At 44.7% G+C, this 72,089-nt stretch overlaps 1 protein-coding gene and 1 pseudogene across 1 annotated transcript; one reads left to right on the plus strand and one right to left on the minus strand.

Annotated features, from left to right (window-relative positions):
• LOC127333172 (aspartyl protease family protein At5g10770-like) overlaps window positions 1–854 on the plus strand; it is a 3,160-nt pseudogene extending 2,306 nt beyond the window's left edge.
• Window positions 855–30,484: 29,630 nt separating this feature from the next.
• LOC127333173 (F-box protein At5g07610) lies at window positions 30,485–32,286 on the minus strand. Its single transcript, XM_051359502.2, has 2 exons — window positions 32,033–32,286; window positions 30,485–31,858 (listed from the first exon to the last, which is right to left on the minus strand). Exon 2 carries the CDS (start codon window positions 31,834–31,836, stop codon window positions 31,234–31,236), a length of 603 nt encoding a protein of 200 aa, XP_051215462.1. The 5' UTR covers window positions 31,837–31,858; window positions 32,033–32,286; the 3' UTR covers window positions 30,485–31,233.
• Window positions 32,287–72,089: the final 39,803 nt, after the last annotated feature.

Genomic DNA, 72,089 nt, shown 5'->3' on the forward strand with positions numbered 1-72,089 from the left:
GTTCGCGTACCGCCTCCCGGCTTCGTCCTCGGGTACGACGGGGCACCTGGACTTCGGCCCCAGCGCGGCCCCGGCCAAAGCGAGGCTGACGCCGATGCTGACTGACAAAGAGCCGCCGTTCTGCGACGTGTGCCTGACGGGCATCCGCGTGGGCGGGAAGCTGTTCTCCATCCCCGACTCCATCTTTTCCAAGGGTGGAACGATTGTGGACCCATGCACGGTGATCACGCGGCTTCCGGCGGCCGCTTACGCCGCTGTCGTCGGCGTCCACCGCGGGCATGGTGGTGAGCAGTTTCAAGAAGGCGTGTCCTGGTCACCTGCTACGACTCACGGGAACAGAGAGGCGACGCCCCGACGGTTTCACTGGTGTTCCAGGGCGGTGCCAGCCTGGACGTGGGCGCCGGCCACGTCCGAGATCATGTTCCCGGTCACACAGGCGCACGTCTGACGTCGACGACGACACTGTCAGCATCCTCGGGAACACGCAGCACAAGACCGACGGCGTGGTCTACGACCTCTGCAAGAAGACAGTCGGCTTCGCCCTTGGTACCTGCTTCACGAAAACAACCGTGCCACCACTTCTCTGTTTCTTTGCTTCTGTCGAACTATACAAATTTTATCACTTACAGTTGCAGACACACTGCTACAGTTTATTTAATTATTTATTCATAGTAATCGCTGACCACTTGGTGGACGCAACTTAGTTATTCATGTAATCACCAGGAGCTCAGACCTGTGATAATTTTAAGGTGGGGGAACCTGCAGAAGAGCCTACCATGCTCGAAGGTGACATGGTTCATTTCACTCGTGCATTTCAGAATCCTTCCATCTGCTCCTTGATAAGACTCTAGATTGTGGCATTTCAGAATTCATCAATTTGTTCCTTGTTTTGTCTGTACTATTTAACATAAGTTGACCCTCTTTTGTCTGTACTATTTAACATAAGGGTACAATGGTAGATTGGGGCATTTCAGAATTCATCAAATTTCATGTCCTTGAATTGTCTGTACTATTTAACATAAGTTGACACAAATTTCATGTCCTATAACATTCTATTCATCACGGACAAGATGACGTTTACACCTTTGCTTCTCCTTAAGCGTAGGTTATTCTAACTCCAAATACTATCAGAAAATGATCATCACAATTGTTGACTTAACAATACTTCCACCTTTCTAAGCCTCATGTTGTTTAGATACACTGTCATGCACCATGTATTTGGATGACCAGTACTAATTAAAATGATTCAGTTTTCACTGTATACATTTCTTCTTGCAAATCTTTGTTGCTTTTTAGGTACAAGAAACATAGTACCTTTGCTCTATCCTTGGGACACACGGTGGAAGGATGCTTGCCAGCTGTCTTGAGGTCTATTTAAAAAAAATGTTGTATAGGAACTGAAATATCTTGAACTGATTCTTTCCTATATATTTTCAGGTAATACATCCTCATAGTCATTACAGTACAGATTTAGGTGCTTCCCTTTTTACAAAGTTATTTTCTTCTGTTAGTCCCCTGTAGCTGGGCGTTTGTGGTGGTGATGCTTCTGGTTGATCTACAATCTTTGATAGAAGTAATGGCTATGTTGCTTTAGTTTTAAATAGAACTGCAGCTGCTGAACTTTCACATTGTTTTTTCACTCCCAAGCTCATACATATGTATTCACATGCGTACCTTTTTTAGACACAAATTAAAACTACCAGTCATGTATTCTCCACTTTTAATGCTGTGAGACATAATAATTGTAGAACATTATTATTGAAAAGAAAATGGAACACCAGTGCAGCCAAGTGTTTGGTTCTCTGCACCCACACAATATTCAGGCTTTGCGTTCCATTTTAGGCAAGGAGGTCACACACTGCAAGGTGAATTTGTTTAAAAGGTTAGCACATTACATCGTCACTTATGCATGCTTTAAAATATCCATACGGTCAAATAATTATGCTAGATCAGCAATAGATCTCTAAGTATTTATATATGTACTACTCTTTGCTTACTATAGAACTTGCTGCCGACAGGTTTACCTGGTTTCTCCTTGTAATAAGAATTCTACCTTAATCAATATTGCAGGGAAACAAAAGAGGATGTGCCAATGCTACTCCTGAGGAAATGAGAGTCATCATTGAAGTTACAGATGAAACAGGGAAGTTCTGGTATGTTGGCCCAGGATGAAATTACATACCATAAATCTTACTTAGAGATTCTTTGAATGTTGAAAGCAACTTGATGCTTCATATTTCTGTTCAGCTATGCAACTTATAATTAAGTTTTATTATTTATATTGCATTTGAAAAAGAGTTTCCTATTGCTGAGAAATGCATGTAAACAAGCTTCAGATATACTGTCTGTAGTACCCAGGCGAAACATCTACCAGCTATGCAGGACCTGTACCACCTGCAGGACCTGCACCACCAGGAACCAGTGCTGAAATTCTAGCTTTTGCATTAATCAACATTATTAACAATGTTGTCGAACCGAAGGCACGAGAATAGTACAAACAAAGAAGATTTCAAGTTATGTATCGTAATTTCAGTTTAATGTACACAAATAATTTAGTACTCGAATATCTTGCTGTATAATATAGTTCCCATTTAGTATCCTCGCCAAGTATTTTACATGTCCAGAACCATGGGAGAAACAACTTATTTTGTCATCTTTCCTTCTAAATATGTTAATTTTATATCGTAGGAGAAACAAGTTATTGTTTAAATAGAATTAATCTAAATTGAATATAAGATCTTCCAGTTTTCCTTCTACCAGTACATACTTTGGGTTTATAAACAACATAATCTTATGGTCCTATCTAGCCTAAACTATCCACCAGCGTTTTATTTCTACCACTATGTGTAAGCGCCAATTCCCCAATATTAGTATGTGGCATGACTATGTTCCCTACTCATCTAATCACCACTTGCCCAACATTAGGGCGTTGATCACATACTTAACAGAATCGTGTACATATTTTTCAAACACCAACATTGGACCGCTCTATTATATAACTCTTATAAACACTAATATCACCCCAAGGGCATGGCGTGCTGCCGAAACAAAACGAAAAGAAGTTGGGATTATGCAACAATATATTAGATAATTTATGTAAAGTATACAACATATACGGTGGTGGTTTTTAAAGAAGTGGGTGTCTTAGAGGATCTCAAAAGGGAATGACAACAGAGCACTGGACATGGATAATGGGAGTGCTAATCTAGAGGTAGCCTGCTGTCATTTTCCTCTGACCACAATTTATCCTTGTGTCCTAGAGAGAAGGTAGAACCAGTGTTTTTTTTTTACAGTTGAACCAGTGTTACCAATATAAAAGCTATTCGCCGCGCCCAGCCTCGCCCTTGCGCTGGTCACCACGCCCTCCCTCCGTTCGGAGGACAGCTGCGCCTGCTTCGCCTGAGCTTGGGTTGCCCAGGGACTGGGGCTATGGTGCCACTTCCGGGGACGCGCTTGACGCCGTCCTTGGTACTGGGCCACGCAGGACCGGCAGAGCTTGGCGGTGTTCGGCCTCGCCACGCGCGGCAAGGCGCAGGTCCAGGGCGGCCCTTACTCCACCGACCACGCCGGACCATCCCGTTTCACCAACCTCGGTCATCCCCTCTTCCCCAACAACTGACAGCTGCGGGCATACGCTGCTGCTGCCATCTGCTCAGCCGGGGCAGCAGGTCATCCTCCTCTTGCCGCGAGTGCCGACCACGGACGCCGCCATCTCAGCTCTGGCCATGTTGGCGCCTGACTCGCTGATGGATGCTTCACCCACATCAAGGCCGCCAGGCTTCGAGACTTCACCTGAGCCATGCACGCCGCCACTCGTCGTGGTTGGCTCACCGGCGTGCACACCGGAGACGGTCACCAGGCCGCCAAGGCTGCAGGCGGCAGTGGTGGACAACTCCGAGGACAGGGCTCCCCTGGCGCCCCTCTTTGCGCCTGCCCAGGCCCCAATCCTGTCGCCGCCCATGTCCTCGCCACCGGTGCGCCCTGTGCCGCGTAGGAAGACGCTGGCTGGCACCGACATCACAAGAACGGTGGGCTTCTCTCTGAGGAACAAGGGTACAGCAACCAATCAAATCAAGATGGCTGACCCGGTTGAAAAGAAGGCCCAGGCCATGGTCTGTAAGGGGCTGGGGATAATCAAGGATGGTGAGGAGGTCACGGAGTGGGCGTTGGCACAATTCGCTAGCCGCTTCCAGGGTCGAATTCATGAAGACGTCCTCAGCGCCCTGCTTGCGCTCTTCAAGGTGGGCACGGACGAAGACCTGGGCAACGACGACGCCATGATCGCTCATGGCGGAGCGGACGCTCTGGACCTCGACAGGCATGTCGATGCTTCAGCTGTGCCTGAAGCATGATTCTGCTTGTTTACTGCTGTCGGGCTACTTAGTTTCCATGTTAAACTAGCATTACTTGTATCGGGTTAGGCTTCGCTGGTGTTGTCCATCGCTAGGGTTCGGCTGCTTACTTGGGGCAATTTTGTTGCCCTGCCGTCGATCCCAGCTATCTACCAGGGGCATATGTAATGATTGTTCTGAAGTTGCAAGTCTTAGTCTATGTGTGATCTCCCGCTGTAGTGCTTTACTCCATGCTTTGTATCTTTCTGGGTCTTTTCCTTCCCCATGTTAGAACAATGCTATAGCATTTTGGGGTGGAACGTCCGAGGGCTCAACGACCAAGACCGCAAAGACACTGTGCACGAGACCATCGCCAACTCCTCTTGCCACATTGCATGCTTACAAGAAACGAAGTTACATTCCATCTCGGCTTTCGACGCTACTTACATTGGTGGCTACCGGCTAAAAAGTTTTGCCTACAGACCGGCGGATGGTACTCGAGGGGGAATCCTTCTCCTTTGGGATGATTCCATGATTGAGATCACAAATGTCATCATCTCCGAGTTCTCTTTGTCCGCGGAAGTTTCTTTGATCAATGCCGCACAAAACGGTTCCTTCAAACTCACCACCGTCTATGGGCCAACGGACCGTGCGCTTAAGGACCAATTCTTCGCCGAGCTCGTCGCCCTAAAGCCTACCTCCGGGGTCCGTTGGCTTGTCCTTGGGGACTTCAACCAAATTAGAAGAGCTCGCGACAAGAATAAAGGGAATGTCGACAGGAGCCGTTTGGTGCGTTTTCGAGATGCCCTCCAAACTTGTGAGCTAACTGAGGTCCATCTACAAAACCGATGCTTCACTTGGTCAAATGAAAGAGCGAGCCCCACTCTATGTAAGCTTGATGCTTTCTACTGTAATGCGGAATGGGACCTTCGCTTCGGGACCCATGTCCTTTATGCGCTTTCCTCCTCGCTCTCGGACCACTGTCCACTCCTTCTTGCGGATGCTAGTGGACCGAAAAGGACAAAGTCTTTTAGATTCGAGAACTTTTGGCTCAAGCTTCCGGGCTTCGATGACGTGGTAAAAGAAGCTTGGACGAGAACAACAACTCACACCGAACCGTGTCAAATCCTATTTCACAAGTTGAAGGAAACCGGGAAATGTCTCCACAAGTGGGGGAAGGGCATATATTCCAACACTAAGGTCATGTTGCATGCGGCTCTCCTAGTTATTCTCCAACTTGATGTGGCCCAAGATCATCGAAAACTTTTTCCGGAAGAGGTTGATCTCCGCGCCAAGTTGAAGAGGAAGGTCATCGCGCTTGCCGTCGTGGAAAGGGCTAGAAAAAAGCAATGTGCTCGTGTGGCAAACATTAAAGAGGGAGACGCCAACACCAAGTTTTTTTCATTTACGGGTCAATGCTAGAAGAAGGAAAAATCACATACACCGGCTCAAGAAAAACAATGGGTGGGTGACGGAGCACGGCAACAAGGAAAAAATCGTCTATGATCATTTCAAGGCCATCGCGGGTAGAGGAGAACCTAGTACCCATGACTTCAATTGGGACGAGCTTAACTTCACTTCTCCGGACCTTCACTCTCTTGGGGAAAATTTCACCGAGGATGAGGTCAAGGAGGCTATGAAGCAAATGCCCGGTGACAAGGCCCCGGGGCCGGATGGTTTTACCGCCAACTTCTTCAAGAGATGTTGGAGCACAATTCGAGAGGATGTGATGAACGTCATTCATCTTTTTGGGAACTTACATGCCGAAAATTTTCATTGGCTAAACTCCGCAAACATAGCTCTTCTCCCGAAGAAAGAGGGGGCCGAAGAGATTGCCGACTATCGACCTATTAGCTTGATCCATGCCATTGCTAAGATCATCTCGAAGATCATGGCAAACCGTTTGGGGCCTTTGATGGATGAGCTTGTTTCCAATGCTCAAAGTTCCTTTATCAAGAAAAGAAGCATACATGACAACTTTCTCTATGTCAAGAACCTTGCCACAAGACTACACAAGAACAAGACCCCGGCCCTTCTCTTCAAGCTTGACATTCGGAAAGCTTTTGACTCCATCCAATGGGGGTACCTTATTGATCTTCTTGCAAAAAGGGGCTTCCCGGCTGATGTCTACGTTCCCCCTCCTTTCCTGTAGACAGTGTTGGGCCTCCAAGAGCAGAGGTTTGTAGAACAGCAGCAAGTTTTCCCTTAAGTGGATCACCCAAGGTTTATCGAACTCAGGGAGGAAGAGGTCAAAGATATCCCTCTCATGCAACCCTGCAACCACAAAGCAAGAAGTCTCTTGTGTCCCCAACACACCTAATAGGTGCACTAGTTCGGCGAAGAGATAGTGAAATACAGGTGGTATGAATATATATGAGCAAAGAGGCAACGGTGCCGAGAAAATAGCTTCTTTGGCGTGTAGTTGATGGTGGTAGTATTACGCGATGATAGTAACGCATGAAACGAGAAACAAGCAATGATAGCGATATTTAGGAACAAGGCCTAGGGATCATACTTTCACTAGTGGACACTCTCAACATTGATCACATAACAGAATAGATAAATGCATACTCTACACTTTTGTTGGATGATGAACGCATTGCGTAGGATTACACGAACCCTCAATGCCGGAGTTAACAAGCTCCACAATTTGTTCATATTTAGTAACCTTATAGTGTAAGATAGATCAACAGACTAAACCAAGTACTAACATAGCATGCACACTGTCACCTTCATGCATATGTAGGAGGAATAGATCACATCAATATTATCATAGCAATAGTTAACTTCGCAATCTACAAGAGATCATGATCATAGCATAAACCAAGTACTAACACGGTGCACACACTGTCACCTTTACACACGTGCAGGAGGAATAGAACTACTTTAATAACTTTGCTAGAGTAGCACATAGATAAATTGTGATACAAACTCATATGAATCTCAATCATGCAAAGCAGCTCATGAGATTATTGTATTGAGGTACATGGGAGAGAGATGAACCACATAGCTACAGCGGAGCCCTCAGCCTCGGAGGTGGATTACTCCCTCCTCATCATGGAAGCAGCGATGGCGGTGAAGATGGCGGTGAAGACGGCGGTGGAGATGGCTCCGGGGGCAATTCCCCGTCCGGCAGGGTGCCGGAACAGAGAGTTCTGTCCCCCGAATTGGAGTTTCGCGACGGTGGCGGCGCCCCTGGAGTCTTTCTGGAGTTTCGTCAATTGGTATCGAAGTTTTAGGTCACGACGACTTAAATAGGCGAAGAGTCGGAGTCGGAGGGGTTCTGGGGGGCCCACACTATAGGGGGGCGCGGCCCCCCCCCTGGCCGCGCTGGGGTGTGGTGTGGGGCCCCCAGGGCTCCCCTCTGGCGGCTCTCGGGTGTTCTGGATGGTTCCGGGAAAAATAGGAACCTGGGCGTTGATTTCGTCCGATTCCGAGAATATTTCGTTACTAGGATTTCTGAAACCAAAAAACAGAAAACAAAGAACCTGCCTCTCGGCATCTCGTCAATAGGTTAGTTCCGGAAAACGCATAAAAATGATATAAAGTGTGAACAAAACATGTTGGTATTGTCATAAAACAAGCATGGAACATCGGAAATTATAGATACGTTGGAGACGTATCAGCATCCCCAAGCTTAGTTCCTACTCGTCCTCGAGTAGGTAAACGATAAAAGATAATTTCTGAGGTGACATGCTACCAACATAATCTTAATCATACCATTGTAAAGCATATGAGATGAATGCAGCGATTCGAAACAATGTAAATGCAATGAGTAAACAATTGAATCATATAGCAAAGACTTTTCATGAATAGCACTTCAAGACAAGCATCAATAAGTCTTGCATAAGAGTTAACTCATAAAGCAATAATTCATAGTAAAAGCATTGAAGCAACACAAAGGAAGATTAAGTTTTCAGCGGTTGCTTTCAACTTGTAACATGTATATCTCATGGATAATTGTCAATGCAAAGCAATATAACAAATGCAATATACAAATATGTAAGAATAAATGCAAAGTTCACACAAGTGTTTGCCTCTTGAGGTGGAGAGAAATAGGTGAACTGACTCAACATTGAAAGTAAAAGAATTGTCCTCCATAGAGGAAAAGCATCGATTGCTATATTTGTGCTAGAGCTTTGATTTTGAAAACATGAAACAATTTTGTCAACGGTAGTAATAAAGCATATGTATCATGTAAATTATATCTTACAAGTTGCAAGCCTCATGCATAGTGTACTAATAGTGCCCGCACCTTGTCCTAATTAGCTTGGACTACCGGATCATCACAATGCACATGTTTTAACCAAGTGTCACAAAGGGGTACCTCTATGCCGCCTGTACAAAGGTCTAAGGAGAAAGCTCGCATTGGATTTCTCGCTATTGATTATTCTCAACTTAGACATCCATACCGGGACAACATAGACAACAGATAATGGACTCCTCTTTTATGCATAAGCATGTAACAACAATTAATAATTTTCTCATTTGAGATTGAGGATATATGTCCAAAACTGAAACTTCCACCATGGATCATGGCTTTAGTTAGCGGCCCAATGTTCTTCTCTAACAATATGCATGCTTAACCATAAGGTGGTAGATCTCTCTTACTTCAGACAAGACGGACATGCATAGCAACTCACATGAAATTCAACAAAGAGTAGTTGATGGCGTCCCCAGTAAACATGGTTATCGCACAACAAGCAACTTAATAAGAGATAAAGTGCATAATTACATATTCAATACCACAATAGTTTTTAAGCTATTTGTCCCATGAGCTATATATTGCAAAGGTGAATGATGGAATTTTAAAGGTAGCACTCAAGCAATTTACTTTGGAATGGCGGAAAATACCATGTAGTAGGTAGGTATGGTGGACACAAATGGCAGAGTGTTGTTTGGCTCAGGATTTGGATGCATGAGAAGTATTCCCTCTCGATACAAGGTTTAGGCTAGCAAGGTTGTTTGAAGCAAACACAAGCACGAACTAGTACAGCAAAACTCACATAAAAGACATATTACAAGCATTATAAAACTATACATCGTCTTCCTTGTTGTTCAAACATCTTACTAGAAAATATCTAGACTCTAGAGAAACCACTCATGCAAACCAAATTTTAACAAGCTCTATGTATTTCTTCACTAATAGGTGCAAGGTATATGATGCAAGAGCTTAAACAAGAACACAACAATTGCCAAGTATCAAGTTATTCAAGACATCATACCAATTACTACATGTAGCATTTTCCAATTCCAACCATATAATAATTAACGAAGCAGTTTCAGCCTTCGCCATGAATATTATGAGCTAAGAACACATGTGTTCATACGAACCAGCGGAGCGTGTCTCTCTCCCACACAAGCATTTATTCAAACACAAACAAAAACAAAAGCATACAGACGCTCCAAGTAAAGCACATAAGATGTGACCGAATAAAAATATAGTTTCAAGAGAAGGAACCTGATAATTTGTCGATGAAGAAGGGGATGCCTTGGGCATCCCCAAGCTTAGACGCTTGAGTCTTCTTGAAATATGCAGGGATGAACCACCGGGGCATCCCCAAGCTTAGAGCTTTCACTCTTCTTGATCATAGTATATCATCCTCCTTTCTTGACCCTTGAAAACTTCCTCCACACCAAACTCGAAACAACTCATTAGAGGGTTAGTGCACAATAAAAATTAACATATTCAGAGGTGACACAATCATTCTTAACACTTCTGGACATTGCATAATGCTACTGGACATTAGTGGATCAAAGAAATTCATCCAACATAGCAAAAGAGGCAATGCGAAATAAAAGGCAGAATCTGTCAAAACAGAACAGTTCGTATTGACGAATTTTAAAATGGCACCAGACTTGCTCAAATGAAAATGCTCAAATTGAATGAAAGTTGCGTACATATCTGAGGATCATGCACGTAAATTGGCTTAATTTTCTGAGCTACCTACAGGGAGGTAGACCCAGATTCGTGACAGCAAAGAAATCTGGAACTGCGCAGTAATCCAAATCTAGTACTTACTTTTCTATCAAAGACTTTACTTGGCACAATAAAACACTAAACTAAGATAAGGAGAGGTTGCTACAGTAGTAAACAACTTCCAAGACACAAATATAAAACAAAATACTGTAGCAAAATAACACATGGGTTATCTCCCAAGAAGTTCTTTCTTTATAGCCATTAAGATGGGCTCAGCAGTTTTAATGATGCACTCGCAAGAAATAGTATTTGAAGCAAAAGAGAGCATCAAGAGGCAAATTCAAAACACATTTAAGTCTAACATGCTTCCTATGCATAAGAATCTTGTAAATAAACAAGTTCATGAAGAGCAAAGTAACAAGCATAGGAAGATAAAACAAGTATAGCTTGAAAAATTTCAGCACATAGAGAGGTGTTTTAGTAACATGAAAATTTCTACAACCATATTTTCCTCTCTCATAATAACTTTCAGTAGCAACATGAGCAAACTCAACAACATAACTATCACATAAAGCATTCTTATCATGAGTCTCATGCATAAAATTATTACTCTCCACATAAGCATAATCAATTTTATTAGTAATAGTGGAAGCAAATTCAACAAAGTAGCTATCATTATTATTCTCATCATCAAATATAGGAGGCATATTGTAATCATAATCAAATTTACTCTCCATAGTAGGTGGCACCAAAAGGCTACTATCATTATAATCATCATAAATAGGAGGCAAAGTATCATCAAAGTAAATTTTCTCCTCCATGCCCGGGGGACTAAAAAGATCATGCTCATCAAAACCAGCTTCCCCAAGCTTAGAATTTTCCATATCATTAGCAACAATTGTATTCAAAGTATTCATGCTAACATGTTCCATGGGTTTTTTAATTTTCGCATTAAACCATTCATGTCTTGACTCAGGAAATAGTACAAAGAGCTCACAGATGTTTTCCATTATGCCTTACTAGTGTAAAACAAGAAACAAAAAGTTGCAATTGCAGGATCTAAAGGAAATAGCTTCGAGCACAAACACAATTGCGCCAGAAAAGTACTTTACCTGGAACCGAAGTATGAGTGCCTTTTACCTTTCCTCCCCGGCAACGGCGCCAGAAAAGTGCTTGATGTCTACGTTCCCCCTCCTTTCCTGTAGACAGTGTTGGGCCTCCAAGAGCAGAGGTTTGTAGAACAGCAGCAAGTTTTCCCTTAAGTGGATCACCCAAGGTTTATCGAACTCAGGGAGGAAGAGGTCAAAGATATCCCTCTCATGCAACCCTGCAACCACAAAGCAAGAAGTCTCTTGTGTCCCCAACACACCTAATAGGTGCACTAGTTCGGCGAAGAGATAGTGAAATACAGGTGGTATGAATATATATGAGCAGTAGCAACGGTGCCAGAAAATAGCTTGCCGGCGTGTAGTTGATGGTGGTAGTATTGCAGCAGTAGTAACGCAAAGAAACAAGAAACAAGCAGCGATAGCAGTATTTAGGAACAAGGCCTAGGGATCATACTTTCACTAGTGGACACTCTCAACATTGATCACATAACAGAATAGATAAATGCATACTCTACACTTTTGTTGGATGATGAACGCATTGCGTAGGATTACACGAACCCTCAATGCCGGAGTTAACAAGCTCCACAATTTGTTCATATTTAGTAACCTTATAGTGTAAGATAGATCAACAGACTAAACCAAGTACTAACATAGCATGCACACTGTCACCTTCATGCATATGTAGGAGGAATAGATCACATCAATATTATCATAGCAATAGTTAACTTCGCAATCTACAAGAGATCATGATCATAGCATAAACCAAGTACTAACACGGTGCACACACTGTCAACTTTACACACGTGCAGGAGGAATAGAACTACTTTAATAACTTTGCTAGAGTAGCACATAGATAAATTGTGATACAAACTCATATGAATCTCAATCATGTAAAGCAGCTCATGAGATTATTGTATTGAGGTACATGGGAGAGAGATGAACCACATAGCTACAGCGGAGCCCTCAGCCTCGGAGGTGGATTACTCCCTCCTCATCATGGAAGCAGCGATGGCGGTGAAGATGGCGGTGAAGACGGCGGTGGAGATGGCTCCGGGGGCAATTCCCCGTCCGGCAGGGTGCCGGAACAGAGAGTTCTGTCCCCCGAATTGGAGTTTCGCGACGGTGGTGGCGCCCCTGGAGTCTTTCTGGAGTTTCGTCAATTGGTATCGAAGTTTTAGGTCACGACGACTTAAATAGGCGAAGAGTCGGAGTCGGAGGGGTTCTGGGGGGCCCACACTATAGGGGGGCGCGGCCCCCCCCCCCTGGCCGCGCCGGGGTGTGGTGTGGGGCCCCCAGGGCTCCCCTCTGGCGGCTCTCGGGTGTTCTGGATGGTTCCGGGAAAAATAGGAACCTGGGCGTTGATTTCGTCCGATTCCGAGAATATTTCGTTACTAGGATTTCTGAAACCAAAAACAGCAGAGAACAAAGAACCTGCCTCTCGGCATCTCGTCAATAGGTTAGTTCCGGAAAACGCATAAAAATGATATAAAGTGTGAACAAAACATGTTGGTATTGTCATAAAACAAGCATGGAACATCGGAAATTATAGATACGTTGGAGACGTATCACCGGCTCGCTTCTGGAATTGGATTTTTGCTCTACTCAACACCGCCACCTCTAGGGTACTTCTTAATGGGGTGGCCGGCCCTCCTTTTAGGCTTGGCCGCGGGCTAAGGCAAGGAGACCCCCTCTCGCCACTACTCTTTGTCCTTGCCATAGACACCTTAGCCCAAATTTTGGAGAAAGCAACTAGCCACGACATTTTCTCACAAACTCCGGGGTAGAGGCCACATCCTCTGCATATCACTATATGCGGATGATGCGGCTATTTTTGTTGCGCCTTTAAAAGAAGATGTCTAAAACCTTGCCCATATCCTCTATGACTTCGGGAAAGTTACCGGTCTTTGTACAAACTTCCACAAAAGGTCCGTTGTTCCAATACGTTGCGGAGATCTCAACCTCGATGACATCCTCCTTGACATTCCGGCCAAGAGAGAGTCCTTCCCAATGAGATACCTTGGGTTGCCCCTTACGGTTAAATGCCTTAAGAGGAAGGATATCCAACACCTTGAGGATAAGTGCGCCGGCAAGCTACCTACTTGGAATGGAAAGTACATATCTATGGCCGGCCGTTCCGCTTTGATCAAATCCGTCATCGCCTCCCAAGCCATCTACCACTTGACACCTCTATCTGACATAGGCATCCCAAATGGGCCTGCCGAAGATAGTACCCGGGGTTTACTGAAGGCCCATTACCCGAAGAATAAGATGATTCAGAAGCCCAAGATATTATTAAGGAAAGCTAGAGTTGTAGTAGGAAGGGTTATTTGTAATCTTGCGGGATGAGTTAGAAACCTTCCCGAACTCTGTAACTTGTATGACACGAATCCCTCGGCTCCGCCTCCTATATAAGGGGGAGTCGAGGGACGCAGAAATCATCGAATCATTGTTTACAAACCCTAGTTTCATAATCGTCGAGTACTTTTCGGCTGAAACCTTCGAGACCTACTTGCCCTCTACTTCCAACTAAACCCTAATCTACAATCTGTAGGCATTGACAAGTTAATACCTTGTCAATTGGCGCCGTCTGTGGGAACTAGAGGCGTCAAGGATCTGGTCTCGATGGCACGTTCAAGATCATCGACTTCATCAACCGCAAAATCATCGACTTCATCAATCGCAAGCAACGCAATGGATCGAGGTAAACAGATCGCTACTGGTCCTGTTGATTTTGTTCCTCACCCGCCCTCCCGTTTGGATGCATATGCGTATCTGGAGGAGCCAATGGAGATGACGTTCGGAAGGTTTCACTTTCGCGCCGAGAAAGAAGGATCGTATCGTGTCGAAATTCCGATTTTGTCGGGATCGTCGGCGGTCGATTCCGATTTTTCAAGCTATACATCGTCAACCGAATCAGGAGAAGAAGAAACTTCGTCGTCACGCTACATCAGCACCAGGGCAAGAGAGAAACTCGCCAAGATCTTCAGCGACATGTCGTTTGAGTCATCTGCGGACTCATATATAAGCGATGGCTCAAACAGTGTCGACAGTTACGACTTCATCGACAAATCTACTACAGTGGGCAAGGTCTTCACCAATCTCAACGATGGTGTCACCAAACCCAACATAGATCTGAATACAAAATATCATCAGATTTATGTCATTGGAGAGCCAAGCCATGACCAAGAGGAAACATCTGAGGCTTTCGACGATCTGGGAAATCCATACGTCGATCCCTCCGACCTGCGGCGAGGCCTGGGCAATAAATACGTCGGGCCACAGCCGCGGCACAGAGTTCGACTCCCGCAAGCAGCATGGGATAGAGCCGCGAGAGCTATGGACGGCTCAGAACCAATGGCCACCACAGCCACGCCAGAGGAATTACAAGCATATCAATATAGGCTCGCACGAGCTGCAAGGGAATTGGAAAAACAGACAGCTGAGTTAAACAGAAGAAAGGAGGCAGCTTCTGCATCCAGCAGGAGGAGGGCAGAGCTGAGTCGACAATCTAGAACTTCGGGTGATAGCCACAGGGAGGCTCGGAACAGAGCAAGATCAAGGTTACAACACATACCCGAAGGAGAAAGAGAGCACCTGGTCCAAAACCTCGACATGTCTTTTATGTCGATAGACACAAGAGGAAACATCATCCCTAAGACACCAGAGGCTGGGTATATGGCGACACAAGCTTTTATCCTCGCATCTAAACCACCTCCAGGAGACCCAAGGGAAACACTGTACAATATGGCGATAGCAGGAGTTGGAGCCATGGGGACGGCTTTTGTATCAACACCTCCCGAAGGAACAGCAAGGCAAAATAGTCCACGACCTGCGGCAGCAGCAGCAGCAGCTCCCGAAGGACCAAGTGGAGCAAGGGATACGGCAGCACAAGCGAGGGTCGACAGAGCACGACAAAGCAGGAGGGAACATCGGCAGTCCCCAGAGTTAAACGACGAGGATATGTGCGGCTTGCCGTGCTTCACGAGGAGAGTGCGAAAAACTCGAGTCCCTTCGGGATTCAAGTTACCCGATAACTTCAAGAAATTCGACGGCCTTCAAGATCCAGAGGATTGGCTAGTGGACTATCTCGAGACAGTGAAGCTTACAGGAGGAACCAGAGCAACAGCTATGCAAAGCATCCAGGTGCATCTGAGTGGAGCCGCACGGTCTTGGATAAAGAAACTTCCTCCAGGATCTATCGACAGCTGGGAAAGCTTCGAGGACGTTTTCGTCAAGAATTTCAGGTCCACGTGCAAGAAACCTACGTCGTTAGAGGAGTTGAGAGCATGCCGACAAAAGCCAGACGAGCCAATGAGAAAATATATCCAAAGGTGGAACATCATCAAAAACTCGGCAGAAAATATATCTGACGAAAGAGCGATAGATGCGTTTGTCGCAGGAATCAGGCGTGGAGATTTTGTCGAGGACTTGGGGAGAACCAACCCAAAGACAGTATCCGCGTTAATGGAAATAGCAAACAGATGGGCAGATGGAGAAGATGTTGTTCACAACAAACGGCACAGGTCGCCAGAGGAGGACCGCGGCCGAAATTATCAACCGAGGCGACGATTTCCTCGGCAGTACCCGAGCTATGATGCCCCAGGACAAATTTCGGCAGGCTTTCGAGCAAACACCGGAGGAAACAACAGAGATGATTATCAGAGAAGCAATGAGCAGCGAGGCGACAATAGAGATGACTCTCGAAACAACAGGCAAAATAGTGGGCCTAGGTTCCCGAGGCCTTTCGTGTCTCCTGAAGAGATGATGAATGGGCCGTGTCAGATGCACTTTTTCCTCGATAGCAACGGGAAAAGACAGTCAGGACATCTGCAGAAAGATTGTCGCAATTTCCAGGCAATGTTAAGGTGGGCAGAGCATGCTAACGCTCGAGCAGCACAGAGAAATCCTCGAGAACCCAGGAGCGAGATTCACTTGCCACCTCCTCCCACGATTACTGAAGACAATCGACATCAGCTCAGAATAGCGGCAGCACCTCCACCACCACCTTACGTTGATCCTAACTCCAACGGAGCGGTGTCGATGATTCAGAAGGGAAGACCATCCAATAGGGCTCAGAAAGTAATCTCGCGACAGGTGTTCATGGCAGAAAAAATGCCTCCATCAACAGTCGAGTATCTTAATTGGTCAGGGCAAGATATTGGCTTCACCATAGCAGATCATCCGCAGCAAGTTCCTCGACCAGGGCAGTCAGCACTTATCCTACCAGTAGTCATTGCGGGATTTGATGTCTCTCGAGTGTTCATAGATGGCGGCAGCAGCTTAAACCTTATGTATGCAGATACATTGAGGAAGATGAACATATCCCTAGCAAACTTGAAGCCAACAGACACGAGGTTCCATGGTATCACACCGGAGAAACCAAGTTATCCACTGGGGAAGATTAATCTCGACGTTCAGTTCGGAACCCGAGAGAATTATAGAATCGAGAAGCTGGAGTTTGAAGTTGTGGATTTTCCGTCGCAGTATCATGCTCTGTTGGAACGACCAGCATATGCTAGATTTATGGCGGTACCACATTATACATACCTGTTGTGGAGGATGCCCGGACCTAAGGGACCAATCACAGTCAAAGGAAGCTTCGCCTTAGCCGATAAGTGCGATAAGGATTTTCATCGAATATCAGAAACTGTCGGGATGCAAGCTGAGTATTTGGCGTCAAGGAGTATGACTGACTACGACGTGCTGCTAGACGTTGGAAGGCCAAATAAAGAATCAACCTTCAATACTGAGAAAAATTCTAAGGAGGTGCAGATTCACCCGACAGACCCGAAAAAGACGACATCCATCGCAAACGACATGGACCTCGCATAGGAAAGCGCGCTCGTCGTGTTCCTCCGTGAGAACTGGAAAATCTTCGCATGGTGTCCAGCTGACATGCCAGGAGTACCCAGGGAACTTGCCGAGCACCACCTAAACTTGGATCCACTAGCGAGACCAATCAAACAACCTTTGCGGCGTTTTTCGGAACCAAACCACAAGGCTATGCTGTCAGAAATCGATCGACTACGAGAAGCTGGTTTTATCAAGGAGCTGCACACAGAGGCCACATGGGTAGCAAATCCTGTGTTGGTACCGAAGAAAAACACTAAGGTCCTTCGCATGTGCGTCGACTTTACGTGCCTCAATAAACATTGTCCAAAGGATCACTTTCCCCTCCCGAGGATCGATCAAATTATCGACTCCACGGCTCGATGTGAACGTCTTTCCTTCCTGGACGCATATTCTGGTTATAACCAGATCAGATTGAAAGAAGAAGATGAAGTAAAGACAGCGTTCATCACACCTTATGGCGTGTTTTGCTACAGAACAATGCCCTTTGGTCTGAAAAACGCGGGAGCAACATATCAGAGGATGATGCAGAAGTGTTTGGCGACACAGATTGGGAAAAACGTGCAAGTATACATCGACGATGTCGTCATAACGTCAAAAAAGGGGGCGACGCTGATCGAGGATCTCAAGGAAACCTTTGACAACCTCGACAAATTCTGCCTCAAGCTGAACCCGACGAAGTGTTCTTTCGGTGTCCCAGCAGGAGAACTTCTGGGGTTTCTAGTTTCAGCAAGAGGGATTGAAGCAAATCCCGACAAAATACAAGCTATCGTAACAATGAGGAAGCCAACAAAGTTGAAAGAAATACATCAGCTAACTGGGCGAGTCGCAGCTTTGAGCAGATTCGTCGCCAGGCTGGGAGAAAAAGCGTTACCATTTTACGCTCTGATAAAGCAAGGAGAGAAATTCCAGTGGAACGAAGAGGCCGACAGAGCTTTCGAGGATCTGGAGCGCACAATCTCGACACCACCAATCTTGGTGGCGCCGAAGGAAAAGGAACCTCTCCTGCTGTACATCGCAGCCACGCCCCAAGTGGTTAGCACGGTGCTAGTTGTTGAAAGAGAAGAAGAAGGAAAACTCCATGGAGTGCAAAGGCCGGTATATTTCATCAGTGAAGTTTTATCGCCTTCCAAACAGTGGTACCCGCAGTACCAGAAACTAGCATATGGAGTAATTGCAACGGCAAGGAAGTTGCGCCACTATTTTTTGGCACACCCGATAATAGTAGTCAACGAAGCACCTCTTTCAAATATACTAAACAATCCAGAAGCTACAGGGCGTGTCTCCCTTTGGGGAATAGAACTTTCCCCTCGGGACATCACGTATGAAAAAAGAAAGGCAATCAAGTCGCAAGTTCTGCCAGATTTCATTGCAGAATGGATGGAGCTGCAAAACACGGGACCCCCAGATCTGTCGAGAACTTGGACCATGAACTTCGATGGGTCCAAGAGAGTAGAAGGAGCTGGCGCAGGAGTGGTACTTATATCACCTGAAGGCGACAAGTTAAAATACGTCCTCCGGATGACGTTCCCTAACGCATCCAACAATGAAGCAGAATATGAAGCCCTCATACACGGAATGAAGATGGCGAAAGCTTGCGGTGCAACTCGATTAAAAATCTTTGGCGACTCACAATTGGTGGCTCAGCAAGTTATGAACCAATGTGACGCAGTCAATGATAGCATGATGGCATACAAGGAGGTGTACAATGAGCTCGAGAAGCTGTTTGATGGGTCCGAGGTAAATCACATCAGTAGATTGAGCAATGATGAAGCCGACGTTCTCGCAAACATCGGGTCGCAGTGCCTCCCAATCCCGCCAGGAGTATTTTGGGAAGAAATAGCGGAGAGATCCACGAAGCCGAAAAAGGTGCAGAAAAAAGCAAAGGAAGAAAAAACTTCGACTCCCCTCAAAGAAACCACGGAGGACGAAGAGGACCAAGAGATTGTGATGATGGTAGAAGTTCCTTGGATGCAAGCATATATATCATATATCCTCAGAAAAGAAATACCCGACGATCCAGTTGAGGCAAGGCGAGTTATTCGACGATCCAAAGCTTTCACAGTGGTCAAAGGGGAGTTATACAAGCGAAGTATTTCAGGCGTCTTGCAAAGTGTGTCACACCCGAAGAAGGAAGAATAATTCTGAAGGATGTACACGAAGGAATATGTGGCCACCACGCAAGTAGTCGAGCCATTGCAGCCAAGGTTTTTCGGGCAGGATTTTATTGGTTGACAGCAATCGAGGATGCCAAGGAAATAGTACGAACCTGCGATGCGTGCCAAAGATTCGCCGCAAAACCTCACTCTCCAGTGGCAGAATTAACACCAATACCATTGTCGTGGCCCTTTGCCCAATGGGGACTTGATATGGTGGGCAAGTTGCACAAAGCTTCGCCAGGAGGATATGAGTACCTGCTGGTCGCTGTCGACAAATTCACCAAGTGGGTAGAAGCGAAGCCAATAAATTCACCAGACGCAGCGTTGGCAATAAAGTTTGTGAAAGGCCTCGTTTTTCGGTTTGGAGTGCCCCATAGCATTGTCACAGATAACGGTTCAAACTTTACGTCCAAGGAATTCAAGGAATACTGCGCAGAAGTAGGCATTAAATTGCACTTTGCGTCAGTTGGGCACCCGTAAACTAACGGCCAAGTCGAGAAAGCCAATGGTATCATCTGCAACGGCCTCAAGAAGCGCCTGCTAGGACCGCTTGAAAAAGCTCGACATACTTGGCCAGAGGAATTGCCAAGTGTTTTGTGGAGCATCCGAACAACACCAAATACGGCGACACAAGAAACTCCGTTTTTTCTCGTCCACGGAGCCGAAGCAGTATTACCAATTGAAATAGAGCATGATTCTCCAAGAGTAACAAAGTATGATGAAGAAACATCACAAAAAGCTCGGGAGGATGATATGGACGCACTCGACGAAGCTCGAGATGAAGTACTTTCACGAGTCATCAAATACCAGCAGGACCTCAAAAACTACCACAGTCGACGGCTAAGGCCCAGATCTTTCCAGGTCGGGGATTTGGTCTTGCGGTTAAATCAAAAAAGTACTGAAAAGCTCGAATCACCATGGCTAGGCCCTTACATCGTCACGGAAGTCATCGACGGAGGAGCATACAGGATCAAGGACAAGAAGACAGGGGCTCCCGAGAAAAACCCCTAGAACGTGGCGCAGCTCAGGCGGTTCTACGCTTAGAGTCAAAATATAGTCCTCCTCTGTAAAAATACAATGTACTGAAACGCCCGCGAGTTTTCAGACGCACTCTTTTCCTTTTCGGGGCACCGAGTGGGGCCGGAAAGGTTTTTAATGAGGCGGGCTCGCGGTGCTGCAATATAATAAAGATAGTGGAGATATGCTTCTTATTCTTCGACACGCTCGGGGGCTCAACGCCTTCAAGTCTCAAAATACGTACAATATAGACAAACTAGACTTACCGAAATATTTCGCCTTGGTACACTAATACCTCGCCAAATATAAACATCGGAAGCTAACAATTATAAATATAGTGTACTCGTCAAAATCTTATTGCTTTGGTCCAAGAACCTTGCAACAAAAAATATAGAACTTCGACACCACGACACTCGGGGGCTTCTAACCCATCAATGAAAAAACAAAGATATCTTATTACGACAGGAGGGAAAATCTTCGAGATAGCAAAACAGTATAAACTCCAGCCAAAGGCTCGGGGGCTCGGTGATCAAAAACAGAAAAAATACAGAGTTGACAGCTTTACAATATAGATTGTGTTTACAAATACACAAAGATGTATCAATGATGGAAATACAGCAAGAAGAGGAAAAAGTATTCAAGGGAAACCTAGTACATGGTCTATGGTTATTCGCTCAGTAGAAGGACGAGTACTATGCTCAGCATAGCTTCCCTTCACGAAGAACTCAGAATCCATCCGAAGAAGTTCATCCATCATATCTTCGGCAACAGGAGTAACCAAATCATCAATCTTGCCCATATTTCTCTTTTTCTTTGCCATCTTCGCCAGGCAAGTAGGAACAATTTGATCTATGGGCAATTTTGGATGGCAAATTTTTATCATCATCATGGCAAATCTTGCGCCAGCAGAAAGTTGAGCCCGCACAAAGCCATGGATTCGAGGAGCATCTCGAAATTTTTCCATTAAAGCTGGAAGGGTCTCTGGCATCTTGTTCCGAGGGAACATGGTTCCATAAACTAAGAATAAAGTCTTCGTACAGAAGTCAAGGAAGTCACGGACCTGAGCCGCGCGATCTTGAAATCTGACGATTTGGCGAGTACGCTCAGGAGTAACCCAAAAGTTAGATCCATGTTGCGCAGCCAGTCTCAGCAAAACAGTGGTTCGAGCTTCAACACGTTGGTCTTCGGCAGCAGTATCCAGAAACGAGCCTGGCACAGCAAACAAAATATCAAGGAACGAATAAAAAAGAACAACATCCAACACGGTTATGAGCAGGAAACATACCTGTCATGTCCAAACTGGCGTCAGTCATTAGCTGAAGCATATAATTCTCGCGAGAAGAAGTTTCAAGAGTCTCAAAGAACAAGAGCATCCTTCGCAGCGATGGCTTCTTTTGCCTGTTGAAGAGCAATTTTCTCTCTCTCAGACGCTTGTCGAGATTGTTCCATCATTGCAAGAGTTTGTTTCTTCATGGATTGAAGTTGTTGTCGAAGTTCTTGCAAATCTTCCGACAAATATTTGCTTGAAGAACCTTCGAGGGGGTTATCGTCGATTAGCATTTTCTTCGAGAAGGAAGAAGCAGGTGAAGCATCGGCAGAGCAAGGATTGGTCGAATAGTTATCAAATATTAACTGGAAAAGAAAAGTCCCAGGATCAATGATAAGTGCCAGGAGGAATTTCATTAATTTCTAGAAAATTTACATGGACATTACAAAAGAAGTTCTCCAAAAGGACTACCAGGATAATTGTCGCCAAAGCTAAGGTGGCGACAAGGGCAAAAGGAATAAAAAGAGCAAAGAAAAAGAAAAAAGGAGAGGCATTCAACTAGACCTCCGGCCTTGATGAGCTAGGAGTTGCAGATGGTTTGATCCCGAGATAGGCCAAGATTTTCTTCGTGTTGGGCTTGGCTGCCTTGATCAATGACCGCCATTTTGTTTGCTCTATCTGCTCGGTGTCGCCAACCTTCATCCAGTCAACCGTTTGTTGGCTGTCAGCGACCAAGGCAACAGTGTTCTCGACAGCAACCTTCATGTTCTCCTGGCGCATCTTCAGTCCAAGATCCTCCGGTGGGTTGAAGTCCTTGGCAAGGGCAAGGAAAGTCTTAGGCTCCTCTTTCTTCGGGAAGAAGTAGGGGAACAGCTTCGACAATCCTGCGTCAGCGTTCACCACGCCTTCACGAATTTCTTGGCCATGAAACTCCAGATAAGAAAGTGCGTCGAGGAGAGGATCATCGGTAGGATTTTCAAGATCAAATTCTTGGTTTGTTTGACCTGCCACAGGAAATAAATGTTAGTTGACAGCAAGTAAGAAAAAGCAAGTCCTAAGAAAGATGGAAGAGATCGATAAAATTACCGAGGAAGCGCCGATTTTGCGTGTTCAAGCGCTTGAGGATTCCCTTTTCATGAGTAGCCTGTGCGGCCTTGTGCTCGTTTAAAGCAGTTTCGGCATCCTCAAGTCTCTTCTGTAGTTCTTCGACACTAGCAGCTTTTGCCTTGGCCTCATCAGCCTCTGCTTTGGCTTGGCTAGCATCAAGTTCGGCTTTCTTGAGAGCCGTTTCACTTTGCTCCAGTTTCTGAGCAAGAGTGTCGGCAAGCTTGTTGGCCTCTGCAAGTTTCTCTGTCAAAATAGAAAAGAACCGTCAAAATTGCGACAAAAATAGGAGCAAGAAGAAACAATGACAACAAAAAAGTTATTACCTTCAGTCCTGCTGGCATACTCACGGTACCCAATGAATTGGGATCCGATGCGAACAAGCTCTTTGATCATGGGCTGTCAAAGAAGAACAAAGATAGAAAACATCGGTATGAGAAAAATATGAAGGCATAAAGAAGCAAACAGAGGAAATATAGATACTGGCAAGAAAATTAAAAACTTACATCATCTAAGAGCGGATTAGAAGAGCTACCCAATTGAGGGGTAGGCTCCACGATCGTTTCAACTCTTGTCCTTTTTGGTGAAGGAGCAAGAGGGCTTGACGGAGGAGTGGTGGTGACGACGTTTTGTTGAGGAGGTGAGGATTCTTCTCCCTCAACTGGCGTCTCCGAAACAATTAAAGTATGTGACGTGCTCGTTCGAGGAGCCACGCCAAGAGTTGGTACCTCTTCCTCATCATCACTGTGGTTAAAGATCGACAGTATAAAAAGCAAGATAAGACAAAAAAAATCGAGTACAGAAATAAGGGGAAATCAAAGTGACTTACGAGCTGACGAGGAATTCGAGATATGGATCATAAGTTGCCTTCTGACGTGAAGGATCAACTTCTTCGGCTTTGGAGGTGCCGAAATCTTCGACATCATTCCTCTTCCTTTTGTTCTTTGGAGAAACAGCAGGAGGAGGAGACAATGCCGACGCAGTGCCTTCGGAGGCAGCATCTTTTTCAGAAGATCCCGCAGATTTTAGAGAATCCACGGGTTCATTCACAAAAGAGGGGACCTCTTGGTTGTCATCAGTGACAATGGCCCTTTGCTCGACTTCTCCACCTTCAGGAAGAGGAGGAAGTGAGACAAGGTCTGGATGCTTCTGTGCAAAACAAAAATAAAGTAGGGGAAGATATCAGAAAAGGAGTTACAAAAAAGATAGCAACGCAATAACAAAACAATCGACAAAGATTACCTTGGGAAGTGGATTGGCGGCGCTGAATGGTTTTACACGGCAAGAAGAAGGGACAGGATCTTTTTTGCTGAGAGACGAGATTTTTCGGACAAGTTTTTCCAAGTCTTTGACCTCTAAATCCACCGACAGCCGATCTACGTCCTTGTCGCCAGCATATTTCCAGAGAGGATATTTGCGAGCCTGAAGCGGCTGCACTCTAGTCCTAAGAAAGTATGCAGTGATTTGGATACCCGATAACTCTTTGCTGCGAGTATTTTGCAACTCGTGGATACGAGCCATCAAGGTTTCTGTCGACGCCTTTTCTTCTTCGGTAGCCTCTGCATCCCAGGAGCGGCGGCGAAAGATTTTCTCGGAGCCATCAAAAGGAGGGATGTTGTCCTCAGCACATCCATGGTTCTCCTCCTGAATGTACAACCACTTCTTGCGCCATCCTTGAACTGAGTCAAGGAGTTTGACGTCGAAGTAGTCGACAGTGGGCCGAACAGAAATTACAACGCCGCCTATATTATAGGCGACATTGGGAGAGCCATTATGGCGACAGAAGAAAATGCGCTTCCATAGCGCCCAGTTAGGCTGGACGCCAAGGAAGGCCTCGCAAAGGGTGATGAAAATGGAGATATGAAGAATCGAGTTTGGCGTGAGGTGGTGGAGTTGCAGACCGTAGATAAAAAGCAGTCCGCGGAGAAAAGGATGAATGGGGGCGGAAAGACCACGGATGAGGTGGTCGACAAAACTTACCCGGTACCCCATTGGAGGGGTTGGGTAGCTCTCCTCACTGGGGAAGCACAGCGCTTTGGGCTTCTTGCTGATCCCCATTTTCTTCAGCATGTTGATGTCCTGGGTGGAAATCTTCGATCTTTCCCACTCCGCCGTCCCCAGATCCACGACGGCCATGGAGGACTCCGGCGTGCTGTGCCTTGTCAATCGACGCGGTGGCATCAACAATGGCGCAAGGTTTGCAGCTTGGAGACAAGGAGCTTAGGTGGCTGTGGGTCGCAGGAGCAAATTTGCAGATGAGAGTAGGAGAACGGCGCGAGCGGAAGTGCTCGAGGAGGAAGAAGAAGATCTTATATAGGGGTGCGGTGAAACGGCGGACCGTTGGATAAGAAAAATATGTGGCAGATGATAGCCACGTGGAAACGAGGGTAAAAAAGTAATTCAACATTGGAGAAGTTACGGTACGTGCGCCAGAAAAAGCGGAGGTCGTGTGTCCCCCACTTGCACGACGTGTCAAGATAGTGGATCAATTGGGCCCGCAAGGCAGTGGGAGAAGGCTTCTCGCGATTTTTGGTTCGCAATCGTGGCTATCGTCAGCAATAACGTCACCTTGGCAGAGGAAAAAATTCGACTCTACAATTTCATAAAAGGCGACATGGAAAAATAATGCTGAGCCTTTGATCAAATGCTCGGGGGCTACTTTGGAAAAAAGAAAAAGATCCAGAAAGACAAAATAGAAATGACGTGAGGCTATGATCAAATACAAATATTTGCTCATAGCCTCGGGGGCTACTCCCATCGGGAGCGCTGTTCGCGCACCCGAGGAATTATAAAACTTCGGGAGATAAAAAGAAAATATAGCGGCATAAGGCGTGGAGCCTACAACCAAGTACAAGTCCTTGGCTGTAGCCTCGGGGGCTACTCCCATCGGGAACGCTGCTCGCGTGCCCGATGAAATTAAAAAAAAAATAAAAAAAAAAGAAGACGAGAAAAGAATGAAAGAGCAAAAAGAAAGATAGCAAAGCAAAAGAGTATATTTCGAGTTATAAATAACTCTACATATACTCCCATCGGGAGAGCAATATAAGTCATCTTTGACTCGATAAAATGTGCCATTCCAACAGCCGAAAAAGCACTCGACAATATATTCTCAGAACGCCAAAGTTGCGATCAATTTCTGAATGCCGCAAATTTGCGAAGGTAAGACCCCAGATCCGTTCTGCTGGGCGTGGCATCGCCGAAGACTGCGCTCTGCTACTTTTATCCGTATCAACAGATACGAAGAAAAATCCTAACGGATGCGTTAGGTACCCGATAAATTTTACTGGGACTCGACAGAATGGTAAGACCTTAAGCGGCACCTGTCGAAGTTTGCACCAGTATCCCGAGGTCATGTCCAGGGACGTGATCTTGAAGTAGGTTTTTGCGGATTGCCACTAGAGCAGTTAACTAGTACCTGATCCGTCAGATGAACTAGCCCCAACTACCATTATCCCTGTACAATATAGAAGTTTATGAGAAGAAATATAGAAAAGTTGAAGTTGTCAAATAAAAATAAACAGTGGAGATTTTCCTTAACTCTGCGATTCAAGCAAAATCTCGGGGGCTACTGACATAGGCATCCCAAATGGGCCTGCCGAAGATAGTACCCGGGGTTTACTGAAGGCCCATTACCCGAAGAATAAGAAGATTCGGAAGCCCAAGATATTATTAAGGAAAGCTAGAGTTGTAGTAGGAAGGGTTATTTGTAATCTTGCGGGATGAGTTAGAAACCTTCCCGGACTCTGTAACTTGTATGACACGAATCCCTCGGCTCCGCCTCCTATATAAGGGGGAGTCGAGGGACGCAGAAATCATCGAATCATTGTTTACAAACCCTAGTTTCATAATCGTCGAGTACTTTTCGGCTGAAACCTTCGAGATCTACTTGCCCTCTACTTCCAACTAAACCCTAGTCTACAATCTGTAGGCATTGACAAGTTAATACCTTGTCACTATCCATCCCGATGGAAACTATCTCCTTCATCAACAAGATTGAAAGAGCCTTCCTTTGGTCGGCGAAAGAGCACACTATGGGTGCAAAATGTAAAGTAAATTGGGAGATTGTTTGTCGCCCAAAGAAGTTTGGTGGCCTTGACATCCTCCATACCGGAAAATTCGCAACGGCACTACGTCTTCGGTGGCCTTGGTTGTAATGGAAAGACCCCAACAAAATTTGGATTGGCTCCGGTAACCCATGCTCCGACCAAGATATGGAGCTCTTCTACGCCGCCACCACAATCACGGTTGGCAATGGGTCCAAAACACCGTTTTGGTTTGCTCCTTGGCTTGAGGGGAAAAAGCCTATTGAGGTCGCACCGCTTATTTTCGCCTCTTCAAAGCGAAAAAATTGGAAGGTGGCAGAAGCTCTCCATGACAATGCTTGGGTGAATAAAGTTGCGCTTGGGGAAGACTTTACTTTCGAGCACCTTTCCCAATTCATTGAGTTTTGGACTCTCATTCAAAACTTCAACCTCAATGAAAACGTTGATGATGACATCTCATGGAAGCTCACCGAGAGTGGACACTACACCACCAAGTCCGCCTACAATTTACAATTCATGGGACTCACCTAGTCAAGCTTATACAAGTCAATGTGGAAGATGTGGGCACCTCCCAAGATTAAATTGTTCATTTGGCTTGTCTACCAAAATAGAATTTGGACCGCCGATCGTTTGGCCAAGCGGGGTTGGCCAAATTGTGGAGCTTGTCCACTTTGCAACCAATGCCTTGAATCCGTCGACCACCTTCTTGTCCATTGCCGCGTCTCCTTACGTCTTTGGGACAAGGCTAAAGAGAGATTTGATATTGATTCTATTAATACAAACGCTTGGGCGGGCCTAACCTTCACGGAATGGTGGACTTTGATATCCTCGGGCCAAAACCGCAAGGGGATGACATCGCTTGCCATGCTCATTATTTGGGAGATTTGGAACGAGAGGAATGATAGGGTCTTCAAGAATAAGCGTGCCACGTCGCAAATCATCTTCGAGAGGATCACAAAAGAGGCAAAGCTTTGGGTTCCAGCCGGTGCTAAGAATTTGAGTCAATTGATGCCGCGAGAGTAATTGTAATATTTTTGAACCTTTTACTTTCTTGTAAACTCCTTCTTAATCAATGAATGGGCAAAGCTTTTGCCCTCGTTAAAAAAAAAAATCAAAGTCAGGATACAAAGGTTGTCGCACAGTCGCTATCTTTTATCAGTTGCAATTCTGCAGGATTCCGTTGATATTGGACGGACATGAAGCAATATTGAGAGGACATGCTACCTGGCCCTATATTGTGTGATGTATTGATCAAAGTGAGCCAACTGAAATTGTCCCATTGGTCAGTTTGCATAGTTGGGTTTGTTTTGATTTTCTTTTGTTTTTCAGAGCATAAAACATATACTCCATTTGTCTCATTGTTTCAGCTACCAATAAAGGTTGGTGTATGGAGAAATGCATAGCCCGGCACATGCTCATGCACGAGAAAATTTAACTGAGGAATAACAAGTTCCACAGAGGGCTATCAAAAGACAATCTGCCCATTCCTGCTTCATTTTTCTTTCCCTTGAATCATGGTTGTATTCAAATTTTATCGCTCACACGCCTGCTCATAAGTACATGTGAACGTATTATCACAAGATGTTTCAAACATTTTGCTTATCGCATGCAGAACTCCATTATTCATGTGGTGTAAGCTATGCACAACATAAGAAATCTTGGTAATAAAAAAAGTGAGATTCAGAGTTGTCTCAGATGCTTATCCTTTGGTCTCTAGCACATCTTTACGTTGTCATAGTAGCTTGCAATACTTTTTTCTTTGTTCTTCTGCTCATGGCTACAAATCACTTCTTGATGCAGTTCTAGCCCGGCAAAAAATTCCTGCCTCAGCCTTTATTGCAGCTTCTTCGACCATGGAGTGGGCGCCAAAGAAAACATTCTAGCTTTACACTAGCAACAATGAAATAATCAACCAAGTTAGCAAATTTACTGTCCTCATGTACACCCCCCCTGCCGTCAATGTAGCATGTATCAAATTTCGTTATGAATTGCTTTCTACCCTACTGTTTGGCCAGAAAAAATATTAACCATTCTTGTTGGGTCCAATGAAAAAAATCTAAAACAGCCAGAAGACTCATCATTTGCCACACATTATCCTTACATTTTCCTTCCACTATAGTACAGATACAAAATTAACCACACTGCTAAAATTACCATCAGTCGCTTATCATATGGCGCGGCGTGCCGCCGCGCCGATCATTGCTAGTACAATTAAAATCCAGACATAAAAAATAATCAATCATACATGTATAAGGGGGAATCAAATCAAATACTCCCTCCGATCCATAATAAGTGTCGGAGTTTTTGTACAAAATTATACTAGCTTTGTACTAAACCATGGCACTTATTATAGATCAGAGAGAGCATGCAAAACCTGAACAGAGGAATTGAAATATCTCTCTTTTTCACTGGAGAGAAACAGCAATGATGCAAAAAAAAAAAAAACAGCGATCATAGTTTACCAGTGATCACTTCATACGAACATTTAAATCTGCTACTTGTGGTGAAAACAACAAATTTTCCTTCTCTAGCAGCCTACAAGTGATTAACATAATGACCTTTGCTTCAAGTGCTGAACACCCATCTACTCCACCAAGTTACATACAGTGTTTCACATTATTTTGCTGTTACTCACTTTGGAGCAATGCTCATCATATGTACTAAATAAATTTATATACTTCAGTGTACCTGTGGACACTTCTTCTTAAATCGCAATTTGTGCAGCCTCTTATTGACTGGCTAGCCTCACTTTTTCTTTAACTTGATGTAATCTTTTTAGCAGAATTCTTCTCTTCCTTCCTATTCCTCATGTAAATATGTTCCGTTGAGTTTCTATTTATAAAAATACACCACAGGGGCATCCCCTACAGTATTTCGGTTAAAAAAATGTAGTTGTGGACACTTCCGTTTTTGTTATAATGCTAAACTGAAGAAGGTGCCACGAAATCACAACTTACAATGATTTATATATGCTGAATATGAAAATCATAAACAAGAAAATGCTTAAAATTTAGGTTGGAAGAACAAGAGTGATTATTTGTTCAAAGACATCACGCTAATTCATTGTTTTTTCGCACTCAACCAGTGGATGTTGACAAGACAATGATATTACGGGAATTTGTGAGATCAATAAATAGTCACAAAAGGTTTTATTCGAAAAAGAATAAGTAACTTACATGACTAAAAGGGTGATAGCTATGACAGCAAATATTCAAGGCAGGATGTATCTTAACTTGATTTCTAACAATGAACCTATCATGTGTTACACAGATTCACTCATTCACACATCAAGCTAGGTGATTTAATACTTCTTAAATCTCTGATGCCAAAACATACTGTTGATCCCATGGTAAAACAATGCAAACACTGAAGGGATCTGCTATTTCATCATCTTTGTGTATTGATATCAGACACAAGGGAGAGAGAAAATCCATGCATCATCTTATTATAAACAGTCAAAGTGATATGCAGTTCAGATGACAAATAAGAGGGCGATATACTAATGGTTTGACACTACCCTATGCAAAGAAATATGATGTACTTCATTATCTCACATTATTTGATGGATTACAAGTTGCATCATTAGGATAAACTCCGTGAGGAAAAATGGATGAGAAAGAATATACATTGAAACATATATAATGAGCTGACATGAGTTAACAAGAATATGTAGAAGGAAGCACATCAAATAAGTAACTACACTGAAATGGCTACCTGGTGCAATAGACAAAGGTTTGCTTACATACTGTTCGACATTTGCTAACAATATCGCGAGACATAAGGAAGCCGCTTTTAAGCACCAAACGATTAGAACATCAAACTAATGTAGACTTAGGACATGTATCCATTGCACCGCTATGGCCATAAACAGGACGGTCTTACTCCTTGAACATAGATAATAATGTCATGCATCAAGTGTGAAAGCCTTTAGTTTTCATCAGACAACCACTTTGAGAAGCAGGGAACATATGGTATGTATGTAAAAGCACAGGAGGGTCCAGGAGCGCAGATAGCTTTCACTACCCCGCTATCCATATCGTATGACACAATACAATCACTATTTCCACGCCACCCCGCATGAGAGAAAATCAGATGCCATTCAGAATGGATTGCAATCACCTCTCTGTATCTAGGAAAATGGACGTGACGCCATTCAGGCAGCGGTGCTGTGCAGACAGAATGCTTTAGGATCCAGTGTTGGGTATGGTAATCCTCGAGAGCCCAAACCGATAGATGGCGGTCTTCACTGTTATGTAACTGCACCAAATACAGGTGCCCCTGCGACAGCCCGATCAAACAGCTGGAATTTGTTTCCTGTGGTGCAGGTATTTCCCCCCATCTGTTCAGCTCCATGTCCACCGTGACTACCGAAGAAGCAACAGTAGCGAAATGCATGATGTCATTACAGAGCAGGCTTCTGGAAGCACTGTCCACTATACAATCGCGACCCCACCCGCTCTGCCGGTAAGTCCAGTGACGTCAGTGTTTAGACCAGGCCGGTGACTGACGAGCAGAAATACTCTGAAGTGAGACGATGCAGCTGGGTCGAAAGCCAAACGCACGACGTGGCTTCGTGCCATCTTCTCTGTCTCTGTCTCCGGCAACCGGATCCAGTTCTGAGTCGCAGGATTACACACGACATGGAAATACTCACGCTTTGGAAACGAGGTGGCGCAGCGGCAGAGCAGAAGACCATTGGAGGAGTCGATGAATATGATCTTATAATAGCTGGGCATGAAGGAAAGAGAGGGGTCGACCATAGGCTGCCCTCTCCCTGACACATTGGTGAATTGGCGACGGAACTCACAGTGATGCGACCCTGTGGTTATGCTGCGGTAGAAGAAGCCGGACAGGGTCTGGGGCGACTTTTTGCGGATCTCGGGATCGGAGCAGAGGGCGAGCCATGATTTGGACACGCACTTGAAGCTGCAGAGCGAGATGTAGGGTACCCGGGAGAGGATGTGGAAGACGAGGTCGTCGGTGAAAAGGCTGGCCGGCGACAGCCGTCGCCGCATATTCCTAATGTTCTCCTCCATCCCGTAGGGTCGGTGATCCAATCTGCAAAGGAAGGAACCACCGGAAAGGTAAATGTAAGAATATATGTTCTGAAGCAAATCAAAACACACAAAATCTGACTCATGTAAGCATCTGATAAGAAGATGTAAACTACGACCAAAAAAAAAGCATTTACAGAAAAAGATGCAAGCAATGGGCAGATAACAGATGTCTCACCTGCAGCTGCCCTCTCCCAGCAGCAGGCTCCAGGGGACCGGTCCCTCTCCCAGGAACAGCGTGTTCTCGGCGCCGTGCTTGCACTTGCGCCCAGCCGGCCGGAACAAGAAAGGCGACACCCAACGGCGAGACAACCCCGCCAAGCCGGTGGAGACGGAGCAGCAGGCGGCGCGGACGGGAGGGGGACGTACTGCGAAGAAAGGAACCACCGCCACCCAGAATCGCCTCCGGAGATCCAACTCAATCACCACCGGTCAAAGCCGCAGAGGAACCAGGGAAGAAAGGGGCCAGTCCTATACACCGGGAGGTGCTATACACCGACCGGGTCGGTGCGGATGGGGTGCCGCACACCCCCGACCCGGCGGTTCTGTAGTGGGACGTGGCCCATCACGTAAGTTCTTTTTTATTTTTTTTATTTACTTTTTCTTTTCTGTTTACATATTTTTTTCAGAATTTAAACATTTCTCAAATTTGAACATTTTTTGAGATTGAATATTTTTAAAATTTTGAATTTTCTTTAAAATTTGAACATTTTTCGAACATAAACATATTTTAAATTTAAACATTTTTCGATATGAACATTTTTCAAATACGATTTTTTTTTAACTTTGAACATTTTTTAGATTTGAACATTTTTTAAGTTGAACTTTTTTAGTTTGAACATTTTTTAGTTTGAACAATTTTAAAGTTTGAACAGTTTTTAAAATTGAACATTTTTTAAAATTTTACATTTTTTGAATTTGAGAAAATAAAAAGAGCATATAAGGGCATTTGAGCAAATGGCCAAAGTAAAACGGGGCATTTGAGCTATGCCAAAGTAAATGTGACGTGTGAGTCAAATGGCAAAGTAAAGTGGGGCATTTTATCAAATAGCCCTTATATGCTCTTCTTTCTGATTTTTTTTTTTGGCTCACAAAGATTCTTGAAACAGGGGCACAAAGATTCTGAAATAAACTGATAAGTCTGTACTGGTCCATGTTGCTACTCACAAACGAGCTGTTCTTCATCAAAAACAAAATACTCGCATTTGTCAAAATGATTAGTCACCTAGAATTGGGCAGCTAGTGGTGATAGACCACGTTTTTTTTCGGCAGCTCGACTTGGAAGGGGAGACTCAGATTGGTTCTTTTTTTGGATGGATTATTGAGCTGAGTTGAAATAGCTGTCCGTGATAGACTTCCGAGCTGTACTTTGCATTTTTTTATTTTTTTATTTGTAGATTTGTGGGGTTGCTCTGCGATTAGGAACATGGATTTGAGGTTGGATTTGATTGTTGTTTCCGTCAGATGGATTAATCCGTTTCTAAGAGTCTGTATTTTTTCTTCTGCAAGTATTTTCCGCGAGCCTAAACGAGGGGCATATTACTAGTTTGTGTCTATCTTAAAATAGAAGAATCAGTTTAAAATAAATTAATACATACTGAACTTTATAGTAGCCCGTTCCAATATGATTTTGTGCAGCTAGGATCAGCTCTGGAAAAAAAGTTGGCATCATGGCTGTTAAAACTGAATTTTAGAGCTTTCCCATTGGATTTTTGAACAGGTTTGGTTGATTCCATTTTTATCAATCCTTGTGGCATAGATCAAGTCCGCCAGACCGCTAGCATCTTCATGCTGATGCTTTTTGGCTCGAGGACTGTTAGTGGCCGTTGGTTGCAGATTCTATGCTCATTGCTGGGCAACTTTCCAATCTCATTTTTTGTTGTTCATTTAGTTTTTTTTGTTTCTTTGTTTATTCTTGCTAGAATCCTAGCTTTACGTTTGGTGTTGGTGGTGATTAATGTTAGATGTATATATCTGTATATTGTAGTTTTCCCATATGTTAGGGGCTTCCTACATATTTCCACCTGTACATGTACTATATATTGTGGTCTTTGGCCCCCTGGTAATACAACAAGCATATTAGCCTAACATGGTATCAGAGCTCTAGTGATGAGGACATCCCTACCACACTACTACCTCCGTCATTACAAGATGAAGACAATGCTGCTGTGAAGCTCAAGTCCAATGAAGTCAGGATTGGACCAATGACACGAGCTCGTGCGAAGCTATTTAAACAACAAGTGAACTTGTTCCTAAGTGATACTTTGATCGATGAGAACTCTATACTGCCTAAGTCGTATTACTTATGTATGATCAGGTATGAAGAGGAACCAAGTATCGCACGAGGAGGAGAGGAGCAGCTGGACAAGAAGATGGACGTAAAGCTGGACATGGAGCTGGACCTAAAGACATCACATGAACCGCGAGGGAGGAGCGGGAGGCATGCGCGAGAGGAGGAGATGTTCAGGCCGGCGGCCAGCCCGGTCAACCGGCCGTGCCGCCGGGCCACCTGGCCCCAGGCCCGGTCCGACCGGCTCCCACGCCGGATCCGTCCGGTCCAAACCGGACGGCACGCATGTGCCAACTGGGCACTATCCAGTAAGCCTGGACACCCCGCCTGGTTGCCATCCGGTCCCTGGCCCGGTCCAAACCGGACCGGCCGGTCCCAGGCCCGGTCGGCCCCAGGCCGGCCGAGTCCGAGTCTGTCTCGACCAGATCTATTCTGGGTCGATTATTTTCGTACTTTTTCGACCTGAGGTCGACCTGAACCCCTATATAAGTGCTCAGGACGCCCCCAAAGTAGCTTTAGACCACGTTTAAGATAAACCCTAGTTCATAGTTGATTGTTTTGCAACTCTATTGAATCCCTACACCATATTGCATTGATTTGGTGTAATTCTAAAAGTCTTGTGTGATCTGCTGTTCCATTGGCAATTAGAAGATTGCAACTTACCGCTTCGTGGTCAGCGGCTACGTGCGCAAGTGTGTGGAGTTGCAAATATCTTGCAGGGTGGAGAGCTGTTGCATTGGCGACAAGGACCAATCGAGAGATCTTGTTGCGTCATACAAGTTACCATCCACTTCATCAAGTTATCTCCGCTGTGTTCATCCCGTGATCATCATCACCACCGTTGCTTACTGAGAAGATCGGGCCACCCCTTATCATCTTGGTATCAGATTTCAGTGTTTCCTCGGTAAGTCATCCACAATCCAACCCATAGTTGAGTTGTAAGTGTTTATTATCCAGAAAAAGCCAAAAAAAATTAGGGCTAGGGTTTGCCATAGCCTTAGATTGCACTAATTTCGAGTTTTAGTTTCTTTTCATAGTTGTTTTTGCGTATCCTTTTCTTCCATCTAGTATTGTTAGGGTTTGTGTTTCCGCTTTCATCTAGAGTCAATTTTTGTTGCTCCGAGTCCACATAGCATACAGCGTGTTTGTCCAAACCATAGCCACAACCTTTCGATATACGTGACTAGAAACTTTCCCAGAAGAGACTAGTTTTACCGCTCGACAGGCTGCTCATTAGGATTTTGGTGCTTTGCATTATCTGTTGGCCGTGTTATCAAGGAGTTGAATAAAAAACAATTTTTTTTGAAAAGAAACAAAAAGAGCTACATAGCTGTGTGTTATACAAAAACAAAATCTAAAAAAAAAGTGAAGTGCTAGTAGAATCAAGTGAAGGCCTAAGTTTTCTTTAACTGCACTCGTAGTTGAGCAATCTTGTGCATGTCCCGTTGAGCTTGCTAGCGTCTCTCCAGTGCATTGAAACCTTTTATCTATATAGTTTCATTGCCACATTTATCGCCTTGTGTGAGTATCATTGGTTGTCTATGGTCAGCGCTAGAGCTTGTTATTGGTGCAAATAGGTAGCCCACCTACAGCCCCACATATATCCTGCTTTGCCGTGTGATTTGTTCTTATACCCTTGATATTCGCTTCGCTACATCCGTGCACTAGTTGTCACTACAAGTGGTAAGCAATACTAATTCACTTTGGAGCGGTAAGATTTCCTTTTCTTATCAGTTTGAGTGAGTTGTGAGAGTACCACCATATATTTTTGATTTAGTGCACTAACCTATTAACCATGTCTGCTAGTGATGCCAAAATTGTTAACCAGGAAAACAAGAATTCCGCTGATATAATGACATGGAGGGAGTATGAGGCTCTTCGTAATGAGATGCGACGTGAATTCCGCACTCAAGATGATGAGCTTAGGGGAACGGTCCAAGGGATCTCCCAGAAGCTAGATGCTACTAGTGCGACCGTCACTACAATGAAAGATCAAATGACGGATATCCAACGCAGTCTTCAAGGTTTGCAACTGGCTGTTAAAATCTAACAAAACAACAACAACAACAAGAAGAAGAAGACGAAGGAGAAGATGAAGCACCTAATGCTAATCGTGGTGCTGGGCGTGGTAACCGCGCTCATGGCTTTGCTGAACTCCGACGTCCAGGTCGTGGGTTTGAGGAAGAAGATGGATTGGGTAAGCCCAAGTTCTCCATACCCAAGTTTGAAGGAGGTGCTGATGTTGAAGAATACCTCTCTTGGGAGCTGAAGATTGAGAAGTTATGGCGCTTACATAATTACACTGAAGATAGGAAGATCAATCTTGCTTCTTCTTAATTTGATGGCTATGCTTTTCATTGGTGGGATGGACTTGTTCGTGCTCGCGAAGAAGATGGTGAGTTGCCTAATATCACATGGCGTGCTATGAAGGCGGCAATGCACTATCGTTTTGTGCCCACTAATTATTTGCGGTCTATATATGATAAGTTGACCCTATTGAGACAAGGTGTGAAGACTGTTGATGAATATTACATGGAGATGGAGATGCTTATGCAGCGTGGTCGTGTCCGTGAGTCACTTGAAATGACAATGCAGTGTTTTCTCAATGGTTTGAAGTATGATATCAAAGGCATTGTTCGTCATTGCAGTTACACCACTATGAATGAGTTGCTACATCATGCAAGAGAAGCTGAATCACAGTTGCCTGAAGAAGCAAAGGTTAAAGTTCATTCTACGGGAGCTGGGTGCTTCACGCCTCGGGCGTCCCCATCTACAGCGTCGGCGCCATCTACGCGCTCTGCACCTTATTCTACTCCGTCTATCAGGCCGGTCTCCAATGTGTCTAACGCAAAGAAGTCCGAATTTGCTGCAAGTACGAGTGGTTCTAGCATGTCTACTGCGCGCAACCGCGATATGAATTGTCATACATGTGGTGGCAAGGGTCACTTCAAGAGAGATTGTCCTAACTGCAAGGTCATGATTATTAATGAGGACAATGAGTATGAGACTGGAGATGATGTTGATCCATATGCTCCAGAAGATCATGACTATGACAGTGATGGTGTAGATGCATATCCGTCTGATGCTCGCACTATTGTTGTGTCTCAGCGTGCTCTTAATGTGTTGCCTAGTGCATCTACTCAGCGCTGCAATTTTTTCCAAACAAAGGCTTTAGTTGGTCCTGACAAGGCTTGGAAGGTCATTATTGATGGCGGGAGTTGCCGCAATTTAGAAAGCAAGGAGTTGTGCACCAAGCTGAAGTTGAAGTATCTACCGCACCCGCATCCATACTATATTCAGTGGTTGAGCGACATGGTGAGAAGAAGGTAAACCACATGGTGCGTGTTGAATTTGCGATTGGACCGTATAAGGATTCCATTGATTTTGATGTGGTTCCTATGACGGTGTGTCACCTACTATTGGGTCGGCCTTGGCTCTATGACCGTTCTGTGCAACACAATGGCCGTGCCAATATATATCACTTGGAGTTCAAGGGCAAGAAAATTAACTTACAACCTATGTCACCACAACAAATTTTCAATGAATCTCGTCAGAAAGTTGAAGTAAACTTGGAGGATGCATCTTTAGATAGGTGAGAGAATTGTAATGTCGTGAGTGATATAACGAAAAGTGAGAGAGTGAATTCCTTAGTCTTATTAGCCATCAAAGAAGACATGAGAGAATTTAGTGAGGATCCTACAACCATGTCTCTTGTGCTCATGTACAGGGGTACGGTTTTGGTTTGTAACGACATGACCCCTATTCCTCTTGGTGTTTCTAATGTTTTGCAGGAATTCAGCGACGTGTTTCCGGAGGAGCTACCCGCAGGACTACCACCATTGCGTGGTATTGAGCATCAAATTGATTTGATCCCCGGAGCTTCGCTGCCCAATAGGGCGCCATAGAACGAACCCCGAAGAGACGAAGGAGATAGAGAAGCAAGTACAAGCGCTACTCGACAAATGTTATATCTGCATAAGCCTTAGTCCTTGTGCTGTTCCTGTTATTTTAGTTCCTAAGAAATATGGTACATGGCGTATGTGCGTAGATTGTAGAGCGATAAACAACATTACTATTCGATATCGTCATCCTATTCCCCGTTTAGAGGATATGCTAGATGAATTGAGTGATGCTGTTGTTTTCTCTAAAATAGATTTGCGTAGTGGTTATCATCAAATTAGGATGAAAGAAGGGGATGAATGGAAAACATCTTTTAAAACAAAATTTGATTTATATGAGTGGTTAATAATGCCTTTTGGTTTTACTAATGCACCTAGCACTTTCATGAGACTGATGAACCATGTTTTGCGTGATTTTATTGGTAAATTTGTGGTTGTGTACTTTGATGACATATTAATCTACAGCCGCAATGAATCTGGTCATACTATACATATTCGACATGTTTTGCAAGTGTTGCGTGATAATAAACTCTATGGTAATCTTGAGAAGTGCACATTTGCAAAGATAAGGTCATATTTCTGGGTTACGTTGTCTCTAAACATGGAGTAGAAGTAGATGTGTCTAAAATTGAAGCTATTGAAAATTGGCATACTCCCATGAATGTGAGTCAAGTAAGAAGTTTTCATGGTCTTGCTGGATTTTATAGAAGATTTGTGCCCAATTTTAGTACTATTGCTGCACCTTTGAATGTCTTGACTAAAAAGGGTGCTGTATTTGAGTGGGCGCAGCTCAAGATCATGCTTTTGATGAACTGAAACGATTGTTAACTTCTGTACCGTTGCTTGCACTTCCTGATTTCAATAAGCAATTTGAGATTGAATGTGATGCTAGTGGTATTGAAATTGGTGGTGTGTTAATGCAAGAGGGTCGCCCAATTGCATATTTTTCTGAGAAACTTTCTGGTGCTAAGTTGAACTATCCTATATATGATAAATAATTGTATGCTTTAATTAGAGTTCTTGAGGTTTGGCAACATTACTTGTGGCCAAAAGAATTTATCATACATTCTGATCATGAAGCTTTGAAATATCTGAAAGCTCAATCTACTTTGCATAAGCGTCTTGCTAAGTGGGCTGAGTTCCATGAGTCTTTCCATACATTATTAAGCATAAGAAGGGAAAAGATAATATTGTTGCTGATGCTTTATCTAGGAAGAATATGCTATTAACTCAACTTGATGTTAAAATTCATGGATTAGAGATACTATATGATTTATATGCTACTGATCATGATTTTGCTGAACCATATCGCTTGTGTGCTATTGGTAAAGCATGGGAACATTATCACATACATGATGGGTTCTTGTTTAGAGCTAACAAACTATGTGTTCCAGAATCGTCTGTGTGTTTGCTCTTACTGTAGGAATCTCATGCTGGAGGTTTGATGGATCACTTTGGGCGTGAGAAGACGCTACTCATGCTAGCTGACCACTTTTATTGGCCAAAGATGAAGCGGGATGTGGACAGGTATGTGAAGAGATGCATTACTTGCAACAAGTCCAAGTCCAAGCTGAAGCCTCACGGTTTGTATACTCCTTTACCAGCACCTACTACACCTTGGGAAGACATTATTATGGATTTTGTGTTGGGTTTGCCGCGTACTAAAAGAGGCCATGATTCTATATTTGTGGTAGTGGATAGGTTTTCTAATATGTCACACTTTATTGCCTGCCACAAGAGCGACGATGCGTCGCATATTGCTAACCTGTTTTTCAAGGAGATTGTACGTCTATATGGAGTCCCGAAGACTATTGTTTCTGATCATGACGTGAAGTTTATGAGCTACTTCTGGAAGACGCTTTGGAGAAAGCTGGGGACGAAGCTATTTTTCATTACTACCTGCCATCCCCAAACTGACGGTCAAACTGAAGTGGTGAATAGAACATTGTCACAACTGTTGAGATCCATGATCAAGAAGAACCTGAAGGAGTGGGAAGATTGTTTGCCGTATGTGGAGTTTGCTTATAACAGGGCGGTACATTCTACCACAGAGCTGTGTCCCTTTGAGGTGGTGTATGGTTTCAAACCCATTACTCCGCTTGATTTGTTGCCTCTACCCATACATGAGAGAGTCAATATGGAGGCATCCAAGAGGGCAGATTTTGTACGGAAGATACATGTGAAGACTAAAGAGTTGATTAAGAAGAAAGGTAAGAACAATGCTGCAAGGATGAACAAGAAGCGCAAGGAGATATTGTTCAAGCCTGGTGATATGGTCTGGGTATATTTTTGCAAGGATAGGTTCCTGAAGCTGTGGAAGTCCAAGTTGCTTCCTCGTGGTGCTGGTCCTTACAAAGTGCTTGCCAAGATCAATGATAATGCATACTCTATAGATCTTCCAATTGATGAGTTTGGTGTCAGCAATTCTTTCAATGTGGCTGATTTGACACTATATGACGGAGAAGACCTTGGAGCGTCGAGGTCGACGCCTTTTGAAGGGGGGAAATGATGAGGACATCCCTACCACACTACTACCTCCGTCATTACAAGATGAAGATAATGTTGTTGTGAAGCTCAAGTCCAATGAAGTCAGGATTGGACCAATGACACGAGCTCGTGCGAAGCTACTTAAACAAAAGGTGAACTTGTTCCTAAGTGATACTTTGATTGATGAGAACTTTATACGCCTAAGTCGTATTACTTATGTATGATCAGGTATGAAGAGGAACCAAGCATTGCACGAGGAGGAGAGGAGCAGCTAGACAAGAAGATGGACGTGAAGCTGGACATGGAGCTGGACGTGAAGACATCCCATGGACGCGCAAGGGAGGAGCGGGAGGCATGCGCGAGAGGAGGAGATGTTCAGGCTGGCGCCCAGCCCGGTCAACCGGCCGTGCCGCCAGGACACCCGACCCCAGGCCCGGTCCGAGCGGCTCCCACGCCGGATCCGTCCGGTCCAAACCGGACGGCACGCCTGTGCCAACCGGGCACTATCTAGTAAGCCTGGACGCCCCGCTCGGTTGCCATCCGGTCCCTGGCCCGGTCTAGGCCCAATCGACCGGCCCCCAGGCCGGCCGAGTCCGAGTTTGTCTCGACCAGATCTATTCTGGGTCGGTTATTTTCGTACTTTTTCGACCTGAGGTCGTCCTGAACCCCTATATAAGTGCCCAGGACGCCCCCAAAGTAGCTTTAGACCATGTTTAAGATAAACCCTAGTTCATAGTCGATTGTTTTGCAACTCTATTGAATCCCTACACCATTTCTGAAAGTCTTGTGTGATCTGTTGTTCCATTGGAAATTAGAAGATTGTAACTTACTGCTTCGTGATCAGCAGCTACGTGCGCAAGTGTGTGGAGTTGCGAATATCTTGCAGGGTTGAGAGCTGTTGCATTGGCGACAGGGACCAATCGAGAGATCTCGTTGCGTCATACAAGTTTTTTTTGAACCTTGAGACTGTGGGGAAAAAACCCCACAGTAATTTATTAAAGCCAAGTTAAAAGAATGTACAAGAAAGAAAACAAAGGGTTAGTCCTAACTGTACAAAGCTAAAAAATAGAGAAAAAGCTAAAATGAGGCTGCCTATCCAGGAAACTAGTTCTTCCAAGTGTTTCCTCTTAATCCTATGCACAAGCATGGATATATCATGAACAAAACCCTTCTTCCATCCTTAAAATGATGGTATCTGATACTGGAAAATTTTGTCATTTCTCTGCTTCCATATGTTCCAACAGGCAAGAATCACAACCTCCATGAAAAAAGGTTTAGCAAAACCCACTCTTGCCCTGGCAGCTGATGTTTGAATATCTCTGCCCTGCAACCAATCTATCTGCAGATATGTGCAAACCCTCTGGCTAAAATTACACTAAAAAAACAAGTGCATTCTGTCCTCATAAGCTCTAGCAAAACATAATTCAAATGTGTATCTTTTGTAACCTTCCAGTGTCGTCTCTTCAGCATGTCTCTAGTGTTTAGACGATCACTGATCAAAAGCCATGCAAAGAACTTGTGTTTCATAATGCAGGACGACTTCCGTATCCATTTATAAATCCCCATGATTTGAATGTGCTCATGAATGTGCTTATAATACTTAGATGCAGTATATGTGCTGCCCCAAGAATAAATCCAGGAATCATTGCCCACATATAATGGATTTTGCCTCATATTAGTACTCAACACCTGCAACTCCTCAAATGCTTGCAAGGATAGAGGCAAGTGAAAAAGCTGTGTAATGTTAGCTGCTGCATATACCTCCTCCGCAGTGAGCTTCTTATCCAAAGCATAAGAGAAAATTCTTGGATACCTTTCATGTAAAGGAGTGGTAGAGTTCTCAAATTTCCAACTGTCCAACCAGAACATAAAAGTATCGCCCTTACCAGGCAATACTGTTGTCACTTGTCTATACTTGTCCAAAAACTTACAAACATCCTTCCACCAGAAAGTGCACTCATACAAGTTACCATCCACTTCATCAAGTTATCTCCGATATGTTCATCCCGTGATCATCATCACCACCGTTGCTTACTGAGAAGATCGGGCCACCCCTTATCATCTAGGTTAGCTCCTTGCAGCCGCCACCGTCGCCCATCCCGGCACCTCGCCGCCGTGTCCGATCGCCGCCGCCTCTTCCCCGCGCCCCGGGCCTCTTCTTCCCCGGCCGCCCGTCCGCCCGTCTGTAGGGATTCGTTGCATAGAAAACAAAAAATTTCCTACCGCGAGAACGCAATCCAAGCCAAGATGCAATCTAGAAGATGGGAGCAACGAGGGGATGAACGGGACTAACCCTTGAAGATTTCCAAAGCCTATAAGAGTAGGCTCTTATTGTTGCGGTAGACGATCACTTGCCACATGCAAAAGCGCGTAGAAGATCTTGATCACGGTGCCACAATCGGGCAGCACCTCCGTACTCGGTCACACGTTCGGTGTTGATGAAGACGACGTCCTTCTCCCCGTTCCAGCGGGCAGCGGAAGTAGTAGCTCCTCCTTGAATCCGGCAGCATGACGGTGTGGTGGCGGTGGTGGTGGAGATCTCCGGCGGAGCTTCGCTAAGCGTGCGGGAGAAGAGGAGGAGAGAGGGGGCGGCTAGGGTTTGGGAGAGGGGGTGGCCGGCCTCAAGGGGTGCGGCCAAGCTATGGCTCTGTGGTGGTCGGCCCCCTCCCCTATGCCCCTCATTATATAGGTGGAAGCCCCAAGAGTTGTAGTCCAAGTCTTCGAATAAGACCCCAACACCAAAACTTCCCAAAGGTGGGAAACCTACTCAAGGGGGGAGTCCTACCCAAGGTGGGACTCCCACCTTTTCCTTAGGTGGGGTGGCCGGCCACCATGGGTGGAATCCACCTGGGATTCCTTCCCCTTAGGGCTGGCCGGCCATGCTAGTGGAGTCCCTCCGGGACTCCACCTTCCATAGTGCCATTCTTCCGGACTTTTCTAGAACCTTCTAGAACCTGCCATAAATGCACCGGATCATTTCCAAACTTGGAATATGACTTCCTATATATGAATCTTATTATCCGGACCATTCCGGAACTCCTCGTGATGTCCGGGATCCCATCCGGGACTTCGAACAAAACTTCGAACTCCATTCCATATTCAAGTTCTACCATTTCAAGATCAAACCTTAAGTGTGTCACCCTACGGTTCGCGAACTATGTGGACATGGTTGAGTACTCTCTCCAACAAATAACCAATAGCGGGATCTGGAGATCCATAATGGCTCCCACATATTCAACGATGACTTAGTGATCGAATGAACCATTCACATACGATACCAATTCCCTTTGTCACGCGATATTTTACTTGTCCGAGGTTTGATCATCGGTATCTCTATACCTCGTTCAACCTCTTCTCATGACAAGTACTCTTTACTCGTACCGTGGTATGTGGTCTCTTATGAACTTATTCATATGCTTGCAAGACATTAGACGACATTCCACCGAGAGGGCCCAGAGTATATCTATCCGTCATCGGGATGGACAAATCCCACTGTTGATCCATATGCCTCAACTCATACTTTCCGGATACTTAATCCCACCTTTATAACCACCCATTTACGCAGTGGCGTTTGATTTAATCAAAGTACCTTTCCGGTATAAGTGATTTACATGATCTCATGGTCATAAGGACTAGGTAACTATGTATCGAAAGCTTATAGCAAATAACTTAATGACGTGATCTTATGCTACGCTTAATTGGGTGTGTCCATTACATCATTCAACAATGACATAACCTTGTTATTAATAACATCCAATGTTCATGATCACGAAACGATGATCATCTATTAATCAACAAGCTAGTTATACAAGAGGCTTACTAGGGACTCCTTGTTGTTCACATAACACACATGTATCAATGTTTCGGTTAATACAATTATAGCATGGTATGTAAACATTATCATAAACTCAAAGATATTATAATAACCATTTTATTATTGCCTCTTGGGCATATCTCCAACAGTCTCCCACTTGCACTAGAGTCAATAATCTAGTTTACATTTGTAAAGATATAACACCTTGACCTTCCGGTGCTTTATCATGTTTTGCTTACGGGAGAGGTTTTAGTCAACGGATCTGAGATGCTCAGAAACGTATGTATTTTGCAATTCATTTGCGTCTTAACGCATCACTCATTTTCCAAATGAGTCGGCATTAAATATGTTTGGTCTTCTGGTGGAACCTTAATTCCGCGGTCTGAAATATGTCACTAATATTGTCATACACAATATAGCTTCAAAGTTCTGACACTATCGGAACTACACCAAGTTCTCAAAGAACCTCTTGACTTAACATTCTTTGTCATTGTCAAAACAATGACATACTCTGCCTTCTTTTGTAGAATCCATCACAATATTTAGAACTCTTCTAAATCTAGCATAGACAACTTCTAGCTCATTGTGCTACCTTTTAAACAACACTTAGTCTAATTTGAGATTGAAATTTTATTTTCATATGTGACAAAACAAATATCGGTGCAACACTTTACAGCGATTTGTTTGTCATTTCTTCATACAAAAAAAAATATATATATTCTTGGTTCTTCTTAAGTACTCAACAATATCCTTACTGTTTTTCAATGATCATCACATGAATCATTCTGGTATATGCTCCTAACCTTTTAGAGCATAAGATATCTGATTATGTACATATTATTCATGATCTAAAATCACTCATGTGTTTTTACTCATCGAGTGTCAGATACACTCAAGTCTTGTTAAACCTTCACATGACAAGAACATTTTCTTAATATTTCTATATTGAACTACTTCAGTATCCATTCTATGTACTTTGACTTAAACTTATTATGTGTTTCAATCTATCTTCATAGATCTTGACACTAAATTTGTTTGAGTCCATATCCTTTCATTGAAGTTAATTTCTCAATGAAACCTTTTAAATCAAGTATATAATTACATCATTTATAACCAGCTATATGTCATCTACATAAAGTATTATAAATATGTCTCAGCGCTCCCACTTAATTTCTTGCAAATGCAATCCTCTTCATCGTTTCTGATGAAATCAAAAACTCTTTGACTATTTCATCTGGTGAAGATTCCAACTCCGTGATACTCACTTCATCCAATTGAAGTTTGTATACCTATCTAGTATTCCACGGACTAGCAAAATAATTGGTTGTATCTTGTATACACCTTTAATACACACGTCTGGTAAGTAATGTATTTTGCCATCCTACTAGCATATCTCATAAAAGAAATATGTAGTGATTACTAGAATAATCCACATAGATTATAAGCATTGCTACAGAAGATCTAATCTTATCGTAGTCAGCTCTTTGAACTTTGTCGTAAACAACTTTTCGACAAGTCGAGCTTCTTCAAGGATATTTCATCCAAGTCCATTAATTTTATAGATCTATTTACTTTCAAAAAGTATTTATCTATTTTGGATTTCATGGCGTATAACCATTTTAACGGAGTCATGGCCCATCATAACTTCTTTGTTTGTAGTTGGTTTATCATTGTTCAAAATCAATCCTTTGTCCACAAATCATTTATTTGATCACAAAGTAAACCATACCTACAAGGTTCAATATGTACTTCGATCTCCATGGCTAAAACACTGTGTAGTCATGGGAGCCATGATCGTCGTGGCCGCTTCCGAAACCAATTCCGATGCTGCGCTACTCTGATCATTATGCTTAGGTTCATAAACCTTATCAAAACCTATTGTCCTCCCACTCAAATACTTCGCTAGAAACAATTTCTTGGAAATAAATAAGAAACATCGACAAACACTTTTGTCTTTGTATCCATAGTGGAAAGAATTCCCAATCAATACTTTGGCATAACAAAGACACTCATCCGATTTTGGTTGTAAACTTATTTACTTATGCTATGCATACCAAAATTTAAGAAAAGACTATTAGGGTTCATACCCATATCATAACTCGTATGATGTCATTTCAACGGATCATGATGATGCTCTATTCAGTGTAACTAGCAGTGTGGCCCTCGCAAATGCGAGGGCATCCTTTTTAATTTGTTGAAAGTGACACTTTCCATTGTAGGGAAGTCCACAAAAATAGATACATATAGATGTGAAAATTCAGGATTATAGTATGTGTTGTAATATATTGTTTTTTCTCTAATACATTGCAATTGTTTATTCTCATTTCAATTTAAATCTGCCAGGTCTCCGTATCCTCGAGTAAGGTTTGCATCCTACAACAGAATATTAATGTTTTATATGTGTCATAACTAAACTGAAAACCCACTTATTTTGATCATTGCTCAAACATGCATATCTACGGATCAATATACTCAACCTATGGTACGACCTATTGTCCAGTTTATACTTTATCTTAGCTCATATTTGCATTTCTACCATGACCTAGCTAGCTTTGTGTAAGAAGTTTTTTTTTTCCTTTTGTTAATACGCCATCACTTGACAACCCAGTACTGTGAGTTTTTATTTTTGTGGGGAGATACGGTAGTAGTGTATATTCTGCCTAATTTCCATCCATTTGATGCGAGATCCAATCCGGTAAATGTACGTGTAGATTGCCATGGATAGTACCCTGTCTACTGAATAATATATTTAGAATTCGATGTAGCTTTCCACCAGCGAAAATAAAATCTACTTATGGCCAAGGTTTATTTGTGTGCTGGGTAAAATTACGGCTAAGCGTCGGAATACCGCCTGGTATTTTGCCTGAGATATTCAAAACGAATTCATAAATTCTCCAAAAAAATTCTAAAATTATTTATATTTTAGAAAATTATATTAATATAGGTAAATTTCTGATGTGAGATCCAATCAGATAGATGTACATGTAGATCTACATGAATCGTACCCTATCTTCTAAATAATATATTTTGAATTCACGGTAGCTTTCTCCGGCGGAACAAAATTCTATGGACAGTCAAGTTTTTTTTTCACGGTTGGGTAAAAATATCGCTAGGCACCGTTATTTCCCTTTCTTCGCAATATTGGAAATACCGCCGGGTATTCCGTCCAAGATATTCAAAATGAATTCATAAATTCTTTCACAATTTCCCAAAAATAATTAAATTTGAGAAAATTACATTAATACTGGCAAGTTTAGTCCGGAAGAAAAAATATCTGTGGTAGCTGGTAAAACCGTTTTCCGGCAAAATATTGAAAATACAAGCGGACAAAAAACACATACATATATACTGCGGAAATTCGTCTTGGCTCCCGGGAGCATTTGCTCCCGGATTTTTGGGGAGCAAATTTTGTTTTTCAAAACTTTTCAAAAAATTCCGAAAAAAATCATGCACGTACCTGACAATAGCACGCACAACCTTGTGAAATTTCGCTGCGAAATGTCATCATATGCGTCCTGGGCAAAAATGATAAATTTCCAGATCTGAGATTCAAATTTTTGGATCTCATTTCATGTCAGAAATTTGTCATTTTTGTTCAGGGCGCATACGATGATATTTTGCACCGAAATTTTACACGGTGGTGCATGCCATGGTTAGGTATGTGCATGATTTTTTTTCAGAATTTTTTGATAAGTTTTCGATTTATTATGATTTTTTGAAAAAACCGGGAGCAAATGCTCCCGGGAGCCAAATCACCACTCCACTATGCCGATCTTCTTATATATTATCAGATTTGCTGTGTAACCATAGTCTAACTAAGCTAGCTACAAATGCTTAGTTATTTTTCTGTTGAACAGAGGCACCTACAATCTACGTACTTTGGAAATATCTTATATGCTTCTCCTTACGTTGAACGGAACACGTTATATGGACATGAATCAGCTGCTTTTGTTTTTTCCTTATATGTTGAACGGACCAACATACATACATGCTGTACGTGGTGTCGTATAGGAACAAATCATTAACGGACAGTTTTTTTTCCTTTCTAGCAGATCACGGCCTGATTGCTTGGTTCTTTTGTTTTTTCCTTGTATGTTGAACGGACCAACATAAATACATGCTGCACATGGTGTCGTATAGGAACAAATCATCAACAGACAGTTTTTTTTCCTTTCTAGTTGATCACGGCCTGATTTCTTGGTTCCGGGAGATCACATCCTAAACGTGACTTCTGGACGGAATAAATCAACCTACGTGACAGGTTGTACATAACTATAGTGTACGTAACTTTTCTAACTTTAAATCTCAATCGTTATAATTAAGATCAACGGATTAAATAATTTATGTACACGTGGATTAACGTGGTGTCTCCTTTAAACATCTTTATTTTGCTTTTAGTATATAATAGAAGCGGTAGTCTCTAAAGCATAATTCACAAAAATATAATGGCATTAATATTTTATCTCATCATTGACCCAACAAGGTTTGAATACATCTCTCGGATACTTCATCATCACTATGATACTCCAAGAAACGTGAGTTGTAGAACAATTTCATAACTCTCTTAGATGTTCGCTAAAACTAGTAATTCAAATATTTCCACTATGATCCAATCATAGATATTTGACTTTTCTATTACGATGATTTCCACTTCATGCTGAAATTTATTTGAATCTATTCAAATATTTTAAACTTCTTCCTTATCGAATATATCCACATATATATACTCAATTCATTGTTTGAAGTTTTCATGAAGTAGAAGAATCTCCCGCACACAACTATGTCCAGTGAACCACATACATCATCATGTATGTTTTCACTAAGTTAGTTTCCCGTTCAACTCTTGGCCTATGAACGGTATTTTAGTCATTCTCTTTTAGAAAAGATTTGCAAGCGCCAAATGATTCAAAAATCAAACGACTCCAATAATCCATTTGCATGGAGTTTCTTCATGCGTTCCTTTCCAATATGACCTAAATGGCGGTTCCACAAATAAGTGGAATTCAAATCATTTGCCTTATGGTATTTTAGCGTCAGTATTATGTGTGTTTGTTTCACCATTAAGATAATAACTATCCATCGTACATGGAGTAATGTCATAATTTGAACAACTCATTGTTTTCATTTGACCAGAGCAAAATAACAATTATTAAGTTTTTTATTATAAATTCTAAGGGCTAGATAGAATGCCAATGATGAACATAATAACACTTTATTTTTGTTCCAGACGTGCATTCCTATCATATTCCTTGTCAGTCACTTAGGCCATTGTATTCTTGTATTGCGTTGTTTTGTATGACACTTCATACCAACCAATATGGTACAAATACCCAAGAATTCCATTGTGTGACCAAACGAGGAATACATCCATAACATGTATATCATTTATATACACCTAAGATAGACTTTCTAGTCTTTTCTTTCTTTCTGCCAATATTGTTTTGTAGTTTCTCTTTTAGCTTTCCTCATTATTCAGAAAACATCAATAACCTTCTAGGTTTGTTGGTCAAATACCAATAACCTTGAGGTTCTTACTTTGAAGTTGATCATCATATGACAAGTATTGCGGATTTCACTATTAGTAACCTTTTAATATGATGAACAATTTCACTCATAATTTTATCCATCATATCATGACGACTTTCCGAGAGCATATCTGTACATGCTAGGCTCGTAAAGTTTAACCTTAGTATTCGCATGTGAAAATCTGGCTTGCACCCGTTGTATGCACACGTAGAATCTATACCTCAGTATTCGGAACGACGAGTCTTAGCAACGGTGCATACTAAGGACGATCACTTCATGGATATGCGAATATCGTTAGTGCCCCAATAGTTGGAGGATTGGGACGCCTTGCGTCTTCAACCTTCGTACATTCCCATAAAACTTATGAGTTTATGTAGTCTCACCAAATTATATTCTATCATCTTGCAATAAGGTCTTAGATATCACATATATCTCATACCTTGATTATTTCTGAAAACTAAATTTTCAGCTCCTTACTTTTCAAACAGATTTGAACTTCAAGTTTTACGGAGACAAGATAACTTTAGGTACTAATTGAAACCATAGTTCTTTGAATCAACAATGTGAGGTTTACTAAAAGTTTGCAATAGGACTTAATCATTTCTTGATTCATTAACAATACGGTACCAGTCCGTAAAGTTTATTTTTAGATTTTAACAGTATTTCTATCTCAATAACAAGACTAGCGCTTGGTAGAAAAACGGATGCCAATACTACAAAATTAATTCAAAATACTACTCAGACTATGTTTATGATAATTAGTTCATGTTTTAATCTAATTACTAATGAACTCCCACTTAATACAACATCCCTCATAGTTGTTAAGTGGTACACGATCCAAATCCACTACACCAAAACCGATCATCACGTGAGATGATGTAGCTTCAATGGTGAACATCAACATGTTGATCATATCATCCATATGACTCGTGTTCAACTTTTCGGTTTCCGTTGTCCCGAGGCCATGTCTGTACATGCTAGGCTCGTCAAGCAAACCCAAGTATTCCGCGTGTGCAACATGGCTTACACCCGTTGTATGTGAACGTTGAGTCTATCACATCCGATCATCACGAGATGCTTCGAAACGACGAACTGTGCAACGGTGCATACGAGGGGAGAACACTTTATTATCTTGATATTAATGTGAGGGATCATCTTATAATGCTATCGTCACGATCTAAGCAAAATAAGATGCATAAAGGATTAACATCACATGTAATTCATATGTGATATGATATGGCCCTTTAGTCTTTGCGCCTTCGATCTTCATCTCCAAAGCACGGACATGATCTCCATCATCAACGGGCATGATCTCCATCATCGTCGGCGTAGCGTCAAGGTCCATGGTGCCGTCTTCATGGTTGTTCACCTCATGTAGCAACTATTACAACTACTTTGAAATACTACTCAACATGAAATTTAAAGACAACCATAAGGCTCCTGCCGGTTGCCACAATACAATAATGATCATTTCATACATATTCATCATCACATTATGGCCATATCACATCACCAAACCCTGCAAAAACAAGTTAGACGTCTCTAATTTGGTTTGCATATTTACGTGGTTTAGGGTTTTCGAGTAAGATCTAATCTACCTACGAACATGAACCACAACGGTGATACTAGTGTTGTCAATAGAAAGAGTAAATTGAATCTTCACTATGGTGGGAGAGACAGACACCCGCAAAGCCACTTATGCAATACAAGTTGCATGTCGAACGTGGAGCAAGTCTCATGAACGCGGTCATGTAAAGTTAGCCCGAGCCGCTTCATCCCACCATGCCACAAAGATGCAAAGTACTCGAACTAAAGACAACAAAGCATCAACGCCCACAAAATAATTGTGTTCTACTCGTGCAACCATGTATGCATAAACCTGGCTCTGATACCACAGTAGGGATTCGTTGCATAGAAAACAAAAAATTTCCTACCGCGAGAACGCAATCCAAGCCAAGATGCAATCTAGAAGATGGGAGCAACGAGGGGATGAACGGGACTAACCCTTGAAGATTTCCAAAGCCTATAAGAGTAGGCTCTTATTGCTGCGGTAGACGATCACTTGCCGCTTGCAAAAGCGCGTAGAAGATCTTGATCACGGTGCCACAATCGGGCAGCACCTCCGTACTCGGTCACACGTTCGGTGTTGATGAAGACGACGTCCTTCTCCCCGTTCCAGCGGGCAGCAGAAGTAGTAGCTCCTCCTTGAATCCGGCAGCACGACGGCGTGGTGGCGGTGGCGGTGGAGATCTCCGGCGGAGCTTCGCCAAGCGTGCGGGAGAAGAGGAGGAGAGAGGGGGCGGCTAGGGTTTGGGAGAGGGGGTGGCCGGCCTCAAGGGGTGCGGCCAAGCTATGGCTCTGTGGTGGTCGGCCCCCTCCCCTATGCCCCTCATTATATAGGTGGAAGCCCCAAGAGTTGTAGTCCAAGTCTTCGAATAAGACCCCAACACCAAAACTTCCCAAAGGTGGGAAACCTACTCAAGGGGGGAGTCCTACCCAAGGTGGGACTCCCACCTTTTCCTTAGGTGGGGTGGCCGGCCACCATGGGTGGAATCCACCTGGGATTCCTTCCCCTTAGGGCTGGCCGGCCATGCTAGTGGAGTCCCTCCGGGACTCCACCTTCCATAGTGCCATTCTTCCGGACTTTTCTAGAACCTTCTAGAACCTGCCATAAATGCACCGGATCATTTCCAAACTTGGAATATGACTTCCTATATATGAATCTTATTCTCCGGACCATTCCGGAACTCCTCGTGATGTCCGGGATCCCATCCGGGACTTCGAACAAAACTTCGAACTCCATTCCATATTCAAGTTCTACCATTTCAACATCAAACCTTAAGTGTGTCACCCTACGGTTCGCAAACTATGTGGACATGGTTGAGTACTCTCTCCAACAAATAACCAATAGCAGGATCTGGAGATCCATAATGGCTCCCACATATTCAACGATGACTTAGTGATCGAATGAACCATTCACATACGATACCAATTCCCTTTGTCACGCGATATTTTACTTGTCCGAGGTTTGATCATCGGTATCTCTATACCTCGTTCAACCTCGTCTCATGACAAGTACTCTTTACTCGTACCATGGTATGTGGTCTCTTATGAACTTATTCATATGCTTGCAAGACATTAGACGACATTCCACCGAGAGGGCCCAGAGTATATCTATCCGTCATCAGGATGGACAAATCCCACTGTTGATCCATATGCCTCAACTCATACTTTCCGGATACTTAATCCCACCTTTATAACCACCCATTTACGTTAAAGGGCGTTTGATGTAATCAAAGTACCTTTCCGGTATAAGTGATTTACATGATCTCATGGTCATAAGGACTAGGTAACTATGTATCGAAAGCTTATAGCAAATAACTTAATGACGTGATCTTATGCTACGCTTAATTGGGTGTGTCCATTACATCATTCAACAATGACATAACCTTGTTATTAATAACATCCAATGTTCATGATCACGAAACGATGATCATCTATTAATCAACAAGCTAGTTATACAAGAGGCTTACTAGGGACTCCTTGTTGTTCACATAACACACATGTATCAATGTTCCGGTTAATACAATTATAGCATGGTATGTAAACATTATCATAAACTCAAAGATATTATAATAACCATTTTATTATTGCCTCTTGGGCATATCTCCAACACCGTCGCCCCCACTCGCCGGCTACCCGTCTCCACCCGCCACCGCCGGCTGCTCCACCCACAGCCCGCCCGCCCACCCACCGCCGACTGCTCGTCTCGATCGCCGCCGGCCCACCCCGCCTCCTTCCCGCCTGCTGTCCAAGCGCCTCCGCCGCCGGCCGCCGCCCGCCCTCGGCTGCCCTCCCCCGGCCGCCCGTCTACCCCCGGCTGCCCTCCCTCAGCCGCCCGTCCGCCCCCGGCCGCCCGTTCGCTCCCGGTCGCGTTTTCTCGTCGGGTTTGATCTCGATCTCGATCTGAGTTGATTCCGTCCGAAAAAAAAGAAAAAAAGAAAAAAAGTCTTCCTCTTCCGGCTATGTTGCGATTCCTCGCTGCCCGGTGATCTTTGATGGCGCGAATTACCCTGATTTCGCTGCCTTCATGCGCGTACACATGCGCGGTCTTCTTCTTTGGGGTGTGCTTTCTAGCGAGGTGTAATGTCCCATGTTTAGAGACGATCGAGGGGTAGAATTTAGAAAGGGATGTGCATTGCATCGTAAAATCTGGGGAAATTTCGCGCTTTTAAAAGAAAACTGCATCGAAGGGTGTCGAGGGTGCTCCTCGGCAATACCCTCCGTTTGGGGCTTAGGGTTAGCGGAATCCTGCAAGCTGACACGAGACATCGGTTCACAGACAAGCGGGGAGAGCAATTTACCCAGGTTCGGGGCCCTCGATGAGGTAAAACCCTTACGTCCTGCCTGTCTGTTCTTAATTATGATGATAATGGGTTACAATGGGGTGCCGAATAGTTCGGCTGAGATCTCGTCGAGAGGCTAAGTGCTACGGTGACTTAGCTCTGGACTTTCTGGTGGCTAGTATTGCTACGATTGGTTCTGTGTCTCGGCAGCCCCTCTCCTGGCCTTTATATAGAGGCCAGGTCTCAAGAGGTCTAACCAAGTACGACTAGGTTTACAACAGCTTTAGATCTAATCCTTCCTTATTCGGCCTCTTCCTTGTCTTGCCCGCCAAGGATTCCTCTGGTGCGCCGTCCAGGTGGCCCATCTTGCCTCCAGGTGTCTTCATGGGCCTCCAACTAATCAATACAGGATAGGGCAATGTCGGTTACCCGAAGGGTAATGCCCACGTCAGTAGCCCTCGAGTGTCTAGCCGAACGTTGTTCGGGTAGAGACTGAAGCATGTCTTCTGTTGATGTTCTTCTCCTTGATTGTCCTTGTTCATCTTAAATCATCATCGTCCTTTTTGTCGGGTGCGCGTCAGCGCTCCCGATGGGAGTAGCCCCCGAGTCTAGGTACGGATGCTTGTAATCTGTGCATAGACTCAAGTTGTACTACTCGAACATTCTTCTCTGCTGAAGTTTTCTGCAGGTCTTCATAGGTATTCCGATATATTTTCCACTTGCAAGGGATAATGAATAACGTGCCCAACTTTTGTTGGTTAACTACCGATGGTAACACTACGTTACTCTACACAGAATCAAGTCCCCGGGCATGATCCTGGAGCGCAAAATTTTTTTGTCGGGTGCGCGTCCAGCGCTCCCGATGGGAGTAGCCCTCAAGTCTGGGCACGGGTGCTTGCAACAGTACCCGCAGACTCGAGCTAGGCAATCATCTTTTCCTTCATCCTTTTTCTTCGAGTCCTCAATATATCGGGTGCGCGTCAGCGCTCCCGATGGGAGTAGCCCCCGAGTCTAAGTGCAGATGCTTCGCAATCTGTGCATAGACTCAAGTTCACCATCCGATAGCTTTTTATTCCTTCGAGTGCTCCATGCATTCTTTATGACGTCATTGATGACGTTTTATCGATGTCCTGATTTTGAAAGACAAGACGTGACCCGCTGGGCCCATTCTTTCTCTGTCTCGTCCTATTCTCAAGCAATTTCCGCCCTCTACGCACAGTTACCAAGGTGTCCTCGATTCCCGCAACCATCAATTAGGAAAAGGTCCGCTTGATAGACTAGCATCAACGACACGTGCCCACGCAACTCTTCTCTTCTTAAGATCTCCGAAGGGCAAGAAATCCCTAATCTTTCCCCACATCTTCCTTTGCCTTTCTCCTTCCTTCCGCAACTGCTGCGCCGCCACCACCGTTTCTCCAATCTTCCCCAGATCTGGACAATGGTGAAGAAGAAGAATGTTACTGCCGCCGGCAGCTCTACGACTGGTGATGCCGCCACCAAATCTTCCTCCATTCTCTCAAGGAAGAGTCCTTCAGATGCTCCTCCGACGGCTCCGGCGCCGCCGGCGCCGCCAGGTTCCTTAGCCAAGCCAGGAGATTGGCTGGCGTCCTCCATCACGAAACGTGTTGAGAAGAGGGCCCGAAGCCTTGGGTTGGTCTCCCCCAACGAGGGGGACGTGATTCTTCCAGGTGCGATCTCTTGGCCCAATCCTCCTGCTGGTTTTACCGTGGTGTTCTTATCATTCCTACATCGGGGTCTTTCGCTTCCTGCCCATGAATTCCTCCTTCGCCTTCTTCGGACTGACGAAATCCAACTATGGCAACTTACTCCCAACTCAATCCTTCACGTTGTTGTGTTTATCACCCTTTGTGAGGCATTTTTGGGCATCGAGCCCCATTTCGAATTGTGGAAGAAAATCTTCTACGTTAAGAGGTACAGCAGTAGCAATGGTTCCTTCGTCATTGGAGGTGTGGGGTTCGTGGCTCGCTCGGAGGTTAACTACTTTAGTTTCCCGATGAGAGAATCCATGCAAGGATGGAGACTGAAGTGGTTTTATGTCAAAGATTCTGTGACAACCGAGTCCCAGCTCCCTTGCTTTGCCGACGTTCTTGAGGCTAAGCCGAAGGATTCCTGGAGGAACATTCTTTCTTCTGACGAAAAGGCAGTAGCTGACAAATTATTCACCAAATTCCTTCGAAGCAAAGAAACCGATGGTCAAACCATGATTGGCACGGAGGTAGCAGCGGTGTTCCTGAGGCGTCGAGTTCAGCCAGTCATGGCGAGGGTTCGTCCAATGTGGATGTATACGGGTCCAAAAGATAAAACCAGAATCAATGTCGCTGAACTGTCGGAGAAGGAGCTGCTTGATGAAGTCCGTCGTCTTACTCTTTTTAGTCAGGAGGACTCGATCCCATTGATACCTTCTTATGCTCCTCTCGACGCCAATCACCCGCTGTCAGAGGTAGCTTTTTTTCTTATACCCTTATTATGCTGTTTTTTGCTTAGTCCACAGTATTTGTTCAGTCGACATGTTTCCATTGTTCTTATTCACTCCATTCTTCAGCAGGTTCCCATAGTTTCTGGAAACTTGCAGGCTTCACCAAATGACAATTCCGAAGGAAGAGGTTCCTCAGTACCCGTTGAATTTCGCACTGCCGAACATGTAGATCCAGAGGATGAATGTGACAACCCAATAAATTCGGGAGCTGCCCATGCCAACCTTCCTTCCCCAGCCGATGATGCTTGCAACACAGAAGGATCAGTGCGTGACGATGACGCTGATCATGATGCCTTTATTGATGCAGCTGTGGAGGAGGCCAGGTCTTCACCCGCAAAGAGATCGACCGGCGGTTTTGCCGATGAAGATGACCTTTTCGATGGGTAAGTATCTTTTTCCCTGAAGCCGTATTTCATCCTTTTACTTCTGGCTAAGCCGTTCATAACTTTTCGTCGATCAATTCCCTTCACAGCGACGAAGGTTTCGTCGAGCTGCCGGCAGAGAAGGCCAAACCCGGAGCCACTCCGCCAGACATCGCTGCTTCTGAAGCGTCGGTTCCTAAAGCAGCCCCCGCGGCTCAGATATCAACCGCTTCCTCCCTTTATAAAGGGAAGGATGCTCCTTCGACTGCCGCTACCAGGACTCCTCCTTCTGTAAGTCCCTCTCGATTGCAGCATGAACCTCTCGAAGGTGTATCTTGCTTAATATTTTTTCATTGAACAACCCCCTTTTTTTTTCTTTAGGACCTGCGAGGAGTTATCTCCTCTTTGGAGGCCTTTGCTTCCCAATTCACTTCTCTGGAAGCAGAGAGAGTTCGTCTCCAGAAGGAGATTAAATCTTCCTCCTCAAAGTTAGATGGTGCGGTCAAGATAGCTGCCGAGGCCCGCCAAGAAGTCGACTCCTTGAAGGAGGAGCTGGGCAAGCTGAAAGAGCGGTTGAGGGAGGAAGAGGCGACCAAGCTAGCTGCCGAAGCTCGGGCGGCTGAAAAGGATGAACTCCTTCGCCAATCTTCCTTGGCTTTACTTGGTAATCTCTTTTGTTCTCCTCTCTCAATTATCGCACTTATGGGCTCAGCCTTTTATCAATGATCTCTTCTCATTCTGCAGAAGCCGCCAACATTCCTGCCAACACCTTGGACAAAGTTCCAAACAACTCTCCGTCTAATGGCTTGTCGATGACTCTTGCTTCCCATCAGCTCACGCGGGAGCTTATTGAGAAGGGAAAGGGTGCCATGGCGCGGATACACTCGATGATCTTCCCCAAGATCAGTCAAGATAAAACTCTGGGGCAGTTGATCGACGCCTTCGCGATCGACACCAAGGAGGTTATCGAGGTATTCAAACGCACTTCGCGTACCTATGGCGCCGTCCTTGCCTTCCAACTTATGATGGGTCACGGCTTTAAGGCCGATATTGAAGAAATGTCCAAGGAGTTGCCGAAGGAGGAGGATGGGCGGTTGGTCGATTTGAGCACCTTCAAAGCATCAGCCGTTAGATGTGCACTCCAGCTTCTCGAGTTGGTTTCATCAAGGAAGACGTCGGCAGGCCCTAGCTTATCGACCCAGACTCAGGCGCTCTGATATTTTGTAGCAAACTTTTCCTTAATTGGATGTGAAACATTGTCTTGCTTGGATATCCTTCGGTTGTAATAATCTCTGTGCTAGCAATGTTGCTAGCACACTCTTTGTTATAATATTGTCACTTGCATTCTCCCGATGGGAGTATCTTCCGATGTTTTGAGGAATCGGTCTGTCATGCTTTTTGACACTGTTTCTTGCAGGTGTTCCCCGTGCCTGCATCTGTCGAAGATGCTTCGGGTGCTCTTTCTGAAGATGATCGGATCCAACGTATGAAGGATCGGATCACACAGTTGGAGAAGGATCTGCGCAGCACCTACGCCTTGGCTGCTATCATCAAGAAGAAGGGCGAAATTGCGGCTGATGTAGAGCGCTACGCCCTTACCGAACTTCATAAAGCCACCGAAAGTTTAAACTGTAAGTCCCCTGACCCTTGTATTCATTACTCTTCCACCAGAAACGTGCCGCCTGATCTTTTATTGATCGCTCTGCCAGTCATATCTCTGAATCGTGCGGAGGAGAACAAGCGGATTCACGAGCGTGTACACGCGCTGACCCAGTTGTCGTCAGCCGAAGAAATTTTCTGGCGGGAGCAGTCGAAGGCGTCGGCTGTTGCACAGTTTCAGGATCGGGTCCAACAGGTTCACCACTTCTTTGACAAGTGCTACAAAGCCCTGAGGGTAGTTTGGAGGACAATGTTTCCCTTGAACAGAGTTCCCCCCACACTATTAACTCTGATGTCGGAGTTTGGGAATACCAAGAAGATTCGGGACTTGGTGCGAGCTCAAGTCTTTGCAGGGGCCAGATTTACGCTTGCTCTTGTACTTGCGCGTTATCCTTCGGCGAGTTTACTGTCCATTGCCAATGCAACTGGTAACTTGGAGATGCTGTATCCGAAGGTTTTACGGCCTCCCAATATGATTGTCGACAAGCTGGAGACGGATTCGAAGGCACCTGAAGAAAAAGACACTCCGCAAGGGTGATTTCAGGGATTAAGATTGTTTGTATAGATGTTATGACTACTTGATCCAAGTGTTAGGATCGTTTATTATTTGGTAGATACATGTATATGTATTTTTACCACGTTGATGCCGTTGGCAAATTTTGAAGGAGCAAATCTTAATTGCTCGTTTAGTCGTGTATGTATTTCGTTGGTCGGCAAAACTTTTGAGTGAGTGCGGGTTTTGCTAATCCCGTTGTATGCGCAACTTTGCCTTCAACCGATGTATGGTTCGACAGTCACTCCCGAATTATTCGGGTGTAATGACTGCCGGTGAACCCGTTGTTCCTTGATATTTCCATAAGCAAAATATCGAACGTGGGTTGTGTTGATGTGTACTTCCGGACTCTTGCTATTTACGGCGCTCGTAGAGGCATCTATAGCAGAGGGAAGGGTTAATGTCCTTGTTTATTTTGCATCCTGTAGCACTCGTAGAGGCATTTTTTGGAGCACGATCCTTTGCCGCGTACTGTGTTGGACCGTCGTTTGCCAAGATTTACAAAGATGCGGTTTAGGTGCTCCGGTCAACTGCAAAGCTTTTCAAGGAATCAAAACTGAAGTTCTTATTAATAAAAAACGCTGGACTAAAGGGCGAAGAAGGGAAAGCCCTGTTTGGAAAGGGGAAAATGAAACTAAATGCTAGTAAATTGCTTAAGTATTGAAGGGGTTCTTATCATCTTCTAGCTTGGTCACCGTGTTGGTGTTTTTTGAAGCGTCGTCGACTTCGCCAGGGATCTGGGTAGCGATTGTCAGTGTCTTGCTGCCTCCTATATCTTCTGCATCGTCAACTGCCGAAGCTTTTGCTACCGAAACTTGAGCTGCCGAAGTTTGTACTGCTGGAGCTTCAAGGGCGAGGTCGGCAGACTTCTTCTTTGCTCCTCTAACGCGTTCTTCTTCCTTAATACTGCGTGACGAGGTCTTCGGTGGAAGGTCAGCGATTTCCTGCCTCAGGCCAAACTTAGCAGCAATCCTCTGAAAGTCCCGATCACAATTGTCCGAGCGTGAGAAACTTCCATAGACTGTAATGTTTGTCCCATTGTTCCCAGGCATTTTCAGCTTGAGTATGCGTAGTGCGGTACAGCCATGAACTTGGCATAAGCTGGTCTCCCGAGTATAGCGTGGTACTGCGACTCCCAGTTCACGACTTCAAACTCGATCTTCTCCTTCCTGAAATTGTCGGGTTTGCCAAAGACGACGTTCAGGTACGCTTTGCCAAGAGAGTATGCTGGCGAAGTAGGGAGGATCCCATGGAAGCGAGTGTCTGATTCTTCTAGCATTCTCATGGTGATCCCCATACTCTGGATTGTGTCAAGGAATATCAGATTGAGTCCACTTCCTCCGTCCATGAAGACTTTGCTCATCTTGAATCCTCCTATCTGTGCTTCGACCACTAGGGCAACGTGTCCTGGTTTTGGTATAGTCATCGGGTGATCCGCTCGGCTGAACGTGATGTTCTGAGACGACCACTCGACATACTCAGGGATGTTCGCCATGATGCTTTCTGCCAGGTTGATTTCTCGGGTGAGCTTCTTCATTTCTCTCCTTGAAACACCTGTCCTGTGGATCATACTCATCTGCCCACGTGGTGGTGGAAATGCCTCGTTGGGTTGATGAGGTTGAGCTTGCTGGACCTGGTGTTGCGGTGGGGGTGGTGGTGGTGGTGGTAGCTGTTGCTGACCTGCCTGCTGGATGAGTTTATGCATATCGATGAACTGCCGACAGTCCCTGAGCAGGTGGCTAGACTTTATTTTACCATCCTTGGAATCAGTATACGAATGCAGGTAGCAGGGGGCGTTGATCTGCTCAGCGTAGGGTAGTTCGGGGGTTCTCTGTTGTCGTGGTTTATAGTTGCCACGGTTCCCAGAGTTGTTCCGATTACCGTCCTATCGATCGTCTCGCCTGTCATCGTACCGATCGTCCTATCGATCAGAGTAGCCTGCGGCTACCAAGTTGTTGTCGTCATAGCTGCGGTTCTTCCTTCTCTTATTGCGATCCCTTCGACCACCCGAATCATGCTTCGGCTGGTCATCTTCTTCGTCGTCGCTGCACTGTCGTGGCTTTCGAACGTTTTCTTCACCATCGGCCCAGCTGTTGGCGATTTCCATTAACTTGGTTATGGTTTTCGGCTTCTTGCGTCCGAGTTCTTCTATATAGCTTTCACGTCGGATGCCATCGCTGAAGGCGTTGATTGCTCTGTCGACAGATACGTCTTCCGCAGCGTTCAGGAGCTTGGTGAATCTCCCGATGTATGCGCGCATCGACTCCTTCTGCTTTTGCTGACAATGCCGTAACTCTTCGATCCCGACGGGCCTTTTGTAGGTTGCTTGAAAGTTGGCGACGAAGGCTTCTACTAGGTCGTCCCATGACTTGATGGAACCCTTCGGCAGACCTCTTAGCTAGGCTCGCGCTGAGTCCTTTAGGTAAAGCTGCAGGCACTGCATTGCTGCTATCTGGTTCCCTTTTTGCAGAATCACTGTCTGTAGATAATCCTCTATCCAGGATCTCGGCTCCTGCTGCCCATCATACTTGGCGGCGTCGGTAGGGGTGGGTTTGAACTTCTTGGGTGGCATCGCCCCCCGAATTTTGTAGCTTAAACAATCGGCTCCCCTAAGCTCTCCGTCGTTCTCCTGGCTCTCATCCGAAGAATCGCTATCGTGTTCCTCTCTGGCGGCGCGTCGCCGCCTTGCTTTGTCGATCCTACTCTGAGTGATTTCATCCCGAGCATCTTTCGCATGGTGTTTTGAGCCACTAGCTTGCAACGTAGTCTTGTCCTTTCTTGGGACCAGATTGTCTCCCAATATCGCGAGGCTTTCTAGGGCACCTCGGTGGGCTTTAGCCATGGAACCTTCAGGGCGCTGATTGATGAGATATGCAGCGAGATTGGCGGCCGCTCCCGCGACGGTCTTCGGTCGTGGCATGCCCGCGGTGTCTGTGGTCATGAAGGACTTGGTCAAATTTGATGTTATTTCTCTAGCATCGTCTTCCGAGAGCCTGGACATTCTTGATCGATGTTTGCCTCCTCCGTGAGTACTTCGAGAGGCGCTTCCCTGCGAGTCCCTTCGTCGCTCGCTGGATCGGTCTGCCGCAGATAGGCGTCTCTCGAGGGTGGCTTGCTCCTTGGATAGTCGCTCCCGATTTTTCTCCAATATGGAGCGGTAAGCATTGAGAGTGCCGACCGTGGTTCCCGCCGGAAGTGGCGTGTTGTTGAGCATGGCTGCCTTGGCTGCTGCCCACTCCTCCTCTGCGATGGTATGGTCGCTGTTGTTATTGCTGGCGCTGTTCTCAAAATTAGCTCGCCTGCTGGATCGGTGGGTGCGATCTCCATCTCCCCTGTTAGCAACATAAACTTGGAGGGGCGCCACTCTTCGGGTGTCTCCTTGGGTGATGCTGTCGATGCTGTCCTCTCCCGATGAATAGTGGGCATTGCAGATGAACGGCGTGTCGCTCGATCCCAGCCCGTGCCTGGTGTCGCAGTTCATGCAGTAGTATGAGGTTAGCTCCGAGGACGCGGGATCATCGGATCCGACCGACATGGAGGATGCTGAGCAGGGAGTCGAAGGCGCGGGCGCCCTCGATGGGCTTGTCAGGCCAGCCGAAAGGTCGAGTGATGACGATGCGCTTGGACTCGTGGATCTGGAGATGGGAGATTCCAGCAGCCGAAGGATTCCTTCTGAGTTGACGTTGTAGTGGACGCTCCCGAAGGTCATCTCCATGTTGCCTTGTAGACCGGAGAAAGTCGAGCGAGACGAGTCGCTATGTGGGGTGAATTCGTAGGAGCCGAAACGAATCGGGCTTCCCAGACGAGGCGATGACGGTGTTGATGAAGCTGCCGATGACATGACGGGTTCAGCCGATGTCCGATCTTGTGCCGACAGGGTTCCCACAGACGACGCCAATTGTCGAGGGTGCTCCTCGGCAATGCCCTCCGTTTGGGGCTTAGGGTTAGCGGAATCCTGCAAGCTGACACGAGACATCGGTTCACAGACAAGCGGGGAGAGCGATTTACCCAGGTTCGGGGCCCTCGATGAGGTAAAACCCTTACGTCCTGCCTGTCTGTTCTTAATTATGATGATAATGGGTTACAATGGGGTGCCGAATAGTTCGGCTGAGATCTCGTCGAGAGGCTAAGTGCTACGGTGACCTAGCTCTGGACTTTCTGGTGGCTAGTATTGCTACGATTGGTTCTGTGTCTCGGCAGCCCCTCTCCTGGCCTTTATATAGGAGGCCAGGTCTCAAGAGGTCTAACCAAGTACGACTAGGTTTACAACAGCTTTAGATCTAATCTTTCCTTATTCGGCCGCTTCCTTGTCTTGCCCGCCAAGGATTCCTCTGGTGCACCGTCCAGGTGGCCCATCTTGCCTCCAGGTGTCTTCATGGGCCTCCAACTAATCAATATAGGATAGGGCAATGTCGGTTACCCGAAGGGTAATGCCCACGTCAAAGGGGGACAAGTTTCTCTCTCGACACCTTACAGGGTTAGGGTTTCGAGAGTGCGATAGACTTGGACCTAACTTCACTCAACTAGGGTTTTCGAGAAGACAGGGGAACTTTGCATCTCAATTTAAGTTGCATGATTGAATTCAAATAAGATATGTTTATTAAATGATTATAGAATAATTCAAATTCATTAACATAAATAGAAAAGCAAACATATAAAGGAATATCTAATATAATTAAAGCTCATTAGAGAAATTTGAGCTTTATTGATAATCACACAAGATACATAGTCAATTACGATATCCAGATAGAATTATAAATATTACAACACTTTACAGAAATTAAAAAGAAATGAAAAGGAAAATGAAAAAATTACAAAGCTGATCACATGGCTAAACTATGAACTAGTTTCTTCATGAATTCTTGATCATCTTCATCATCTTCTTTAATCCCTGAAATTAAAGACAACAAAAAGAAAAGAAGGTTAGGCCAAATGGCAAAGCCACTTGGCAGGTTAGCAATTAAAGAATATAGGAAGGATATGATCAGGGATCAGTCGAGCTGATCCATCCACAAGCTCAAGTCCCAGCACACACACACATAGGCAGCTCACACTGCATGTGTGCATGCTAAACAGCACACCAGGAGTTCTGCATGCACTCCACACACACACAGCCAGGGGAGAAGCACCAGCACAACATGGCTATAAGGGCTTCTCACCAGCAAACCCTAACCATTCCATCGACAGAAGCTCAAAGGGTAAGAACACCAAGAACAGCAAGAACAGGAAGAACATCCAGAACTGTTCAACCCATTCCATAAACCACCAGAAATCATCCAGAAATAGTTTTCACCAAGAAATGTTGACTGTTGATCAAGCACATGATGAAGTAGATCATCACAAGCCACCAGGAGGAGCAGGGCAAGCACAAACCACAAATCCAGAAGCAAAACCTCTACACCAACAACCTTTCTAGGAGCTGGAGTGAGGTATACCAAGATAAACATGAGCAAGCAACTGTTTTGCAAATATATAAGCATATGCATCAATCACAGAAGCAAAAAGGGGTAGAAACCCTGTTGCATCATCATCTGGCTACTAGTCATTTGGTGCAAGCAAAAATGGGAGAAAGCCAATAGGAAATCACCCAAGGGAACACTGGTTATGCCAAATCAGTGGCATAACCAAGGAAATCCAGCAAGTGTATGATCCTATCTAGCTAGCCAACATCACCTAGCACCTATAACTAGTACACCATCAGACAGATAGACAATACAATGTCTATTTATGTTTGTCAACATCAAAAGCCACTGTAAATCCAATCATGGATCAAACAGATAGCATGTGAGAGCCACAACAAAGCCACAGAGGGGGAGCTACCCTTTGACAGCACCAAAGAGCTGTCAGGGCCACCTCAAACCCACAGACCAACACACCAAGTCACTCCATCATCACCCAATAGGGTTCAGAAGTGAGCTAGGGTTCCCAACCAGTGGTTGGCATCATTTTAGCTTCAATTATTTAGTTAATAGGATCATCACTGTCAAATAGTTCACCTCATTTATCTATTCAATCAAGCCAGACTACACAGATAAATGAGATGCATAATTAAACAGTACACCAGACCATTGCAAATGATCCAGATGATCACTGCAAGTAATAGTAGGAGCTGGGGTAAGCAAGAGCATGCACCAGCACAGGCCTGTGTGTCACACAGACACAAGGAAGAGCATCAGTAAGACACCAGCATGGTAAAGCAACCATTTACCAAGCAATTGATGATCATGTGATCATCAGGATCTGACAGAGCATGCAAGTACATGCTAGAGCCAACCTAGCAACAATCCATGAATCATATAACTCACATAGCCACAAATCATCAACAGTTACTTCACAGATAATCAAATCAATAATTTACAATTGTATCCAGAAGCACATCAAATACATGATGTATCACTAGATCAAGCTAGACATGAATAGCACACATCACTGACCTTGCTCAAGCAATAATTACTCAAGTAATCCAACCAGGGATACATATATGGATGGCACACACATATAAATAATCCATAGCAACAACCAGGGCCAGCAAGCAAGCAATTGAATAAATTGTAGCATGACCAGGAGAATAACAGAAGCAACTTAGCAGTCCATGAGCATTACAAGATGCTCATGAGAAAGCACATATCAGTACAACAGCAATAATAGCAAGCTCACAGGTATAAGCCAGAAAGATGAGAGCATCAGTACCAGCATGGCAATAGGGCTAGGCAGAGCATAGCAAGAAAACAACATCAGCTGTAGGAAAGGCATAAGATTGCCATGAACACAGCACATCAGTGGAGGAGCAAGTGCTAGTGTACTGGCAAGGCCAGCACGCCAAGCAGATGGATGCTAGAGCATCCATAGGAAGAAGAAGAGGTAGAACAAGTAAGAGAGAAAGGGAGGCGAACGTACCTGGAGCAGGAGCACCACGGCGTGCCCATGGCGGCACGGCGGCACGGCTCGACTATGGCAGCGCCAAGCCGCGGCCAAGCCTGGCGTCGCCGAGCACAAGTGCTCCAGCACCACCACGGCGAGGCACACGGCCACGTCACCGCGTTTGGTTCGCCGGCGAACGACGAATCGCCGCGGAACCCCACGGCCTTGCGGGCAGACGAGTTGGGGGCGAGCAGAGGAGGCGACGAGGGCCAGATCGACGCGGATGATCTGGTGCACCGTCGAAAGGCGAAGCTGGCGCACCTGATCTCGCCGGCGGGGATGGCCGGAGGCGGCCAGAGGACGCGAGTCGCCAGAGCTCGGGGAGGAGTTAGGGTTCGTCGAAGCGGCGCAGAGCGAGAGGAGTGGGGAACGACCGCGTCGGTCGGTTGGACCGTGCGGGTCTAACCCAACCCACTGGGCCTCACTGACAGGTGGGCCCAGGGGCATATAAGTCTTTTCAAAAATTGCCCATAAAGTCAAAACTTTCCAAAATCTCATAAATTGATTAAAGCTCTAAAAAAATAAATAAAAATAGGAAAACCACTCAGTTTTAAAATCTCTATCATAATAAAATATGAAATAGAATTTTTGAGACAATTAAAAATGAGGCATATTTAAATGCAAGGAATTAATCATCAAAAATTAAACCTTATTTTTAAAATAATAAAAATAAGTCCATAAATACTTTTGGACTTTAAAAACACCTTGACAACATTTCAAGGTAGTATTTTACCCTAAATAGAGTATCCCTAAATGATTCTTAGTATTCACCTCTTACATGAATTGATAAGCATCGGAAAAGGGGGGGAACAAAACCTAAAAGCTGAATCATGCATAATTGCTTCTTTAACCATTGCCCTTATCGGACAATGATGCTATTTTTCAGCAACAGAGGACAAGGGTTAGTCCACACCATCAAACTGCAACACTTTGCAGTCTTCAGGCAAGTTCATCGCTTGCTCATGTCATTTGAGTATTTTTACCAAATTACTTGCAAAGTACTATACTTATCACTCTTGCATAAAAAAAGCAAAAATGCTATTTTCATAACTATGAATATGACTATGTGGTGGGCAATGGAACCATGGTATGTGTTGATATGGTGGAGGTTCCATTGCAAGGGTTTATATCCATCTAGGATTAAACAACAAATGTCGTCCAGTGATTCTTGTGCCGTAAAACCCGTGTTAACCATAAGATCTGGAGTGGGACGGAATAGCCAATTGTATTTCCACCTCTTGTACATCAACGGATGCGCTTACCGTAGCAGTTGTATCTTGCGAGAACAACCGGAGGGTGGGGATCCCATTCTAATTCCCCACGGTAATGCGGTCTATGATGGGTTGCATCTACCGGCGAAGGAGTTTATGGTAGAGCCCAGAACTGTTGTCGCGGTCGGGGGCCATCCTTAGTTGGAGTAAGTACACCGGCGAGGACCCAAGGTCGGGGAATGCAACAAAGGGTGGGTGTGAGAGGTAGCGGAGGAATATGATTGGCTAAGACCTTATACCGGGCCTCACACCAAAGGAAGTGTGGACGGGAAAGCTGCCCGGTTGGCACCAAGGTTAAGATCTCTTATGGGTAAAGCAACACACCTCTGCAGAGTATAATGAATCGTGACCTGTCACTCCCTGTTCCGGGATTTGGAACTGCGAACGCTGCCGGAAAGGAACTCCATGAAGTTCTTGTAAACCGGTGAAGGCCGACGGACATAGTTCTTCTAAATAAAAGCAACCTCTTGAAGAAATGATTATCAAAAACCTGCATTCGTATTAGACTTTCTGGTCTGATATCGTAGCTAGTGCATTAAACACCTCTTTTCTACAATGAACTTGTTGAGTACGCTCGTACTCATACCACTCTTAAATCTCCTACTTAGATTGTCTGAATCAACTTGAGGAGGACAACGGCAACCAAGATGGAGCAGAAGACATATGCTATGAAGAACCAGACCTCTCCGGAGGTATAGAAGGAGTTGACTATCTCATCGTCTACGGAACCGGGGAGGGTTCCGGAGGAGAACAAGCGTAGACCTATCTGATCGTAGTAGTAGCCGAGCAGTACAAACACTTAGTACTTAACTGCTCGATGAGAATAAATGTATAACTTAGTAAGACTTCTATATTGTAAGTTGAGTCGCGTTCACCTCGAACCCAGGAGTATTCCTCTTATGACCCAAGAGGAACTCCGAGATGACATGTGTATATGGCTTGTAATAATAAATGAATGAGTTATGGACCTGCTATGTTCTGTTGTACTACTCTGAGGGATGTAATATTTGCGGATTGGTACTTAGTGAATGTTATATCAACGACTGGCATACTACAACATGCAGTTGTATGCAGGGTCACCACAGTTGGTATCAGAGCAAAAGCTTTGACCTTAGGTTGGAACCTAGTAAATGGGACGGAACGTTAGGAGTCAAATAGGATTAGTAAAGAATTCTCTAAAAATATGGTGTATATTCACTTGAGAATAAAACAATCATATCTTTTAGTGCGATAATTCTTTATTATCACTATTATGATGCATTATTACTAATATTATACTCTTTCTTATCTACAGCCAACTATGGCAAGTTCACGTTCTGGACGTAACGTGAAAGTGAAGGAATCGACTCTGAACGATTATGATAGAGGACTCGCAGACATTCTTCATGCTATGTTACTTGAATTTGGGTGCGATCCCCAGATCCAAGTAATGAAATACATGTACTACGTCGGTACAATATTGGCAAAGTGTAGGGTAGGCTTAAGACTCCCAGAATCCCTAGGAATGAGTGCAGTGATGCCAGCAGGTGAGGCTAGAACCCTTAGAACAACCTACCACATAGCCATAATGAAAGCCATCACAAATATTCGGGAACATAAGACTAAGGAGCTTATTGGTTCCGAATTCGCACATATTCCACACATGGAGGAGGAAGATGACCCTATGCTGAACCACTTCAAGCTTGCAAATCGAAAACCAGCAGAAGCCGCTAAGTACATGGATAACTGCCGAAACCTACTAACATTGTTCTTTCAGTTGAACCGACATCTGTCGGGAGAAATTGACACACTGTTGGAAGAATTCACTGAGCCCAAGGAGGAGTCGAAGGGAAAGGAACCAATGGAGGGTGAGGTTCACACACCAGTTTATTCAGCTGGTGACTTTATCCGTATTGACCATCCAGAACAACAAACCACCCCTATAACACCTAGGTACTTTCCTAGTAGCTCCCAAGGAGGATATGAGGGTGGAGAGGAATCCGGAAACCATCAGCATTCCGAGACTCCTATAGAGAACTCCACGGGTTGGCGTTGGGGATCATTTATGGGAACCTATAGTGACCCAGTTAGATGTAATCCTGAGGTGGATGAGGACGCCACAACCCAATTTCAGAATCATCAGTATAGTAGGGGAGATTATGATCGAAGAGTATCCGATCATGATCGAGTCGGATACTGATGGTGGGAATGCTTACAGTGGAGTCACATGGGAGTACACCCCAGGGGAGGATTATGCTGCATTGAATAACCATTTCATGAACACAGATTTCTCCCTAGGATCATCCTCTGATTATGATTACCAGCCAACTGGAAGACCCTATGTTCCAGATTCTATCAGGAGGTGTAACACCCCAAATTTTTAAACAAAGAGAAAATGAATTCCCCCTTTTCAAAAAATGAGAACCAACAAATTTTTTTCTTACATAGAGTGCTATGCCTAGTGCTCCTACCTAATATTTGTGTTTTCCATGATTGTGTGATCATCACTTTGAACCTATTTCCAAAACCCTAAAACCCTAAAAATCTAAAAAACAAAGTGGGTCAAATTTGAGAAACCCAAAATAAAAGAAAAAGACATATGTGGGCATATAGCCCTAATATGTAAATCTTGAACCCTACCTTTCTTACTTTACTAAATGGTGGTGGACCTTGGTAAACCCCACTAAACCCTAAACCTCTTTCCCCTTATCACCAACCTTTGAAAAACAAAATAAAAAGAAATGATCTTAAATAAGAAAAAGGCATATGCAAGCCTAGGGCTCTTTTTGCAAATGCTAAACTTTGCTTTGTCTACCTTGGTAGATGGTTTGGAAATACCTCAACAAACCTAATTTAAGGCTTACCACTCAAATCTTGGTAAAACCAAAAAGAAAACAAAAATCAAATAAAGCATATGCATAGAGGCATATGTGGCACTTAGCCATAATACCAAATCTTGACCTAGGCACCCACATTGTCCCCAAAATGGTTGGAACCCTTTTCCCAACTCAATCTAACACCAAATAAACCTCACCCATGTCAAAGAGAAGCAAAGAAGAAGAAAAGAATAAAAAAAATAGAAAATCACAAAACCCTCACATATGGTTTATGCCATTCTTCCAAATCTTTGACCTAGACCAATTTGGCCTCCATCATTAGTTTTATTATGTTACTAAACACTTATTACAACTTTTCGAATCAAAGAAACACAAATCAAATCAAATTCAAACTCAAATTGTGATCACATATGATAATGGTCAAATCTGCCATTTATATTCTGGTCACTAATTTGAGCCCATGGATTTCAAGATTTTCAAACTAAACTTTCCAAATTCTTTGCACCACCTCCAAGAGCACATCAAGGTGAACAACTTTGGTAAAGACCACCATGTCAAATTCATCTTGGATCAAATTCTATGCTCATGCAAAATTGAGACTTTTTATCAAATGCAACAATCTCCCACTTAGCAATTTTTGCATTTCTTTTATTTTCAAAATTTCACCACCACCTTTGTGTGTTGTGGATCATCAGAAGCAAGTCCAATCCACTCCTCTCTCAATTTTAAAATTTCATTGCACCAATCAAATGTGACAAAAACTTGACAATTCCAAATGTGCATCAATTGCAAACACTATTCTAAATAGTGTCCTAGCTCAACCTTGACCCCCACTTGGCTCCTACCTATCCCCTGGCCCCTCTCCACCTCAACCATCCACAGCAACCCTAGAGGGAGGAGGCTAAGCATGGCATAGCCATGCAATGCCGGCCACCATGCATGAGCACATGCTCCCCTCCTCTCCTCACCTCCCCAGCCTTGTCCACCATGTCCACTGGCGCCACCTAGCTCTCCTACCCCAGCCTACACCATCCCTGGTCGAGCAGGAGGCCGACCATCGCCGGACAACGCGCGCCCAGGGTGACCAGAGCATGCCTATGGCGTCGCCCATGGACACGCACTGGTCACGCGCCGCTCCAGCGCTCGACGCCACCCCTGGACCCCCTCTCCACCTGTTGAGCTTCGCCGCCGCAACACGAACCCGCCAGACACGCTCCGTGGCTCGCGCGAGCCCTGCCGCCGTCGACATCGTCGCCACCTTCTCCGCACCCGTGCCGCCAGGCGTCGACCTCGCTCGTGCGCACCTGGCCATCCCCCACCTCGCCAGCAGGCTCCCTAGCACCGCATTGACGTCGCCTACCTAGCGCTGCCCTCGCCTACCCCTCTCGCTCGCCGGAATCGCCGCGTCGCTGTCGACCTCGCCGCAGACCCACGATCGCCTCGCGCCACTATAAAAAGAGCGCGCCCCTGGACGAATTGAGCACGCCATTGTCTTCCCCACTTCCTTCTGAGCCTCCTCGAACCATCTCCCATCCACATTGCCGCCGGAGCTGCTTCAATTGCATCGACGATCGCCGCGGCAGTACCCCCGCGACGACGACGAAGATTGGAGCCACCTCAGCTTCCCCCGCGACCAGCGTTCGCTTCCTCGTCCTCGACAACGCCACCGGACACCCTCGCCAAGCCTCGCCGGAGCCCAGGTTGGCCATCGACCCCCACCACCGCCGCGACCAGGGTAGAGTCTCGTCGGAGACGACGACGACCCAGAGCCGCTCGATCGCTTTTTAATCTAAC

This window comes from Lolium perenne, chromosome 2, assembly GCF_019359855.2.
Source record: "Lolium perenne isolate Kyuss_39 chromosome 2, Kyuss_2.0, whole genome shotgun sequence".
NCBI lineage: Eukaryota > Viridiplantae > Streptophyta > Magnoliopsida > Poales > Poaceae > Lolium > Lolium perenne.

What these genes read in the sequence shown, in the direction of transcription:
- LOC127333173 (XM_051359502.2), bottom strand. Translation starts at nt 31,836, where the DNA reads ATGGAGGAGAACATTAGGAATATGCGGCGACGGCTGTCGCCGGCCAGC.